This window comes from Nesoenas mayeri (genome assembly GCF_963082525.1).
Source record: "Nesoenas mayeri genome assembly, chromosome: 7".
In the NCBI taxonomy this organism is placed as follows: Eukaryota; Metazoa; Chordata; class Aves; order Columbiformes; family Columbidae; genus Nesoenas; species Nesoenas mayeri.
Window position 1 is genome coordinate 21349059 of NC_137551.1, and position 62504 is coordinate 21411562.

Genomic DNA, 62504 nt, shown 5'->3' on the forward strand with positions numbered 1-62504 from the left:
TCTTCAAATGACACCAAGGGGCCAATATGTTAAGTTTGCACTATTGGTCTGACAAAATTTTGGCTTCTATTTATAATCATTTGTGTAAAAAGCATCAGTTTGGGTTAGCTTAGACCTATTGTGGAGGGAATTGCTGTAGCACAGATCATTCCAAAATTGCTTTCACTTTCTGTATTTGCTGAGGTTTGTGTTTTTGGTGCAGTGTAAATTGTAGCAGGGATACTGACAAGTCTCTGACATGTAATTGGAAGTGTACACTGGAAGCCTCTATTAATCCTAACTTTGTCTCCTGTCTGTTTTAAGTGAGTTTCTTCATAGATTTCAGTATTGATCTTACCCTCGTTATTGGAGTTGATTCACAGCTGTATGACTCTGTGTCCTGCTGGCATAACAGTCTAAAATCGGATGAAAACTACAGGCAGCAATACACAAGATGCAACAAGATGCAACAAGGACAATTCCAATTACATACTAGGGAAGGAGAATTCTGAGCCTCTGGGCCCCTGCACCAGTGTTTGTCTATCTTTACTCTTCTTTTTCTGCATCATTCAGATAGAAAAATCAAAGATTACTCCTTAGACAGTATTTTCCCAAGTTTGGGTATATCATAGTTGTATGTGACCCCTACTACAGAGCTTCTGATGTTTCTTTAAGCTGACTTAACTATAATAAATTTAGCTGTCATGAAGTTCTTTTATATTTAGTCTAAATTTTATTTTTCAATGTTATCATGATACTTCTAAATATAAATGAATGCTGTGCCCAGCTGCTCTACAGGAAGGACTGTGAAGCAGTGTATCTTCATCCAAAACATGCAGAGAACACAAAGGCTTGCCTAACAGTCAGAGGTCTAGGGTGGATCCCATTCAATCAAAACAAAAATCCCCTCTTCCCTACATGCTTGTCCAGGGCTATGTTGAAATAATGCTTGCAAGCTTCATTTTGATGCAGGAGCTATGAGCTCCTAGATTAGCTTGCTCATCTTGTGGACTCTTCCAGGACAATTCGCTAGGACCACTCCTGCAAGCAACTTGAAAGCATCCTGAACATTGGCAAAGTCATATTGGTGTCAGCAGCCTACCCAGAGACACCTTTGCTCCAGCCCTTCCTTATAGTGCACACACGGTGCTGCCCCCTATTCTCATTCAGAGGTTAGAGAAGCCCAGTGCTCCCTACATGTGCCGAACAGCAGTGGTATTGATTCGCAGTAAGACAGATGCTTCCACGAGTATCAACAAGCCTACATGATGATAGGGGAAAAGCTACACCACGACACCATTCCCTGATGCAGAAAGGACACAAATAATTCATCACATAAAATTCTTGGGCTCTGTAAACTAACCCTAGATCTACTTCATATTATTCTTATAGCAAGACACAAGAATGGGGAAGAAGTGTGCCAACATCATGAATGGACTGAGCAAAGACATTTTTTTGAATGCAGAACTTAATGGCTCACAGCTCCTACTATGTGCCTGAAAAAATGCATAGCAATACCTTTTGTATGTATTATACCTAAAAAAAGGTATTGCTCTGCTTTGCCACACCTAACCACATGGCAAAATACAAACCACAGTTTCTATATCCTAGATGTATACACCATATACCCTACTTGTAGCAGGCATTAAACTCAATAACTGTAGGTTAAAATCATGGAATTAGTCACTGAGGAACCTTGATCTGAAGTTTTGGCTTTTGTTGGCCTCACAAGTAACTAAGAAAATAAACTTATGAACTAACTGTTTGGTCCATGTTTGGAAAAAACACTGCGCTGGTATATACAGCAAGAGAATATAGCTAACCAGAACTATTCCTTGCAAAACCAGCATGGACAGAGTCCCAAACACCTCTTCTCTTCCTCTTTCTAGCTACACTGTAATCGTATTTGGCAGCTCCTGGAACTTAAGAAATAGAACTTTTTATATGTGTGCTTATGAAAAGCCCAACAAATATTTGCAACCCTAACTTCATCTTGCTGTAATGAAAAGCCTCTTAGCAGAGGCTCTATAGAGCCTGGATCTGCTCCAGTGAAGTCCATGGAAGGTTGCTTATGGATTTCAACCTTTTAGGCTCAAATCTAAAATGATTCATTCACACAGAGAGCCTCAGTGAAGCCAAATAACTAGGCTTAGCCTAGGCTGCCCTGAGATATTTTATTACAGATGAAACCAATTCCCTTTGAAGATAAGGGAATGCTTTAGTTGATTGGCTCTTTTTGCTTTTGGCTAGATCTGTGTAAATCTGGACTAGTGCCACTGACTTCACAAGAACCTTCCCCAGATTTACAGTGATGTCATCAGGATCAGCATACAAGCCCGGGTTGATTGAAAATGAGTACTGAACCCTTTAATTGAAACCAAATCATAAAGTAACCAGTGGGAAGATATTTTCTGAACTGCACTTGTGATTATTTTTAATTTGTAGTTAATTATTAATGTAGCTATTAAACTCTAAGAATTCACATAAATCAGTATAATTTATGTGAGGAACTGACCATACCTAATTAACTCCAATTGTTGCTTATTAATTATTTTTTCTGGGTAACCAAGGCTCCTAATGTTACTGGGTGAGCCTGAAAGTCTACTCTGTTTTGCTAACGTATAGATATTTGGGATTTCTAGCATATCTAAAGGCCCTCAACTCAAACATATCCATAGGTAGTCTCAATGCTTTGCTTCCAAAATACTTGAATTTTGGACAAAAATAAACCAAAAACATACATGTAAATAGAAAGCCTCAGGCATAAAAACTCCATATTCTTCAAAAGTCTTTTCTCCTCAGAGAAATGCATTTTTGAGATATCTTTTCTCCACAATATTCATAATGCCAAAGCATTACACCAACGGTGCGTACATTAGGATTGTGCCATACTTTTAAATGTTATTTAATGTAACATTAAGAAATCACTTGAGTTCCTGGCAAAGTCTACTCATTCCTTTATAAATGTTTAAGGCTCAGGGGGACTATTATCATAATCTAGTCTGATCTTCTGCTAAACAAACAGCCAAGCACTGAGAGGGAATATACTGTGGATATCATTAGTAGTGAGGCTTTGCATACCCAATCTGAACATGGAAGGGTCCATGGTGCCACTTGGACATTGCACTGTTCTTCTAGTCTCAACCTACCAGGCTAAATTTGTGGAAATTTTCAAGGTAAATTTATTTACTCAGCCATCTTAAGAAATTACATGATACAGAGTTAGGATTTTACAACAGCATAGCCACTTCATCAATGATCTTCACCTTTTCACCGCACTCTAACCTGCATCTGATACTGCCTAGCATTAGATCATGGCCTCTAGAAGAGGATGGAGGTATGGTACATTTTAAACCTCCCAACACTTGTAGTTAAACCTCTACAATGAATAAATTCCCTCACTGATGCTCACCTTGGGCCAACAGGCGCCTTGCCTTAGAAGATGTCATAGGGTCAGGAGATCTAGAGAAAAGTTCAGAGCTTAGAAGAAGGAAAATGCAAGCCTCAGAATAGGTCACAGAGGGGTGGTATCAAACATACAATGGCACAGACAACAGCAAGCCACTGTAAAGCCGCAGCAGGAAAGATGGTTTCCTGTTATTCCTGGAACTGGTATTCTGGGTCTTACTGGTAAACCCATGCTTTACAGTGATCTGATCAGCCTCTTGGACTCATCTTTCTAACTCCTGCCTTATGCCCCTGGGTCTGTTTCAAACAGTCCAACTAAAATTATTTTCTTGGCCTGTTATTTGACCATGTCACATACACCAAACTTGAGCCAAAGGCAGATCCAGTTCAGGCGATGGCTCGGGTTTGGGTTTAAATAAAAAAAAAATGCTTGTGCTTTGAACAGATAGAACATTAACAAGTAACAACAATATAATAGCCTGTAATAACAAGTTTACTTTGTGAGAATACAGTCACGGATGAGTCAAAAGAAGAAAATAATCCCCTGGGTGATACGGTTTTAGGATGAATACAGTATGAAATCAGTCAGATCTTCAGAGATACGCAAACCGATCCAAAATGCAGTAGGGCTTTTTTGGCACCAAGCTTCCAACTTTGACTCCATCCTAATAAAAATCAGTCCTGTATATTTTTGTATCTTTCTCCTAACTTAGTAACTGATTTCAACCAATTTAAAGAGCAAAACCTTCCCAAACTACCAAAGTTCAGGGGCCTCTATTTTTGCAGTTCCAACATTTTTACTAAGACATCTCCTACTTTGTGACATTTTAATTATTCACAGCACCAGCACTCTGCAAGTAGAACATGCTGTGTATCCTCCATTCACTCATTCATTAGTTTTAATTAAACCCTTTAATTTTATTTATGCTGTCATGGACTGATTAACAGTTTGCAGCAGAAAGCAGGAAGCCTTAAACAGCACCTTGAGAAATATTCCTCGCTCTAAACAGAGATCTCCTATAATAACTACAAATCTGCAGGATTCTGTTCTGAAGGGCAAAAAAATAACTACATCAGCAGCTTTCACAACACAATATTCTTTTAGCTGTTTAACAAAACGTATCTCAAGGCCTTTGGTGAGAACCACCGATGATGAAGTGTCCAAGGGATTTAACAGAATGAAAGTGCAGACAGACACTGTGAAAGTTCCTTTATTAGCTGTACATAGCTGAGGTAAAACAACACGATGCAATAGGAATAGAGGACCAAGTCCCACTTCAGCAGAAACTCAGGACATTTTCAGTATTGCAAAAAGGACAAAAGGTGCTACCTGGAACTTGTTAAAGAATAAATAGCTTAAGTGACTCTAAACAAGGTCTTGGTAGCTGTAATGTACACATTTTATTATTCTTGTAAATTCCTGCCACCCATTTGAAGTGTCTGTAACTTGTGCAACCTGACAATGGACCTCCTATCTCTCAAGACCTTAATCACATCTTAGAGCACCTGGGCTCATCAGCATGTATGCTATACCTCCCTTTAATTCAAAGATATGAACCCACTCAAAACAGCCACCCATATACCTCTGCACTGCTCTACTCAGCAATTAATTCTGGTCCCAGGATTTCATTACAGCTCTTCCCTCACTCTTCACATTGGTTCTTTCCTGTCTGGTCCTCCTCCACACATTTCCTTCTCACATCTTTTCTGTACCTATCTGCACATCCCAGCTCTGACTCTCTTGCTCCCTCAACAGTGTTTCATCCCTCCCTTTCCCTGCTAGGTGTAGCTGCTGTGCTCACCACCTGATGCAAAGCAGATATAAGCCTAGGAGAAGACAAAAAATAAGCATCTCTGTTGAACAGAGCTCATTGAAATATTTGGGCAGGATACCAAGAGCTCTTGTGCCCTTTCTGCTACCCCACTTCCCTTCTCCATAAACCACCTTTACTCCTGACTATAAGCAGTGGGGCAAAGCATAGGTAATCATACTCCTTCTCCCCCTTCGCTGGAATTAACTTTCAGGATTTTGAGCTACCTGGTCCCTACTTTAAAAATGTAACTTCCAACTCTCTGCTCAGTACAATATTTGCTTTATACAACTCTAGGTTATTGTTAACTGATGTAGAGCTCTCAAATTTTTCTAAGGTCTTTGTGTGCAACCTAGCAAAGTGCAGCTTATAGACATGGAAGCAGTCCTACCATGAATGGGGGAGCTATGAATTATCTACCCCTTACATGGTACAGGATTCACACTGCAATGAGAGGAGCCAAGGACTAAACAGGGAGAGGGAAAGCCTCCTCAGGGACCACAACCATCCCTACACAGCCACCATCATTAAGTCAATTCCTATTATTCGGCTTATAGGCTTGCAATTAGGGAGAAATAAATACAGAATGAGGCACTGACATTTCATCTTTCTGGCCTCTGCTTTGAGTACAAACTGAGGCCAAACAGGGAAATCTGTTTGAGTGTGTCAGTCTAAAGTGAACTAAAACAACACAACTCTTTATCCTTTGGCACAGCCTTCAAACTCTGCTCACATAAGAATTCAGCAATGAGCTATTTATAGAGGCTGAACTACCTCCAGGCCCTGTGCATAAGGCTGTCCCAGGAGAGCTCAGCTAAGACAAATCAGAGCAGCGCACACTGAATCTGCCTACCTCATCAGAAAGGTTGAATTTCACTCTGTCCAAGAGCATTCTGGACAACAAATGAGGCCTCCCATAATGTATTCCAATAAAAACAGAGGCTTTTAAAAGAAATCAGTGTTTTGTTCCCTTCCAAGACACATACATCGTTTTAAATTGTGCTATTTTAGAAGCCTTTGTGGTTTCTTTTAGGCGATGCCTCCCTCTAGTGTTAAAGCATGCAGGTGGCTGCTCCCAGGTCTCTGTTAGCCCAGTTTTTGAGGAGGTGAAAGATTTTTAAGTACATGAACATTCATATGCTTCTCTTCCTGGCACCATGTGACAGTTCAAACATGGTCTTGGCATGACTCTGCCAGCGAGCTCTAGGAATCACCATCCATACCAGTCACTGCAAGGAGACCAAGCACAGGTGTCAGCAGGTGAGAAAGCACCAGCTCACAGCTGCCTGGGTAAGATGGCAGCAGAAGATCCTGGTTCTGGGATACAAGGGTCAGAGCCTCATCAGAACCTTCCCGCTGAACAGCTATAAAGTACACAAAATGTGAAAGGCTTGTTTGCAAAGACTCAATAAACTTCCAGGTTCAACTTCTTTCTTTGCCTGCAGAAGACTGATGCAATTGCTTTGGCAACATGTTATTACATGCTTACTCATTACTTAAAACTAGTATCTATTTGTTTGCTTTTTATATGGGGCCTTTAAAAGTGCTGTGTAAACAGAGCTGTAAAACATAGATAGCAGAGACGTGAAGCAATTATTTGCATGCAAGCTCAGGAACAGTTCTCTAAGAGCTGTAGCAGATTCAGGTAGAAAGTCAATTATTTTTCCTCTGCAGAAACATGCACCCCAAATAAGTGCAAACACAGAGCTTTCCTAAAAATTTGGTATTTTCATAAATTTCCTTACATGTGGGTCTTAGTCCAGCAATATCTGTTGGAAATACAAAAGGTGAGCAACCTAACCACAGCAAAGTAGTGGGAGAATCCTTCACTCCTGGAATTTGTTCCTATTTGCAGTCATGATTTTTCCAGCCTAATAGTGCATTAGTAGTAGATTTCTGCATTTAATTTCCTAAATGCACCACAGCAGGGAGAGAGAGGGAGAAAAAATAGAGAAAAAAAAACCCACCACAACAACAAAACACTAGTTTTATTTATCTGCAATATAAAAACTACTGCTTGCCAACTACACAATTATTTCCAAAGAGCTTAACATCTCTCTTAAGTTGATATATTAGCTTTATTACACTGGCATGGCTCTGAGAGATACTTGCCACTCAAGTTGCTGGTACAAAGAGATACAGATGCTTTATTACTGTGGATGGAATTCCCATTTCTGCCAATGCTGCCAGCAATTCTGCCCTCCCTAGATGTAATGCAACCCATAAATCATTTATTATCTATTTTCATCACAACTTCACAGTTTTAGCATTTTGTTTTAAAAGTGTCAGTGTGCCTCAGTGTACAGCATTTTCACCACCAGCACAGAAACCTCCTAGGGTGTTGGCTCAGACCTACAGCTGATACTTCATCAGGAAAGGATGGAAAAGTAGAGAAATTGAATTAATATGCACTAAAATCTACCACTGCCATTTGTTTTTTAACAGAACAGTGCTGCCTGTAGGCACTAGGACACTCCATGTCTGACTAACCCCTCTACCACAGTGTTGGGATTTTCAGCTTCTAAACTGGCCTCAGGCAGGACAAGTATACCCAGCTGATCAGCTCAGCCTCAAAAGCACCATTTCTGGGAACAGCCATGGCACAGGGAAGCATATAACTGCTTAGGGAATTTTTAGGTGGAACCTGAGGTGTCCATCCCATTGCAGACATCTAAGTAGGTAAAGGGAAAGTTCGTTCTCCTGAAATTCAGTCTCGAGATTTTGCAAAGTTGTGTTTGATGTTTCTTCTGAAATTCCATTGGAGTCTTTCCCTCCACCATGTTTAACTGGTCAGACTCTTATTTAAACACCTTTTTTTAAAGGTAGTGTGTTTCAGGCTACTTGAAACATGTTTTCTTACAACAAGGGAATTAGCCTCTAGAACAATCTAAGTCATATAGTAGATTTTCTACTGTCCACTGTAGTCACATCAAAACATGACTCATTGCTAAGCCATCTGTGCTACCTCAGCTCCAAGACACATGCCTGATGTAGGAGTTACTGAGTGAGAATTTTTGCTGTATGTCACACAGAAGGTCAGAAAAAATGATCTAATGGCCCTGTCTGGCCTTAAGCTCTATGAATCTATGAATAAATGAAAATCTTAGGCCTAAGCACTTTGGGACAAGGAGCATCTTTAAATATTTAGCAAAGTACTGAGTCCACTGGGACTGCTCCATAAGTAAGAGTAGCAGTCATATGCCTGAGGCTCAGCCATCTCAGGTCACCTTAATGCAAGTAAACACTTGTCTGAAGAGCATGCAAAAGACAATGTTCAAATCCTGGGGTCACTTGACTCTGAAAATGTAGTGATTCAGATCACTTTTTTCTTAGCCGATCAGTCTGAGCCTCTCTGTGTGGTTGGCCAGTTGCAATCAGTCATAGTTCATGTACAGGATTTCCTCAGAACAAAATCCTTAAATATGCTTGGTCAAGAAGTCCTTCCTTAGTCTTCAGTTTGGCAAAATACATACTAAAACCTGCGGAGGAAAGGCCTAATTGAAACAGCAAGACTAAAGAGTTGGCCAGCTGTCAGCAGGGCACACCCTTAACAGCACAACCAGGCCACTGAAGGGCTTGAGAGGATCACCTCCTGCAGGGAACCAGGACTTGTACATGGCAGGTTACTACTGGGTACACCAAGTACAGCACTGCAATGTGTTTCTCATAGAATTCCCAGGTCATGACTCTTTAGAGTTGGAAACTGAATAAAAATGGACTAAAAGCTAAACCACTGTCCCTTTCCCCCTCATCACTGACAATAATTTACAGAACCTGATTTTTCATTACCCAATTCAGAGTCGCAGAAACAAATTGATTCCTTTCCAAGTTGTTATTCTATTTGAGCTTCCTTGGAAGCCTGTTTGTATTCCCTCACACCTCTCCAGAACTGACAGCTGAGCTCTGAGCTGCTGCTTTATATGTTCTGCCAGGATCCTTGCCGGTAATCCCGTAAGGCTGATAGAAAGGGAAGACACCCACGCAGTTTAATTTCCCACTCTTGCTAGTTCAAGTAAAAGAGCATAAAATACTGCAAACAAGCAGAACTAGTCCTGTCGAGGAAACCACACTGTCAGTGATTTAGCAGAATAGCTGCACCACAGCTAGCAGTCATCTACATGCAGAAAAAAATTAAAGAAAATTAAGGTAAATGCAATTAAAGACTGCCATAAAATACTGAGAAACACAGATGCATGGGGCTCTGTCAGCGACTATGTGAAAGGATCAGAAGCCATGTGTGTATGTAGCTGTGAGCAGACTTCAACTTTTGGTAAATTTATCTCTTTGAAAATGACCTCATTGAAACTATAACTTCAAAGTCATTCTGGTTTTTAATACAGATTTTTTACTTTTACAGCTTTTGTAATGGACAGCACCAGGCAATAGCTGAGGCTGGAACAGATCAAAACCATAGATGTTACCAAGCAAAATCATGTGTTGAGATAGAAGAGGTAAAGAAAGGCATAGTGTTGGAAATGGATCAAATATGGACCTCCACAGAACTACCTTCAAATCTATCCCTGCTATGACTTTATTGAACCCACACTGATTTTCAGCTGCTGGGAGACTTGGTTTCAGTAGACTTTGGTTGAACAGTCTTTATTTACACCACCTGGGAGCCTGACCCAGCTTATCAGTTGCACAATAGACTTATTATTTATACATCATTCCCAGTGTATATGATGTTTCACAGATGACATTGATCAGTCTCTGCCTGAAGGTCCTCCCACATTTCAGGACACTCCCACAAAAATTGTCTTCAGTCCCTGATATCCCACATATACAGAGCACAATAGGGATCTTTATGAGCAAGCTTTACCAGGGACATTTGGAGTCACAGTCAGGACACCATTGTAACTGCTTTGTTCTGCAAGTACCTGCCTTGAAGCAATAGTATTTAATGTTGGATTATAGCCTCTTCTTTCTGGACTTAATACTGACCATCTCACACATTAGTAATCTGTTAACCCATAGATGTCTGTTAACATATAAGAAAATCTTCACTCATTCTCCTCTCAAGCTTGGGAAAGAAGCAGTTCTTCCTTTGAAAACTCACAGCAAATAATACAAAGCTCTTTTTTTTTTTTTTTTTCTTTTTCCAGGACAACTTATTTTTTCCCCTCATTAATCAGTTTCTGGAAAACTGAGCCTACCCCTCAGTTTATTTTTGACAACAGCTTTGTGTTGCTCTGTCCTTAAATACTCCCTGGTTGCTGCCTTTCTCACTCTGCTGAAAGACTTTGCACTCCGTATTTTCAATTGTTTCAGCAATTACAAAGCATTGTTTCTTGTATTTAGAACATGGTGACAAAGGTTAAAAATAAGCCTCCAGCCTTCTCATTCTAGTCATTAAATGCAAAGTAAAGGATATTTGCAGTGATGACAAATTTCAGGGCAAAGGAAACAAAAAAAGAGCATTATCAACCAAGTACTGCTTTATTTGCCTGATGACCTTTTGGGTCTTGGCCTTACAGACCTTAGAGGAGCAGTTCTGTGTTTTTTTGAGATTCCCAGACATTGGTGGCTGGAGGGAATAAGGGAATGGAAAGGGAAGGAACATCTTCAGTCAAGGACCTGTAACTATAGTTCGCAATAAGTCCAGGCCACCAACAGTTCTGAGAGTCATTAATTCTCACACCAGCAGAGGTTAAAGGAAATGGTGTAATATGTCATGGAAAACTTGGTAGGACACAGTATTTTACTAAAACTGTCAGTGGTGGTGATTTATGAGAAAAAGTAACAGAATTCCTACACTTGGAGCTAGTGTGTATGAATTCTGTCGGTGTGCTAGGTATGCCACAAATTTGGGGAAACAAAGTTTCAATTATGTTTGAGATGCTTGAATCACTGGATACTTCATTCATGAACAGTGTTCTGCTGCAGCAATGTGAGCTCCGGCAATGCACTGTAGGAACAGAGCTGAGAAAATGTCAGACAATCAATGTCTAGAGAAACTAGGACTTTCCTGGTACAACAGAGATATGAGGCTATTAGAGGCAGTCCAGCAAAGGATCGATAGGATCAGTAGGGACTGGACCATCTCCCCTGTGAAGAAATGCTGAAAAGAGCTGGGACTGTATAGCCTAAAGAAGGTGGGGAAGATCTCATCAATGTGTGCAAATATCTAAAGGCAGGGTGTAAAGAAGGCAAAGTCTAAAATCTAATAACAGTTACCATGTTTCCCTATACGCCCTAACCTGCATCCTTACACTGTCATGATTAACACATTACATCTAGTCATATAGAAACAACACCTTTGCTGTTCCTCTGATAAACAACTGTAACATTTCTGCATAGTTACAATCACAGTCTTCTACGTGCAGGGTGACTAATCAGTAGGACCTGGGATTTCTTTGGATCAAAGATGCAGTATAAATGTACTATAATTACTGGACAAGTTTGCTTTCTCTCTTAGTCTGTAGCATTTTGTTGAAATTAAGTGTGAGAAGAACAAGATATCATGACTGTCACTTAGTTACATATGCTTTGTCTCCACTGCTGAATAATTTACAAAATAATAACATTTTTTTTTTTTTTTTTAATCTGCATCTTGTTTCAGGACAATCACTGCAAAAATATGACATTAAGAAGACATGGAGCAGGACAACTGAAAAGCAGCTGAAATAAGCAACTCTGTGACCAAACTGAATCACAGTGTCCCCCAAAACCAAGAGTTAAACTCTACCTGCATCACCATTTAACTAGCATAACATTTCCAAATATATTCTGCTTTGTATTCACCCTCTCACAGTAGACCCAAGGCTGTCAGCCTGTAAATTCAGTTCTGCTGCCCAAAGGATGAGCTGGGTCAGGACTCTCATGCTACTGGAATGGGGAGACAGAAGGAGCGAGAAGGCAGAAAAACCAAAAGCAGCCCTGGAGAAAATCTAGCTTTCTGCTTTTGTCACTACCAGAGAATTAGGGAGACAATATAAATGAATGCAGAAAAGAAAGTGCTGCTACAGAGCCCAGCAGGCAGAACCACAGTCCCTAACATACTGCTGCTCTCACTGATTGCTTACTAAGCCTATAAGCAATCCCGCTGCTGAGGCCCAGGCTGTGTAGCATCCTTCTATTTTTTTTTTTTTCCTTTCCCCTATAAAGGAACTTTGATGTAATCAAATTATACTATTTGCACAACAAGGTTTGTTTTTTTAAGTCCTGGGCTAATTTTGCAAACGCTATATCATGCTTTCTTTCCCACGCCTTTCGAAGGACAATCACCTGACATTAAAGCCTTTTGTCAAGGGGGAAAACTGAGCTTTTGAAGCGGTTCCTCCGCAGCTCTGCCCTGTGGGCACCGAAACCACCGACCCCTGCCGGGCGGCTGTGCAAGCGGCCCCCGCCCAGCCCGTGCGCTGCCAGGTGAAGCCGCATTATGGAGGCTGCCCGACGGGAAAGGTTTGGGGAACAGCCGAGCACGGCTGCCCGCCCCACCGCCGGGCTCCGGCAGAGCTGTCCCGGGCAGAGCTGCACCCCTCACCTCCCTGCGCCGCACAACGCATGCGCAGCTGTGACGGTCGCGGCGGCTGAGGAAGTGACGCATGGCCGCTCGGCGTGGGCGGGCAGGGGAGCGGCGGAGCCGAGGGTCCCGGTGCCCGGCAGCGAGGTGAGACCCGCGCCGGCTCCGCTCCTCCGCCAGCGGCCGCCCCCGCCCGGCGCGGGCAGAGGCCGGGGGAAGGCAGTGGCGCCCGGAGCCCCTCGCCTCTCGCGTTTCCATGCCGGCCGGGCCTTTCTGTCAGCCGCGGCAGGCTGCCCTCGGCCGGCGGTGCGGCCCCGGCGCTGCCCGCTCCGGGCGGGCTGGCAGCGGGAGGCGGTGCGGCACGGGACGCTGGGGGCTGGTGTAGCCGGGGGGTGGATGGGGCGGGGGTCCCCCAGGGGAAGCGGCCGGAGCGCGGCGTTGTTATGGTACCTGTTTTTCGGATGCAGGGCCGGACCGGTTGCGTGCGCGTTCGGAGCTGATGGAAGAAACCTGTGAGCCGGGACCGAGAGGCGGCTGCTGGAGCCCCCCTGCCCTATTAGTGACTTCCTGCAAGTTAATGACGCGTGTTTGTCCCCTAAGTTGATAAAAAAATACATCCTTTCAGAAGACAGTGTCACCCTCAGGGTTCCAAACAATAGCAGCTCCGGGCTTGCCGTGGTAAGTCAGGCCAGTGTCAGTTTCCTAACAACTGAGGGGCTTTATGCTCTATTTCAGAGCTGAATTGTCAAACTAAAGCCTACAACCAACTGTTCTCATCAGTGCTTTCACTGGCAAGCCTTATCCTGTTTCAGAAACTGCAGCTTTTTGTTTTTGGATGTAAGTTGCACATGTTTTTGTTATGTTGTAGTCCACTGGAGCATGACCATTGTACACACAAGACTGAGTGCACTCTCTGGCAAGGAGAGTAATTTTTTACAGATTGTGTTATTTGTGTTGATATCAGCGTCTTCTGGGAGTATTCTATACAGCTGTCTTTAAGAAGTTTTAGTAACTTTTTCTGTTTGAGGAAATTAGTGTGGAGAGGGCTCTGGGGGGAGGGCTTACGGAGAAGTAGACTACTAGGTGTTTTGAAACAAGAATTTCTCATAAGCAAAACAACAAGTGTGTTTCTTTACTTTTATTTGGGCACAGTCTTCATGAAGAACGTTGTGTGTGTGAATGTTCTTATGATGATATGGTTCTTCTTTGTTGCCTTTGGGCAGAGGATGCCAACAGACAACAGCCACCTGCCAGACAGTATCCAAGGACAAGAGCCTGTTACTTCTGCAAGCAATAATTGCCAGCATAATGCTGAGGAATCAGAAACTGAACAAAAAAATGACATTTGTAACAGTGACCTGGGTGATAGTATTAGAACACCCAGCTCTGACAGCCCGTCTCCGACTTCCACGGCTTTTCCTTTGGAGGTGCCCAGGCGAGGACAACCCCTTTTACAGATCAACAGGCAGCAGATTCAGTCTGTCTCATATAGTGCACAGGCTGCTGAGCTCAAAGGTTTAGGAGTTGATGTCTATGACCAAGATGTATTGGAGCAAGGAGTTCTTCAGCAAGTAGATAATGCAATTAATGAAGCTAATAAAGCAGCAAAAATAGCTGATGCGGAGAAAGAGTATCAGTCTGTGGTGGATGACTTAAGGTAAATTTTGTGTCCTTTCTTACTGTTCCTTTCTGTTACTGACTAATGAGGCTTGGTGTCGCATGTTTTTAAAAGCTGGAAGACAGATGTTTTGAAAGCACTAGATCACATGTACTCTTCTGAGTCACCTTTTAGAAAAGGAGAAAATATTTTTCATATCAGAGCAATGCTTCATTGCTCTTATTTGACTAATTTAGTAATGCATCAAGGCAGTAGAGGACAGTGTATCTCCTTTTTTGCTGCTTTGTCTTCTACCTTACCAAGATGCACGTGTTTTCTAGCCATGGAGAGCTGCGTTATACTCTGTTATTTGAAGTTATAGTCAGAAATAGTGCCACTTTTTCAAATCTGTATGCTTCATAGGGTTATCTGCTGCTGGTTATTTGCTTTCTGTAACTTGGATGGCTCTATATGAGTGTGTGAAAACTGAAACAACCTTATCACAAGTGCTTGAATGAAGTACTTAATGACACCTTAAACAAATGCTTAATTAACATGATATATTGACAGTAGAAGACTTTGAGGGGTAGGAGCTGCAACTCTTGAGTTTTTATCTTAGATCTCCCCTTTTCTGTTTCTAGTCTTGTTGTAGAGTTACTTTGTGAACTTCTGTGTAAGACGTAATGTGCAAGTCTGAAAGTTAGTTTTGGAGAAAATTAGCAGAGATATAGATGGCTTGTTGAGCAGAGGGACTAACAAAAGGAAAGACATATGAGTAGAACATGATAGAGTTGGTTAAAGTCCTGTAGCATGGTGAATGCATGACAAAAGGTAAAATCAGGCAAGAAGTGTTTTTTGAGTAATTGGCACAGAGTTCATGGTAGAAGCTGGATGATTCTATAATATACATACAAATTTAAGCAGAAGAAGGAGAATAAAAATGTTTGAGGTTAAATCCTGTTTAAATTCCATGCTCCTGTTAAGTAAAGCTTTGTGGAAGAGGATAGTAGCAGTATGCCTTAAGAGACTCTAGGGCCAAGGAGGCAAGAGCCAAAAGGTAGGAGATGTGCAGTGGATGATGTACTTCAGTGCAACAAAACAAAATACTAAGAAAGTGATGGGATGGTTCTTAACTGTTGAAAGAAAATGGAGAAGTGAAGATGGCAGCGATAGCTGGGGAGCTGGTGGAATATGTCTCCTAGGAGAACAGTGGTAGAATCCAGATTAGAGCTGGAGAGATATATGGCCCAATAATTTTCTCCCTGACAGTTGCAGAGACTTCAGTAGTGCTTTTCTTTGCATGTGGGGGGAATAATGGCTGCTTTGCAGGTGTTGTAAAGAGTTTTCTTAGATGTTTTTCATAATACTTTGGGATGCTAATTTGTTTATCCTTATGAAGTATTCTGAATCAACAAAGCTACATCTGTTGCTTCTGATGGTGGGGCATTCCTTGCAAATGAATTCAGCAGCAGAAACAGAGGAAATTAGGTGGCTCAACCTGAATTTCATATTGTCTATGGAAACTTCCTTATATAATGTCATTAATCTATTCAGTTTTAGGAAATGGAAATGTGATTTCTGATTTAGATTTTGGTTTATGTTTTGTTTACTTTGACTAATAAAAGCAACAACTATCACTTGCTTATTATAATCATCAGACTTGTAACTTTTGAGTACAAAATATTGAAGTGGTTTGCTCTGTTTCCTTGCCTTGGAATGTTAGTATTAGCAAAATTTTGTTTAAAAATATTTTATGATGTACAACTTCTTAAAGTGTTTAGCTTTTCCATGGTTATCTAAAACATAAGATGCTTATTTAGACACTTAGCTTTAAACATTTTTAAGTCCTACCTTAAATCTCTGGGAATTTCTAAATTGTCTGAATTGAGAATGTGCTATTTTTCTTTCGAATTGACTAGTACATTGCAATCTTCTTGTTTTTTCAGATCATGTACAACATCCCTGAAACAAATAGATAAAATTATTGAGCAACTTTCACCTCAAGCTGCTGACAACAAAAATATAAGCAGAAAACTAGATTCTGTGAAACGGCAAAAATATAACAAGGTAATTTGATTACGTTGATTTCCTGCTGAAAATACTTAGCTTGTACTTTGGCTTAAGGTTTGGATTCTGTGATACAATTCTTGCGTAATTATATAGTTCAGAGTCAGTCTACAGTTGCTGTTCCTTCTGTTTTAAATGGTGTAATTTTCTACCAAAACATGTAAATAACTGATTTTAAGATGTGAAAGTGAGACCTGATTTTTTTTATTTTTTTAATTCTAAGTTTCAGAACAAGCTGTAGAACTGAAGTTCCAGGATCTCATTGGAAGATTGATTTGCATGATTTTAATTAAATCCTTCCTAGTAGTATTTGGACAATTAGCAAAGCATAGTTGACCTAAATCTCACCTCTCATGGTCTTCATTCCCTACCTTCCTTCCCTTAATCCTCTTTTATTGTCTATATAATTCTCATGCCAGTACACATCATTCGTCCCTGTGAGCCATTTTAACTCACTGATTTGGCAGAAATTGCTCCAGCTTTTTTTCTGCCAGAGTGATGAGTTAAAGGAGCCTGTGAAATAGTCTAGCAGGCATCAAGGTGATAGACCCATAGAGCTGGGAATCGGAAGGAGACTTGAGAAAACTGAAAGTTCTGGTCAGGAATGTAGCACTTTGATCAGCTTGCCAGCTGATAGAAATGCATCTTAGTATTTTCTCTAATGATAAACCTGGCTGTAAAACTTATTGTCCTTTGCCCTTGGACACTTCTTCCCAGTCTCAGGGCATTTGCCACTCCTTCACTCGGTTGTTTCTTTTTAATGTTTATCATTTCAGCACTTGGATAACACAGCGCTCACAATTTGGCCCCATCAAGTACTGTCCCCCCTGAAGTGACTACTGAATAGTAGCATGGGATTAAGAACAAATGACTTGGAGGTAGTGGGAAGAAATGCATTAAACCAGACTTACCACTACAGAGTGATTATGTACTTGGACACTACATTTTGCTTTGTTTTCATAACATTGAAGTAATTTACGTAAGTGTAAGTTGCAGAGGAAGTTCCAACCTCATTGTGGATTCATTGTTAGCTATTTCTAACAATCCTTGAAGTGCAAATGTAAATTCCTGTATGAAAACTATAATCTGTAAAAGTCCTAATAATCTCAAGAGTGTTTTGGGGACTGTTTGGAGGTAGGCAGGGTATTTAAAACTGGTCTTGAGCTACTTTTTGCATACAGAAGTGCCTTTTAGTACTCTTTCTTTTGTAGTATTAAAAAAACGGTTAAAGAAGACTGAATTCTTCCATTATTGAGACAAATGGGAAATTAATGACTGGTACAAGAAAGCTGTTTCCTTAGACCTGTCATACAGGCAGTGTTTTATGATAAAAAGTACTCCGTTAGCAAGGATAATAGTGCATATACAGGAGATAATCTTTTGTATCATACATGAATGTACTTACCCTTTGTGGTTTGAAAAGTGCTACATGAAGACATGAGCAGGCTAGTGAACCAATGGTCACCAAAAAGAAAAAAAAATCTCATTTTCCATTAACTTGATTTTTACTGAAGTATGTACCTCTCTAGGTAAGGAAATATTTCCCAAGAATTGAGTTAAAAATCTGGAAAGTTACATTGCTTATGTATTTGTTTTACTGGTTGGAATGTCTTATTTCATAAATAAAAGTTAACACCACCAAGGAATCACAACATCATACGTAAATATACAGTTGAGGATATAACATGCAGATAAAAGGTGTAATGGAAGAGCTAGCTATGAGTTATTTTCATAGCAGTAATGAGCTATACTTGTTATAGCATCGCATCTGTAATGTTGACTTTTTTCCTTTTTTTTTAAGTCATTTTACTTTATCTTTTTTGCTGTTCAGTTAGCTGTGACCACTTCTGAATTAAGTGTGTACAAAACTATTAGGATGATGGACTGATTTACAGTTTAAGTTTCTCCCAAAACTTCTGGAATGTAAAATTATTTTTAAGTCTTATTGCTGTTTTTAGTGGCTTATTAACCATCAACCCAGTCTTGCAAACAATGAACAAATATTTTGGTGTTCTCTATGCATTTCACTAATCTACTTCATGGGTTTCCTTCACTAGAATCAACACATTCATAAAATGATCTCAAAAGATGTACATCAAAATGTGTAATGTGCATGTGAAATTTGTGTCTATAAACAATCTGATCTTACTGTTTGCATATCGTAAGATGATTGTACGTGCAAAAATGTGTGCTTGTAGGTTGAAGCCTTCCAGTAACTGTGGTGACATTTTTTGCGCTTTCTTGTTGCAAGTGTGATACTGTGAACGTTGGAATATGAGATTCTGGTGGAAAATACTGCAAATATAGTAATTTAAGTATTTTTAAAAAGGATAGTGAATTTATGAACCAGATTAAAAATTAATTTATGTATCTACTTGTCATTCAAGGAGCAACAGCTGAAGAAGATCAAAGCGAAACAAAAGCGTCTCCAAGCAATTCTTGGTGGAACAGAGATTCTCAGTAAAGTAAATGAGATTGAATTGGAGGAAGATGAAGGTATGGGAGGAGGCTGAAAGTCCAATTCTACTTAGATGTAATGCCTTTTTTTGTTTTAACCTAGTTTGCAATATCTTTGCCAGCAAGGAAATACATTTCAGTGGTTTGCTTTCAAAGAGGGAGTTAAGAGTACTTATTTCTGCACCTGCAGAATTGCAGATCTTGGCGTATTCATGTGGGAAGTTTTACAAAATGGATGTTAATCCATGTTCAGCTCAGTGGGGATGGCTGAGGCACATTAGAGTATTGGGCTTAATAAATTGGAAATACTAACATTTTTTCACAGCTAATTTGATAAAGATGACTAACATGATTGAATTGCATTTTATACACTGGATGCTATCAATCAGCATTAACAAAATTGTTTTTTCTTACTGTTGGAAAGTATCACTGGAAATGGAAGGGGGAACGGCTTCTCTTTTTCAGGCTGCACTGTGGGGTAAAAAAAAAAAAAAGTCATCTTCCAAAGCAAGATATTTGTTCTCTCATTGTTTCACTACGTGTTCTCTCTCACTGCTGTTTGCAGTTTGCAAACTGGACTTGGGTTTTGTAACTGTGGCTTGGCTATGGCTTGGCCACAGTCACTAATCTGTAGTATTCTGCAGGGCAAGTTTGGACCTCATTGTCATCTGCACATCACCTTTGGGTTTTATTGTTGTTTGCAGAGGTGTAAAATCTTTGTGCTATTTGTCCATTGCAGATGTGGCTGGGGTGGATTCCAGATTTCAGAAAGCTCATGCTTTTCTCCTGGTTCAACAAGATTTATAGGAGTCAAAAACCTTAGTAACCTCTTAGTAGAAAAGCATCTTTAATCCTTTCTATTTGCATCAATTCATGCAGTAGAATTGAGGCACCTAGTGTGATGAAATGTAACTCAGAAGTGAATGGAGCTCTAGACAGAAGAAATGGAGTTGTGCAGTTCCAGTAGTTTGGGAAACTCAGGAGATGGAAAGGAAGGAGTTTTGTGCCTGATGCATCATCATTGTTTGCTAAACATGGTTTTGTGACAAGTGCAGTTCTTTAAATGGGACCATATACAGTGGCATGCCATGCGGGCAATTCAGGTACAGCTATTTTTAAATTTTGGGCCCTAATAACAGACTTTGGGCTGGAATTCCCCTTCAACTTCTAGAATTCAAGAGTTTTTCCCTCCTCTTTGTTTTCAACCACCAATTATAGTTTGTGTTAATATGTAAAGTAGCTTTGTAGGCAGTTTAAATGAAGTGCTCTTTAGTGGCAATGTGCTGTGCAGCCAATCTGACTTTTAAAGTCATAATCCTAATATCAGTATTGTAGAGTAGGAAAATTAGGGTTTTTTCTTTTTTTTTTTTTTTTTTTATTTGAAACATGAGGGAAGACAGTCTTCTATGTGTTTTGTAAGATTTGCACCTCTCCTGGCATGGTAATGGGAATGTGAAATTTCAAGCTTATGAGTAGGACTGAAAAGTCAATAATAAAAATAGAAATGGACGACGTTGCTGCATATGGGAACACAGTGGTTTCTTCCACTGAAGATGGTGACATGGGTTGAATTGACAGCATAGGGAGCACATTAGAGTTCACGTGCCATGGGGAATATAATTTTATGGTAGTTCTTGTTGCTGGCTGTTTCAGAAATATTTGCATTTTTATAGTATGTGTAATGTTTCCTGTATGAAATTTGAGAAGTAGTTTGAAGTAGAAGTTGGTCTGACTTTTTGGCTTTCTCTTCTGTTTGGTTTTGCCTTTTTTGACCCTCAAGTATTATGTATGATGATAATTTGGACTTTCAAGTTGTTTATAAAAACCGAACTGAATGCACATAAAGCTTGGGGTGGGGAGGGGTTGGGGCAGGGAACCAAAACAAAACACCATTGTTCCTGTGTTTGAGTTATTCAGAAGGTGTTAAAGGCATGCTGGATGTTCTGATTTTTGTTGTAGAACCTGGTCCATCATGTCTTGGCAGTATGCTTATGCCTGTTCAGGAAACAGAATGGGAAGGGCTCATTCGTACTGGCCAGATGACTCCATTTGGAACTACAATACCTCAGAAGCCAGAGAAGAAGACACGGCGATTGATGCTAAATGAAGCATCTGACTTTGAGAAGTACTTAGCAGACCAAGCTAAGCTGTCATCTGAAAGAAAGAAGTTATCTCTTCACAAAGGAGCAAAGAAGAAAGCACAAGCCAAAAATGTTCAGTGTGTAGCTTCTACATCTACTAAAAAGGAAAAAGGGGGTAAAGCCCTGTCAAAAACAGATAAGCGCTTAAAAAAACACATGAGAAAACTCCAGAAGCATGCCCTTCAGATTCAATCTAAAGCAGAGATTCCAAAAGAAAAGAAATATCTTGAGGCCAAGAAGTTCAGGTGTGAACAGGAGGATGATAGTGGAGAGTCTGAGTATGTACCTGATGAGGAGCTCTTTGATCCAGAAGCAGCAGAAGAGGAGGAAGAGCATGCATCTTCTCCTGGTGAGAATGATTCTGATTATGAACTCAGGAATTTGTCAAGTAAAAGAAAATATTCAGTGAAGAGAGATTTTAAAGAAGCTGAAGATGATGCGGACTTCTTTCCAAGCTCTGAGGAAGAAGAGCATACACTGGGGAAGCGCAAGGGAAAGAGTTTGAGAGATGATGGAGATGAAGACTATTATAAACAGAGACTAAGGTTAGTCCTAGATTATTTTTTTTTGTAACATTAACAAATGATGTTGAACATGCAAAGAGCAATGTCTGTAATACACTGCTATGACCTGAAGTAAGGAAAACAAGACAATCAGGACAATCATAGCTGCTCTATTTGACAGTGGTATTCCTCTCTTTGTTCTTGATGAGAGTGAGGGTAAAATCATCCTTATCTAAAGACATAGTGACAATGCTGGTAGTGGCATTTTCTGTTGCTATGATGACCAAAGGTTGTAAACTGAGTGAGGTTTCTAAAAAAAACCAGCGTCTTCTATTAAATAAACTACTATGTTAGGTGGGGAAATACATCTGTGAACACAAGTCATTTTTTAAAATGGCAGATGAAACACCTTGTGCTAATCTGTGATTTTTGAAATTTGTATCACCTGTGTGTTGATCTCTCTGTAGCTACAGTGTGCTGTTGAGATGTTTTATCCACTGATAGCATAGCTGTTGAGCTCCTAACAATTAAACTGAGCAATGTTTCCATTTTCACAACTGCCTGAAAAACATATGGAAGGGACAACAAAGTGACATGTAATCTGTTAAGCTGTTAAAGTGCTGACTAGATGTGCCAGTAAGTTAGGAGACATGTCTGCACATGCTGGGAGTCAAAAGATCAAGATCACTAAAATGGTTGGATTTGTTTGCTTTAATTGTTCTCTAACCACTGGCATGATTTCTGTTTTCTAGTATGTGTTGAGCTTTATATAATGAACTTCAGCTTGTTGATAGCATGCTTGCTTTTAATTAATTACTTTAGTGAATGCCTTTCAAGTAGTTTTATAGTCCTCTGGAAAATCATGGATTCCAAGTTGAAAACAGCTGCCTTAGAGTGAAAGGAAGAGTAGAAATTAGGGCTGTCAGTGAAGAGTGATTGATGCAGTGATAAGGGCTAGCACGGGAACTTGGTTAGTGCTTGGGAGACTCGACTTTTACCTTTCTATGGAAATACAAAAGCTTACAGATTTAAATGAAGCTGTTTTAGAGAAGGGGTCAAGAAGTAGAGATATAAACACCATCTGTTCCTGTGGCGAGGGCCTGAGCTGCTGTGGAGGGAGGTATCTTCTGTCAGTGGAGGTACTCATGGTTATAGAGTTACTGGTGACAAAACCTCAGGTAGGAAGAGCTCGACTTCATGTTCACATCCGAGGTTACAAAGGCAGGTGAGGAGCTGATATGAGTCAATAGGTTTGCAATCCCAGGATGCTGCTTCTCAAAGTTAAGGCATAGTTTATTGCTCTTGAATAGAAGATTTTGGCAAGAGGCTAATCTAAGCAATGTCCAAAGGGTCAAAAAGAAATGTGTTTTTTATTGGATGCATTAACAAAAATTAATTGTACTTAAATGGTAAAATATTTACTATTTTATTGAATAAAACTGTACTCTTCACATTTAAATTAGACCAATATTAAATCATTTTTAATTCAGTGTTTTCATCAAGAGTAATTTATTTTGATTGAAAGTTTTAATATGACTCAGTTTAAATTCATTCAAACACGTTTTTTAATAACGTTAAGATTGTGACAATTTATCCTTAGCAAAGTCATATCATAGACTGCATTTCTTTGGGTTACTAAAGTTACAATAAAAGCCTAAATGAATTTTAGAAATATCAATAACTGTAATTGCTACCAAAACACTACATCTCTTAAAAATTTCATAGCTACAGTTATTGTGGCTGTTAAGCTGCAGCTGTCCACATTGACGTTTTTATGCTGACACCCTCAGGTAATCTTCATTATGGGAAATACCATGAGAAAATAAAATGTAGTGAATTAAGAAACATATTAAGAATGCTATGGAAATGCTGTCATTTGCTTACATTTATGTCTTGTTTCATGTCAGTTTTACTTTTGAATGCAAACGAATGGGTGAGATTATGGTATATTTTACCCCTGAGATAGGCAAGAAGGATCCTTTAGGATTACTTTAGTCTTCTGAACATCTAGTCTTGTGCTTGGTGCCAAATACAGTCCTACACTCTTTAAGATTGAAAATGAGTTTCCTTTACATTAAAACTTTTCAGAGATTGGACTTGAAGAGATTGGTCTGTGCCAAGGGGAAGATATGATGATGTTGTTAAAGCATAATAATTAGCTAACTGCAGAGCTGCAAAGCATCTCTAGAACAAGAAACGATTTTCACAACAGGAGCCGGTGTTTTCTGCAGCAAACAGGGCATACAGGAGATCACTCAGCTCTTTCCTTCTAAAGACTACTTGCTGTGGTTGGCCTAGTCAATCAAAGCAAGTTGTGATCAGTGAAACATGAAAAAGTTACCTATACAGAATTCAGATCACACTCTCAGTAATTTCAGTTCTTTTCCCATGCATGGGTCTTGTTTTTCTCTGGTTACTGTTGCTGGAGCCGTGTTGCTGTGCAGACATGGGAAAAATCTTCTGTTCTGAAAAGGTTAACAGCTAAGGTGAATCATAGCTTGCAAAAATAATGAACAGTAGCAAGGAACATCAGCATTATGGAGAGTAAAGTAAATAAGTAGGGTAGTGTCAAGCATCTAAAAGGTAAGTTTAATATTCAGCTAAAAGTAGCTCATCATCAGGGCCTGGTATCCTTCATACTGGACATTAACCAGCTGAACCCAGAGGATTAGGTAATCTGGGGTGGTGTTGAAGGTCTCAGAGACTTGGTCCCCATCAGCAGGTATGTTACCTGTGTATCTTGTCGTACTTGACTGTAACCGTCTTGGTCTAGAAGTGTTCAGAATCAGTGCTGGTGGAATCCTAACCTGTTGCCTTCTACCCAGTGAAATGGTCAGGTTATGGCAGAGCCAGTTTCTTTGAAGACTTTGGAATGAGTGAAAATGCACCTGTTTTCAGCTTCTTTTATAATACCTATGATGACAAAATAAAAATAACATTGTATGCAAGTTAAATGAACAGGAAATAAACCTTTTCTGTGTTCTCAACAACAGAACTGCTGCACTGTTTTCTGCTATTCTCAAGATTTTGCAGATATGGAAACTGCAACTTATACAGAGTTTTTGCATGTTAATCAAAATTTTCCTTTGTGTGTGCAACAATTGGACTTGGTGGTCTTAAATGTCTTTTTCAATCTAAATTATTCTATGATTCTACTCATAGCACAAGTATAACCAATTAATTCTTGCTGTTTACAATGTATGTAGTTAATGTATTACATTATTGACATCACTAATACAGTATCTGCATAAGGTATCTGCTTGGAGTCCAAACAAGAAATTAGCAGTCTTATGGTTACTATTCCTGTAGCAGTTCTCAGGATGTGTCTACTTGCTGCTTCAAGAAGGAATTGCATGTCATATTATGGGAGATAAGTACCATATCTGTGTTTTCTTGTGTATTCTGTATAGTTTGAGGAGTACAGTTGTTTGAATAGCTCTTAGTTCAATTGCTGTGAAGTGCTCAGAGACAAGGCTAGGAAAGCAGCTTCCTTCCATGTCTCCTAAGTGACATCCAAGCAGCTCAGTAGGTGGAAGTTGTGGCTACCAGTGCACAAAATAGTTGATACAAAGAAACAAACAAACACAAAAATACTTAAAAATAAGTAGTTTTTTCTCAAATCAGGCTCTCTCTGAAGTATCTGAGTTACTGAATCTCTTGATGTTTGAGTTATAAATTAAAAAAGGATTAAATACTACCTTTCCTGAAAGATACTTTCTTAGGGCATCCTAACTGCTCTTTAAAACGGCAAAAGCAAGACACAAATGAGGATATATTTTTTCTCACTTGCTGAATGCACCTTTCATTTTAAGCTCAAGTGTGTAATTGTCCACATCAGTCTTAATTTACTTACGGAGACTTGTGGTACTAACGGCATGTATTTCATCTGCTAGGACATACCAATTAAATCCACCCATATAGAACATAAAAAGTTAGATCAGAAAAGTAATGCTGAATGCTTCAATTTAGCAAATTAGAATAATCTGTAAGGGATTCTTCGCTGTCTAAAATAGAAAGCATATTGTGCTTCACGAATGCAAACTATATTAAACACTCAGCTTGGTTTCTGACTATTTTTTTTTTTTTTAAATCAAATTGTGTTTATTACTGTTTGGGATGCAGAATTTCTTTCTAGGGTATTGCAATAAGTGGGAAATGGGCTTAGTATCTGAATACTTATATTAAGAAAGATTTAATTGTATGATATATGGCTTTCATACTGCACTTTCAGGATAAAATTGTATTCATGTCAGTGTCCATGGACAACATATAATTGATTTCTCAAAGGTCACACTTTTGTTTTCAGGAGACCTTGGTGATATTGCAAAACCTGTGTTTTCTGATTGTCTAGGCGTACTAATGATGTTTAATTGAGGTGCGTTAGAAATACATTGCCCAAATGGTCGATGTGTTACTCTGTAGTTAAATATGAGCTACTGCTGTTTCTACCTCCAGACTTATAGAGAAAAGTACAAGACCAGAGTGACCAACTCACTGATCTGGTCTAGCAAATCATGTTTGTCTTCCCATTGCTTTGTCCATTTAGATATTTACACCTTTTAAAATAAAATAATGAAGTTTTAGCATAGAGTATCTTGGTACAGTGTCTTACATTAAGTTCACAGCCTTTCAAAGGTTGAATAGCTTCTTCACACTTTGAAAGTTGTTAGGGGTTAACAACAAATTGCTGCTTTTTCATAAAACCTGTAATTGAGAGCAAAAAGCCTCCAGGTCTTTGGAAGAGGTGTAGTAGCAGAGCCTTCAATACTACAACTTGTGTAACTATATTCTTCAGTGAAGTAACAGATATATTGTGTATAAAATAAAGTTTTCTTTACTAAAATTAAGTATACAGTTTATCAGTTCAAATTCTGGACATATCTATTTTCCTAGGTAATTTTAGGAGAAATCCCAACATTGATCCCACTTGTTGCAGAAAATATAAAGGTGACTTGCCTAAATGCCTGGCCAGCTACGAGTTAATGTCGTGAACGTTTGTTCTTAGTTGCTTCTGGATCACTTTTTCTAACGCACACCAGAGGGCAGTCTGTTCCTTCCCAGGGGAGGCTGAAGCTTCGGTCTTGGATAGTGGCGATTCGTATTGCAATACAGAATCAGAAGTAAACTCTTGTACAAATTATTGCCCTTTTTTGAGTTTAATATGGAGTCTATATCTAGCTGTCACTTTGGAAGCTTTGTAATCTACAATTGTTTTGATTTTAGTGTGGTAAGTAAGAGTTTGCGTACTTGCTTTGAATCTTGTCATAACCCAGTCAGATAAAATAGCCGAGTTCTGACCTGTCTCAGTTCCAGTAATGACACGATCTGAAGCAGTGGCTCTCAGCATTTGTCAGTTTGAATTGTTGATTGCTTTCTGGAACTCAGAAAAATAATTGACCATCTGTGCCTGATAGCACAATATTGTAGTACTGAACAAAAATAAATGCGTTTCTATGCTCTGCCTCTAGAATGTATCGTAACTGCTTCCTAGCCTCCAGAGCATGAATGTTATTTTCCTAAATCAAACATTTAACCCACTGCTAGTCTAAGATACAGATTTCCATTCCTTTGTTGGGATCTATCTATCTATCTATCTATATATATAGATATATGTATCTGTGGGGAAAACTTTGGCACTTTTTATATTTTTAGTAAGTTCTTTTTTTACTACTTAACTGGATACATTATTTCCTATAATGAAATAAGAACAGTCCAATAATAAACTTCAGCAACTCATCAGTTTTTAATCAGAAAACGGAATACTATGTTTGTCTGTCTTCTTTTTTTTTTTTTCTTGCATATGCTGCTTTTTCTCTCAATCATGATTTTTGTTTCTGAAGACTTCCTGACTTAAGAGATCAAAGTATATTCCAGTGAAGCTGTCTCTAAACCTATCCAGTATTGTGTCAGTGCAATTGGTTTTGGCAGTTATTGTAACTTGTGTGTATTTGGAGGTGGCGGAGCTTATTTTCCTGTAGTAAGACAGTATCACAGTTCAAAGTTTGTAACTGTTTCTGTAAAGGCAGGCTGTAAGTATTTTGTTAAAAGATGCTGTTGAAAAGCTGATCTAGAAACCTGCTGTAATTGGTGTTCTTTCACGAGAAAGGGTAGATGGTTATGTTGTTTGTATATGAAGTGTTGAACTTATTCCCTGTTCTCTTGTTTCTAACACAAGTTTTCTTTAAACGGATTTGCCAGGGATGCAGAAACCTTTAAGTGAAGGTTTCAACAAGTTGCACTGAAGTGAGTGATCAGGAAGACAAGAGAAACTCTTATTAATGCTGCCACTGGAGAAGACACAGCTTGAGCTTAACCCTTGTTATGAATTTCAAGATTGCATGAAAGATGTTTTTGAATGACCTAACAGCAAGAAGAGTCTCTTCTAGTGTTTTCACCTTCTTTCATACCATAGAATGCAGAATAGTGTCCTTAGGAAGATGTGCTTCATTGGTTTAATTGCCCCAAGAACTGCTGAAGTAGTTAAAAATACAACGGAAACACTAGACCTTCATTGCCTGCATTTTTTTGCTTTAATTCACTGATGTGTTCAAGATAGAAAATGTGAAACAAATTCAATTTTAAATGGTTTTAACTGGGAGGACTCTTCTCTAGTGGAGAAGGCACTTCTTGTATCAGGCTGGAAGGAGTTTTGGTTCTGTATGTGACATTGAGCCAGTCATGTCTGCTCTGAACACGACTGTGCTCAGGTAACAGCGTGACTGAACTCTTAAAAAACTTGGAGAAACACTTGAAATATTTTATAGTGTCTGTGGCTTTGTTTGCCACGTTCAAAGTGCAAAATGTCAGGGATGGTGTTACGGGTAGTTTGAGACAAATTTTAACAGTGACGTCTATCTCCCTCCTTTTGGCTAGTTGGGTTGGGATATAAATCAAGATAATGAAACTGTTTGTTTCTGTAGCTGGTTGATATTGTAAACTTTAGGCCAGAAATTAACTAATGTTTTTATGACTGTGCTTCTTTTTCATGACATGGATAAAATTGGGCTGGTATGTTTGAAAACATAAGGCACTCACTCAGCCTTATGTATATAGCAAGGCTGAAAATAAAATACAGTTTGTATGTCAGCCTCTAGATGCAGTTTATGTTTGAATGCTTGAAAGCAGTTGAAAGCTTTACAGAAAAATCAAGATAAAATTTAAAAAAATATATAGAGGAAAATGTTAATAGCCTCATGTTTTCAAATAGTTCGGAAATCTTTTTTTTCCCAGATTATGGAGTGTGTTTTGGGGAAGGGGGTTAGGACTTTTGTTTTTTAGAACTCTGTTAATCTATTATCCTGCCTCTTTTTTTTTTTTTTTTTTTTTTTTTTTTTTTAATAGAGGCAACCTAAGCTAAAAATAAGACATTTGTGTAATGGGTAAATGGTAACATGTTACCAGGACAGAAACTGGCCAGTCGCTCACCTGTGATGTTTGTCATTCAGAAACTGGAGGTGTACTGGGAAGCAGTTGCGTCCTGTTAAGTCCTCTGCCCAGTTACTGCAGGACAGTTCTAGAGTGCATTCTACAGGGTTTTTCAATGTGGAGTTAAAAGACTGGACAGATGAGTTTTCTAGCTTCTTATTCAGGAGGCTGTTTGTTGCTTAATGCAGTATATTTCAGTACTAGGTGACTTAACTTACTTGTTTTTTGGTCTGAATTTGCTTCTTTATATCCTGTCACTGCTATTTATAGTCATTTGGGACCTGAAGAATTTTAGTCTGTTTTATATTTCAGATACTTCTAGATATGATCAGGTTTCCTCCTTCAGCCTTTTATAGGATGAAATATAACTGCTTTTGCGCTGTACCCAGAACATTAAAACAAAGATGGTTTTCATCTCTTCTATAGCTTGCCAATAACTGTAGGGATTTTGTCAGTGTATACACTGCATTCAGTGTGCCTGCAGTGAATGGCATTTTCATGGGATAATTCCAGCAAAAACCACATTGTCAGTGAAGTGCTGTTGGCTGGTTAGCACATACTCAGCTAGCAGCAGCATGCACTTTACTATTACAGGTAGATGGTTTTGGGTCACTAAAACACAAGTCCATAATATCCTTGGATGTTGAGACCTTAGATACTTTTTAAAAGGGGGAGGAACAATGCAGTAGGAAGATAATTCTCTAACCTGCCTGGGGTCCAAATGAGATTAGACTGCAGACCATAAATCACTCTAATTTGAAAACCTCAAAAAAAACTTATTTCCCAAATGATGGCTGCTTAACAGATTTAAAGCACGTCACTCCAAATATGGTGAAGTTTCTGAGTCCTCTGTGTAAGATTATACATTGCTGCACATTTCTCTAGGTGAAAGAAATTATTTAAGTATTTGGTTATATTAATAAAATAGCTTTGGAATACCTAAGCTTTATTGATATGGTTTTGGTGGGGGTTTTTGTGGAGTTTTAGGAATTTAAAGTGGCCAGATTTTCATGATGATGTTAACTGTTGATTCCATTGTATTAGTATTTCTGTCTATATAAAATATAACTAGCTATCAAACTCTGAAGGCTTTATAACTAAATAGTCAGGAGTGTGTACATCTATATGTCAGATATTTTGAGCATTTGCTTACATCAATCTGTCCTCCAAAGATTACTATTTAAATCATGATATCAAATAATGCATTTTTGTTGGGTTTTTACCTGGTCTAAAATTCAGTGCAGTTTGGTATAGCGTCTTTTCTGTGCAATAATTGAATCTTGACTCCTTGTTTTGTCACTCTAGGAGGTGGCAAAAAGAACGTTTGAAGGACAAAGAACATCAAACAGCAGAGGAACTTTCTGAAGAAAGTGATGCTGAATTTGAAGAGGGTTTCAAAGTACCAGGATTTCTGTTCAAAAAGCTTTTTAAGTATGTATTGTGTACTTTATTTTAATATGCTGCTGTATGCTGTTAATAATAGTAGTAACAGTCGTGGTGATTTCTGGATGCCTTTTGCTGTAACTTTTATTTCAGTGAATGATGCCTCAACTTTACTTGTAGGATTGTTTCTTTTAAAAAAGCTCCAGGGTCAAGCCTCAAAGAAACTAATTTATTACAAGCACAAAATGCAGTTCCATGAAAATATGAATAACTGCCTGATGTGAATATTGTAAATATGTTTTAGCTAAACTATTAATTGAGAAGCTCTCCTTGTCTATTTTTAGAAATGCTTTCTCTTACTGACAAGTGCTTTCTCTTAATTCAAGTGTGGAGTGATAGAATAACTTTACTTTGAAGAATAAGGCGTTAGCAAGTTGCGATAAATGAAAACAAGAAACATGGGTGGTTTTGTGATTGGGTGGAGTAAGTGGCATTTTCTGCAAGTGAAAAAATATATTTAACTTTAAATAACTACCCAGTCTACTCAGAGTAACTATTTATTATTCATATTACAAAATAGTCTTGAATATTTTGACCAGTAAAATTTTAAAACATGGAGAGTGCATACTTAACTCCTTTAGTAGATGGAAAATATTTACAACTCATTCTTCCTCAACACTGGACACTTTTAAGGTTTAGCTGGACAGGGTGCTGGGCCATCTTGTCTAGACTAAGAAAGGTTTGACCAGATGATCCTTGTGATCCTTTCCAACCCGGTATTCTATGACTATATGATCATTCCTTGTTATTTAATGCAGGATTGCAGATTTGAGTATGACTGCTTTCTGTTTCAGTACTTTGAGGCCACAGCACCCAGTGACACACTCAAGTTAATGTCAAAAACCTGTTTACAGAAGGCAGTCCAAAGAAGCTAGCAGCTCACAAGTTAACTTCATCCATAATCTCCCCCTTAGCTTTCATGCATAATAGGCTTGAATCAATTTTTGTTGGCAACATTTCGCACAGCAGGAAGAACATCTCTTTCAAAAGCTAACTCTCTAAAATCTTATAATTAGTGTAGTAGAAAGCCCTGTTTTATAACGGGTGTGCGTGCTATCCCTTTCAACAGGACCACTTAGTCTTAACCTCAAAGAAATTATTACTCTTGTCCTGCAGTTCCTCAGAAGGAAAGCACTAGCTCTGAAATGGAATTGAATTAATGACTTGGTTGCCAGGACCGTACACAGCCAATATGCGGTCTCCAGTTGTTTATGCGAAGGTACTGCAGAAGTAATCATCCTGAGAACGGATGTGTGGTCTGAGCAACCCAAAGGGAATTGAAATAAGGCAGACAACTAAAAATTAATCTTAGAGATATCAGCCTCACTAATGAAGGGTATCCCTGCAAGCATGAGTCAGTTGGCAAAACTTCCTAAGTGGTTAGAAAGATCAATTGAGTTGAATGATTTGTCTGAGTTAAATGCTGAAATCTCTGATGTAGGAAGGCCCATAGTCAATAGACATTAAACTTTGAGTTCTGAACAGTATAGTACAAAACGTGGAAGTATATTAGCCTAAGGAGGTGTACAGGAGTATTCTGTAAGTGATATTCCTGCAGAGCTGAACTGAATTCCAAAGAAGTTAGCTCACACTAGAAATAGCAGACCCTTAAGTTCATTCTTTGGTAAGCCTGTTAAAGTGAACATTCTGCTTCTTCCCTACATACTTGTCTGCTTTGAGGAACATCCAGCAAGAATACCATTGGTGCTCCTGTGTCACAAAACCAAACATAGCAAGCAAGACTGATTTGCAAACGTTGCCTTACGCAGTCTGTACTTAGCCTGAGAGAATGCTGTCTGTATGAACAAGAAACCACATTTCTTCATCATTTACTTTCAGTGTGTGATTTCCTCAATACATCTGAAATGCAATTGTCTCAGCAGCAATGCAGCTCATCTCTGTTAGCTATTGCAGTGAATTCTGAGAGATGCATCACAGCATGATTGCTCATGTGAAACACAGTCTAAACAGTACTTTAGAAGGCCAGGCAACATTTTGATTTTACTTCTAGAGGATTTTTGGAGTAGTAAAAATCGAACCAATAAAAAGGTGCAATGAAAGCATAAAATTAAAGAAAATTTATTATCTTTTCAATGTAACCATAAAAAATTACTGGGAGGGGATTTTTTTTCCTTTAACTTTTGCATAGTTGCAAGTTTTGCATGTTTATATGATTACATAAAGAAATCATCTGCATCCTTTCCATTTTTAAGTAACCTTGGAACAGAAGTTTTCACAAACTTAATTCTCTACTGTGAAACTTTCTCAGGAGAAGGGTGGAAAGGGAGAAATATGCTTATAAATGCAACTAGCTTTTAAGCACTGGATGTAATCCTAAGAAATAATACAAAATAATATCAGGAAGTTGTTGAATGGTTGTCTTCTGAAGAGACGTGCTGGACATTAAACTGAAGGAGCAGCTTCTGACTGGAATTAGGGTTCTCTCCAATTCTTTAAGATTTCCATCAGAAAATGTTTTGTCTTCATAAAATGTAGTGATGGTAACATCTTAATCCAATTGTAGCTAACCCTGCAAGCCATTTCATAGTTGGTTTTAGACTGCTGCATTGTTAAGGTGAATGAATTTCTATTAAAGGGGTTTTTTTAAGGGCTTCTTGGTATAATGCATTTGAGACAGCAGGTAGCATGATGTCTGAACCATTAGATGTGTTCTTTGATCATCTTTTTCTAACTACTCAAGCCGATTGCTTGTCTCCATTTAGCATTCTCTAAATCCATACAGAACTCATCATAAATTGATTTTTAATAGTACTTTGTAGACACTAGTGTCAGTAACTGTCAGTATTCCTAAATATTGCTTGTTCAGAGAATGAAACAGGATTTTGAAATGCACATAAGTCAATGCCCTAAAATGAATAATCCCAGTTTTACATAAAAAATAAAAATAAAAATAAAAAGTGTTTTGCTCTTTGCTGTGCTCTGCGCTCTGGGAGCACATGCCATCAAGAAAATGGTAACGGTAACCTTGTTCTTCCTTTAAGTTACAAGACACAGAAGTGCTGAAATGTGTATTTTGTTCTTTTTTTTTTTTAATTGTGATTTAAATATACTATTTCTTCATTCTGTTGTTTTCAATTTAACCCACACACATGGTGTGTTGTTATTACTACTGGTCTCTCTGTTTCATATAATTATAAAAAAGCGTGTCCTAAAGTGATTCTCAGGCCATTGTCTTGTCTCCACCTTTTTAGCTCGGCTTTGTAAATCTTGCTTTCCAGTCTAATCTATTTTACATTGTTGCGTACACAATTTCCAGTGAATTACTGGGACTAGAAACTGCCCTGATCCTCTCTCATAATAATGCTCTGCTTCATCCCATTAATTGGAATAGTTTCTATTGTTTTGCCTTCCAAAACATCTTGTCTTGATGGCTTTATTCTACTTTGAAAGAGACTAAATGTTATTAAATTAATTTACATAAAAAGAAAGCACGCTTGGGCAGACATGATCAGTTTTCACAGTGGAATATGAAGTCTGTACCCCTTAGAAGTCAAGCTTTTGCTTCAGTTCAAGGTACATGTTCCAAGTAATATAATTTACTAGACCCTTACATGTCCTCTTTTCTGGAAAGGTAATGCTTTGTTAAAAGTAGCTTTCCAAGTTGCTTTTAACACTTAAAATATACATGAAATAAAATACCCTCTAATTACAGTGACTATCAGTTTAATTAGAAATGTGTTAGTGTTGCATAAAGAATGAAAGTCACATGTAATGTCTGAGAGCATCAAAAATGTATGACCTAGTAAATACAGCACTCATGTAAAACACACATCCAGCATGTTACTGTAACTAGTATAAGAACCTTGCCAGATGTTTAATTCATGAGTACTTTCTGTTATGATCCGTGTTATCAAACATTTGCTATCTTCTTTTTCCTTGTTTTAGGTACCAGCAGACAGGTGTTAGGTGGCTCTGGGAATTGCACTGCCAGCAGGCAGGAGGAATTCTGGGAGATGAGATGGGATTGGGCAAGACCATTCAGATAATTGCCTTCTTGGCAGGTCTGAGCTACAGCAAGATCAGGACTCGTGGTTCAAATTACAGGCAAGTGCTCCTCTGCAGACTGTCAGTCTGTGGCGCTCGATTAATATTTCATCAGATGTATTGCTGGTGGAGGAGGGTCCTGTGAATTATTAATGACATTTCAATTACAATATTCCTTTAATTCTTTTAGTGGGGGACATCAAAGGAAAAATTTTACGAGACAATGGAGCTGTAGGGCAGGAAAAATTAAACATGTAACACTTTTAATGAATTCCAGGCATTGATGCTTCATTTTGCAGATGAGCCGCACTAGATATTTTGGGTCAATACGGTGTCTAAGGTTAGCTTCCACAAATGGATTGTTTACAAACTCAATTACATTAATATCAGTAGTTTACACAGTATGGAATTTTAAATTAGATGTAATACCTTTTGTTCCATTTATTAAATTTTACATTAAAATATTTGTTCTGGCAAGCCACCAGGTAAATGCTTTACAGGAAGTAGCAAGCCGATTTGCGATGAAACTTAGAGTTTCTGATCGGCAGGGAATTATCCGTGCCAAAAAAATAGTACTAATAGTAAAAACAGTAACTTACAGAGAGAAATTCTTATCTGCTATTTTGCTGTTGCTTCTCAAAACTATTTTAGAGTGACTGACCTGTCTTACAAGATCTTTTATGCTTTTTTGTTTCTGAACAATGCTTTAAAATTCCTCCTTCGTGGAAGAAATTACCAGAAAAGCTACTTGTTGGTGTCCTTGGATTTACAAATGCATAGTACTTGATTTTTCTAGATGACTTGTTGACCTGATGTAAATTACTACATGCAATTAAGCACATATAGTGTCAAATATATATGTGTGTATATATATATATGTATTTAAATGACATTCAAAATATAGATGAAGAGAAAAATATTACTGTCTTGTCTCCAGTTACTGCCTACTGTAGCCTTTATATAAATAATGTCCATGTCCTCTATCACTCAGGCCAGCTGATTTATTCTGATATGGCTGCCTGATTTAAGGAATGCTACTGTACAGATTATTTTGTGTAGGTGTGTTCCCTGACGCAGTTGAAGGACCACTGAGTTAATGGAAATCCTTCAGGAACATCTCTTGACATTTTTACACAGTTACAGCTTAAGACATGGCAGCAAAACTACAATAAAACTTTTAAAAGGCCAAAAAGTAATTGCACGCCTAAGTTGCAGTGTTCTTTCTGCATGTAAGATAATGTGTTCAGTTTGATTTTTTTTTTTTGGCTGGTGCATGCTATTAAGTCCATCATGACAGTAATTCCATGGGTTGAAACAAGGTTTATTTTTTGGTGAAACTAACTGTGATTTTGCTTGTGTGCTGTAAGGCAGAGGGTCTAAACAGCTTGATCTTTGCCTAGTCAGGTATTTTCCCCATCTGCATTCTGAACTAGGATGGCAGTAACACCAGCTAGCTGTCTTCCATCTGAAAGCCATGTAGTCTAGTAAGCAGAAGACCTTCTGCTCAGTTTGGCTGAGAAGCAGGCAGTAAGAGTGGACATAGTTGTGTTGTCAGCATGTTTAAATGGCTTCCAGCCTGGCCCATATCTCATTACCTTGATGTATAGATGGAGCTAGTGTGCTGCTGCAGGGGTCTGACACTGTGGACTTTCCCAACCTCAGCTGCTCTTCTGTAAAATGGAGATATTACTGTCATTCCTGTGAAGGATTGAACAGAACATTGTGTTTGGAGGCACTTGAGTATCAAGGCAATAGGGTTATTTTTGTTGATATTCAAAATATTTGGCTCTATTTTCTATCAGTGAAATTTTCTGTAAAAGTATTATTTAAAATAAGGTGAGTAGAAATTTCCTTTTGTAAACCACCTCTGATTCTAGTGTTTTTCTGATTTTGAAGGAGCCTGAAGAATAGCTGAATTAAGGAACTAATTGTCACAGGGAGTATAACTATTACAAAATATCGTCTCACTTTTAATAGTTACTGAGCCATACAGCTGGAGAAAGCCAAATGTCATGTGAGGTATCAGTAGAAGTGTTGTATCTATGGTGTTGTAAGGATATAAGGGAAGCAGGATTTATAGCGGGGGAGAGGTCTTGTGTTAGACAAGCTGGAACAAGCAACAGCTTTCAGACTAATGGTCCCTTCACAAGAAAAAACAAAGCAGCAGCAAATTTCAAGTAACTCATCTCTAACCTGTATCTAGGTTGAAATCTGCTGTTGAAATCTTTTGAAGGGTTTGTGGGTCCATGAATTTGCTTATTTGCAAATACCCTATTTTGTTTAAGAAAGATGTTATCTTTCACTATAGACTTGACTTCATTAGTTGAGAGATCAGACAAGTAGCTCTGCCGTAAAGTTTATACACTGATTATTTCCTCATCTGTGCTCTTCAGGATACAGAGATATAATCATACAGGTTAAACATTAAGGCTCAATCTCTACGATGAGTGGCAGGGAGATTAATTTCTATGGTGTTACATAAATAAAAATCCATTGTCCCAGAAAGTTGATATTGCTCTTGCTGCCCTGTTCTTTTATTTTTCCTTGGATTTGATTGTCATTTCAGTTTCATTTTGAAGGCATGATTTACCAGTGCTTGGCAATAGAGTTGGTTATAATGCAACATATTTTCCTCTGCTACCTTTTTGAGTACTTAAAGATTATAAATATAGTATGACTAGAGCTTCCTTTTGCTTGGTAGTAAGTTGCAAGAATAGATCTTATTTGCAATTCTAATCACATCCAATTAAATAAGAACTAATAAAGGATACTTGCTGTGAATTTGGGTTTTATAAACCAGAAGCAACATAAGAAGAAAGAGATTTGGTTATATTTATCATACATTGACCATAAGCTATTAGTACACTGCAGCTGTAAAAGGGGACAGAGAGTGCTTACTGACAATATATTTGGGGCAGGAACAGGGCAGTGTTAGTATCCTGGTACAAGGTACCGGTAGGACTTCGGTTTGAAATGTTATTGCTGTCACCTTTGTTCAAGGAAAACAAATATAAATTGGATGGGCAGCAGAGCAAATCTGTTGCAATGATTAGGAGAATGAAGAATGCCTCCTATGTGTAGTAAACAAGTGTTTGGTTTGTTTTGTGAAATGGCACAGAATGAAAGAAGTTACATGACTCTTTTATATAATTATATGAAAGCTCACAAGACAAGATTCAAATATTGGCTAGTGGAAAGTGGCTAAAGCCAGACTAGGCACACAAAAGATTTTGCACAACCGAGTAGAGGGGGAGTCGATTTTCTGAAAATTGATAGAAGGAAGTGTGAACTCTTTGTTTAAGCTGAGTGGAGAGGAAAAAAAAGGCAAACAAACAAGGGGGAAAAAAAGACCCACACCAGCTAAACCCACCATGTCAGCTTGTTTGATACAGACCAAGGGAATAAACAGAAGTAATTTGTTACTACTCATGAAGAATGAGAAACTAATGTGTTCTGGGAAGGGTGGGTTTTTTTGCTATAGATATTTTTAAGACGGATTATTTGGATTCATATTATAGTATAGTTGAAGCTATTTTTTGCACCTCCAACTTCTAACTTCCCCTTGGATCGCTGGGAGTTTTTTAATTAGACTTCGTAAGGTTGTTATATATTTTCATAATAAAAGAGATAAGCAACATCCAGGTTGTCATTCTGCATACGTATAAGCTTTTAATAAGGAATATTATTTCTTAATGTCAGCAGCTTCTAAGGCATTAGCAGTTTAAAGTGGAGTATTGCTGGTGTCTAGGAAATCCTTCTTTATTTTTATATACATGTGACCTTGAATGTACACTGTGTTCTTTTGAATTGTTTCTTTATTAACACTTGAACAGTGGCCAGACACAGGTCAGTATGTGATAACTGTAGCTATTGCCTTTGTTTGCAAAGTTATTTTGTTCTGGTTTATAAAGAGCAAATATATTTGAAAAATAACTACTTGTAACCACTACTTGGTATATTTCCTCTATGATTGTTGGTATTTGCTTGTGATGGTAATATTTAACGTTTGGGTATTGTGTGAGTGATTTTTTCTCTTCCTAACCTGAAGAGTAGCTCTGAACTTAATATGCACAAAGACCCTGTTTCAAATGTCCTCAGTAATTCTCAGAAACAATCGTGTGATTATGAATAAGAAAATTATGAGACATTTGAAGCCCAGCTCAGATCTCAGCTTCCATGGGTGATATATTCTGCTGCTTTAAAGTCCTTGTCTTATCTGTAAATTATGGTGATAATAGCACACTGTATTACCAATGTGAAGCGGAACACCTGTGCAAAAGTCCATTTGTGAGACTCTAGCTACACGTTCTTTTTAATAGAAGTAATAAAATAGTTGTTTGTTAATGACTTATTTTTGCTCATAGAAACAGCAGTCACCCAAACCTGATTTGAATTACCACAGGAGGAAGTTCTCTTATGCCTTATTGTTTGGAGATTTTCTATTTCTGTGTTTATCTTGATAGATGCATCCATTAACTGTTCAGTGGATAGGTTTTTATAGCAGTACCTCTTTCGTCTTCCTTTAAAAAACACAATTCCAGAAAAATAAAGTACCAATTAATTTCCGTAGCTTCCATATTCCACTTGAACTATAAAGTGTGTCATTTTAATATGTGTGTATATTAATGAGCCATTTAATGTAGAATATTTATTTGTGTTAAAGGTTTGGGTTTTAGGTATTTTGTATTTTGGTTTTTTGTTGTTTTATTTTCTTGAATATTGTATTTTAGGTACCAGGGATTGGGTCCAACAGTGATTGTTTGTCCAGCTACTGTGATGCATCAGTGGGTAAAAGAATTCCACACCTGGTGGCCTCCATTTAGAGTCGCGATTCTCCATGAAACTGGTTCCTACACTGACAAAAAGGTAATGGTTGACATCCATTTTATAATTTTGGAAGTTTCTCTTTTTCTTTCTCTTTTTTTTTTTTTCTCTTGTGCTAGCCAAAAAAAGACTTCACTGTTCCTGAATGTTTCTGTGCAAGCTTCTGCTCTTTCTCTGTTTTAAAAGAACAAAAAATTCTTTGTCTTCTATAGATTTGATAGGAAACTGCACAAAAAGGGGACACATGGACTACCATTTATACTATGTTACAGACTAATGTTGCCTGAACAAATTAAACATAGTAGCAGGGTTCTTGCTTGAGCTTTGCTTGTACTGTAGTCCATGTAAGGAGTTAATGACTAGGCTACTTGTACACCAGATATATCCTTCTAGTACTGGTGAATTCTCTCCTTGCACTTTCATGCATCAGTATGTCATTGATCTAGTATTTAATACGTTTTGCTTGCACAGGCAATTTTCTTCATTTGGTCAGTATGTCAGTTGATATCACTTGGTCTCGTTTTCTTTAATGACAATGTTACTTTGTTGGTTTACTTTTTTCAAGCAGTGCCTTTTCTGTCTCTTAATTTTCTTGGCCAGTCTCTTAATATGCTTGTTCCTTTTCCATTTCTTAAGCTGACAAGCCTGACTTGTCTGAAGTTTCAATCCTTGGTGCCTTGCAGGAACAAAACAAGGAAAACTTAGATTTTTGTTTTCCTGTGGCCTCATATTTCAGAAGCTTAAATGGATTTTCAGGATTCAGCAAAGCATTTTTAATTTTCTCTTTAAGTATTTATTGAATTTCTTATAATAATATCAAAATGTTATGGTGCTTAATTGCACTTGATTAAACGTATTCTGAGGTAATTGATGTAATTACAGTCCATGGCAAAAAAGGAACAGCACACTCTAATGTGCTAATAGCTTCCTGTTGTTCAATTAACTTAGTATGTTTTGAAGCCCTGAAAGTCTTTCGACCTCAATAATATGCTTGTATGTCTTCCTAAATTAAGCTGTATGTGCTTATTTTGGGGTATTTGTTAATTAATGCACTTGACAGACTGGCTCAAATTTTTCCATCTGCAGGAAGAGTCAGGTTTTCAGGACTTCACCTTCCATTGTCCTCCCACAAATGTATGCTCAACACCTTAAAATTAAGGAATTTGGATACCATATGATCACTTTAGAGATATTCAGTTCTCTTAATTCTGCTGTAATGCCTCATTTTCTGAGAGCTGCAGCAGCATGCTCTGAACAAGTGTCACTGCTGATGTGGTCTCCACCTCATGCACATTTTTTTTCCTAGATGCCTCTTAATCAGAGAAGAGCAATCTTATGACCACAGTAAAAACCAAACAAACAAACAACAACAGAAAAAAACACACACAAAAAAACCTCACCTGTGAAATCAGCTTTTGATTTGAACAAGGCACAGCACTTGTGGCTAAGTATGTCCTGTGGTGCTGTCTTATGCTATTAACCTCCTACTGTGGTTTACACTCAGATCTGATGTAGCTTAAAGTGACTTGTAAATATGAAGTGCTCTGAGACCTCTAAGGATCAGATAAAATACGGTAAATACTCTTATCTTCTGTTCTATACCATAAATAAATGGGAGAAAACTCTGTAAGTGTAGGGAGGGAAAAAAAGCCTTCAGTACAAAGAGCTTGTCTTGTTGTTTCAAAACTCCTCATGGCATGTAAGCATATGTAAATTATAAAATGTAAGAGCCAACATGAACTTTGATTATCTTGGTTTAACATATCACATACGGAAGGAGGCTGTATTTTTTTTAAGATCAAGGCTGAACTTTCAGTTTCTTGATCTTTAGAATAGGTATCACTGAGCTTGACAATTCTTTCTGATGGTAATCGCTTACCACTTGTAAAAGTGTAACTTTACATTCCCTTATTCTGGGTCAAATGCTAGACACTCAATGCAGCCCACAAAAGCATTTGTCAGTTCATGATGCTTGCACCTGTGAAACCATCAATTTGAAAATGACTTTGCACACTGAAGATTTTAAACCTTCTACCCTCACAGTAGAGTACACAATCTACATGTAAAGAAAATAAGCTTCAGAGGTTACAGTTACTGGCATGACTGTGTATGGAAACTATTTTCACCAAAGGCTCTATTTCTGAGTCAAAGACCAAACTCAGATAAACATAGTATTATGGCACAAGAAGTAGCATTCTTGTTAAATATGTAGTGAGTGCTTTAGTTCTTTTTATTGCAACTTCTACATTATTAAATATTGTAATGTGTTCTTTTGAAACCTCTTCATGGCACCATTTAGATTGTTTTGTGAGGGCAGGGAAATAATAAAGAGGTTTTATGGGTTGAATTTATGGATCTCTGGTCTTAATGGTTCGTTATGAGATAGTGACAAGCCTGCTGAAGGATGCATTTTTGTTTCACAAGTGATACATGCTTGTATAAGTGACTGGATATTATCTCTGTAAGTTCACACTTGCCTTAAAGGTATCTGAATGTTTAGAGAGTTTCGTAGTTATCACTAGTATATTTCTTTAAGTTCAGTCCTAACATACATATTTCTGTTTAAGAAAATTACCATTTTTAATACATAGAAGAGTTCAGGTCCTCTTGAACACTATAATATTTTGTTAAAGACTACTTCATGCCAAAAAAAAGAGAAACTTTATTTCTGTAAGCATCAGTTAAAAAAATTGTTCTGTTTTTGTAGCTTCAAAAACAAAATTGTAGCTACAGGGTGATACCAGCAGACGAAAAACCTATTTGCTTAGTGGTGTGTCCTTAGAATAAAATCATAAATGTTTTAGCCTTAAGAAATGGTGCTTGTCAAGAATGTTTCAGTCTTTGTACTTTGCATGTGTCCCAGTGAAGACAAGGCACCACAGTCAACTTATCACCCTGTTAGGAGAAAATACTTTCCTTGAGTTGTAAAGGCCTGAAATACTGTCCTGAACAGAACTACAAGGTTAGAATGAGTCGATCTGCTCGCATTTCCTCTATTCATTAGCATCTTTTAAAGGCAAGAGTTCAGAATTTCAAAGCCAGATAACTTCTGTGTAATCGTTTGACATTAGCAGGATTTGTCTCAAGCTGATTTTTTTCAGTTTAACAGTGCACGACCCGAAATACTTTATAGAAGTGTATTTCCTGATTAAAAGAAAAAAAAAAATAGCCAGAATCTAACCAAACAGGAATTGTGAATTTAAAAATACATGATAAATAGTACGAATTCTGAACTGCTACATTCTCAAAACAGTGTGTATCCAATATTAAATGTTATCACATTTTTAAAACATTTACAATTATTTCAAGAGCAGCAACTAAAGTGAAGGCAGCTTCTGGGAACGTACCAAGTGCAGTAAAATGAGAGTTAATAAGTGATGTAGTGTGAGTTGATAAAATTGTGTTGTTTTATTTCTTCATTGTCAGCACAAATCCTTGTTTATTAAAAATTTAGCTTGAAGGAAACTTTAATTAATTACAGGTTCAGTAAATCCTGACTAGGATTCTGCTGTGGTGTGTTTATAGTGAATGGCCTTCATGTGCCTGTGTTTCACTTCTATTCTCTGCTACCTGACAACGTGATTTATGGCTGTTGTTTTCTGCTAGTCCACTGTTTGCCCTCTAGGAGGGATTGGTCTCCTGAGCCTCCATAATAACAGCAGCACTTTCACAAAACATCTTTTAATGACAAGAGTGTAGCATTCTGTAAGTCAGGCTAATTGCAGACATACTCTATTAATTGCAAAAACTAGAAGAGGTTACATATTTTACAAGCTTTTAATTTGAAATCGCCCGAGATGATTTGTCTTAAGTGTTTGGGTGGAGATGTCTACAATATTCTATGATAAGCCATTGCTGAGACCCTAGAACACAGTTGTAAGCTTTGGATGTCCACACCTACCTAGAAATCCTACTGTCATACAAATTGTTCCGGAGTTCACGTATTCGCTTGAGAATCATGATGTCAACATTAAATAATGTGTTACGATTTTATGAGGGGATGATAATCAGAAAGAAATTCTTGAATAGTTAAACACAGAAGAGCTTTTGAATCTTGGACTGTGTCTGAGCAAGAAATTTTGCAACAAGAGGTCGTGGACTTTTAACACCATCTGAGTCTTTGAGATGGACTTTTCCCTTTTGTTTTTGTTGGTTTTATTTTGGGCTTATTTGTTTTCTTTGTTTGGGTTTGGTTTTTTGTTTGGTTGAGTTTTGTTTGTTTGTTTTTCCTTTTTTTTCTTAAAGGCACTTCTAGTAATAAGGGTTTCATCTTTCCTTTGGCAGTTCTACCATTTTTTTTCCTTTTACATTGAATATATTTGTTTCATCCAGAATCACCTCCCAGTCCCTCATCTTCAGCTTAAGTCTTCTAGATTTGTATGCGGAGGATAAATGCAAGAAAGATGAGTCTTGAATACTGTGAATGCTGTGGGAGTATGTGAGGTGAATATAGGAGAACTTGAAGCAATCAGTTACTTTAATCAAATTTAATGTTTGTGTTTCAGACATTGCCTTAAAAAAAAAGTTTCCTTCTAACCCAGAGTTGAGATCAAATTCTGATGTTATAGCACAGTATTCAAGAGGTTTTTTTTACAGATAAGCTAAGAATCATGTAATCGAGGTCTTGCCTGTACTTATTTTCCTTGCAAAGTAAATTGTATATCTGCTTTTTCAAAACTTTCTGTACACCCTTTGGACAACAAACCTGGGGTTGAGTAGGTCTGTGTTTGCTGTCTCACTGTTACTCACAATGTGTGCCTTTTGCTTTTAGGTGAAGCTAATCCGTGAAATTGCTTCATGCCATGGAATTTTGATTACATCTTATTCATACATTAGACTGATGCAGGATAACATCCACAGATATGACTGGCATTACGTGATTCTGGATGAGGGTCACAAAATCCGAAATCCAAATGCTGCAGTCACACTTGCATGCAAGCAGGTACTTTATGCAAAATAAAAGGAATATTTGAAGGGCTTGGGGGAAAGTTCCAAAATCTAGTAGCCTGTATTACTTTATCATAAAAATATACATTTGTCCATTAATAAAGAATAAAAGCTTAAGTCACAATGGACTGTATTTGACTATATAATTAACATTTTTAATGAGCTTACATCAGTACATTTACAGAAGTATGGTAGAGGAAAAAAATCAGAAATGTTAAATAATTGTGTAATAATTTGTCATTAGGGATGAATGTCAGATTGCCGGTGTTCATTTTCTGGTAACAGTTTATGGAAAATATATTGCAGAAAGCTGTTTATTTCAGGAATGTGAGGCCACATGTTGACTGGACAGTGCCCTCAGACACATGGTATGAACTGTGGGGTTGTCATATGCAGGGACAGGAATTGGACTCGGTGATCCCTGTGGGTCCCTTCCAACTCAGGGCATTCTATGATTCTATTCTATGAAAATGAGGATTCATTGATGGTGAAATTGAATATCTTTTGAGGCAGCAGGCAGGCTACACCATGATCCATTAAAATAACTTTATTTTGGTTTTGTGGTTTTTGTTAATAGTTCCGCACACCCCATCGAATCATCCTGTCTGGCTCGCCTATGCAAAATAACCTAAAGGAGCTCTGGTCCCTGTTTGACTTTATATTCCCAGGGAAACTGGGAACACTTCCTGTGTTCATGGAGCAATTTTCAGTTCCAATAACCATGGGAGGTTATGCCAATGCCTCTCCTGTTCAGGTAAATGCATCAAAATATTCACTTTACTTGAAGGAGACTGTTACATTGTTTCAAAACTGACTTTGAAATGTACCTCATACTGTGTGTTCTAGACGCTAGCCCAAAAGCGAGTTGCATGTGCGTTTTGCTGCTGCATATATGAAAATAACTATTCAACCAAATGAGACCATTTCGTTTGTACAAGGATATAGCTTATACACAAAGTTCTCTAGTCAAAAGCCCTAAAGCTTAAATCATGAGAAGTATTCTTTGATATTAAGCAAAGATAAGCAAGTTGGAGTGGGAAGTGACTGATCTCATATTGTGGTGTCTTTAAATAGAATTTTCCTGTTTGATGTTAAGCTTTGGCAAATTATGCAACAGAGGAATCCTTAAATCCAAACAATTTGGAAGTCTAACAGTAGATAAAATTTTATTTTGAAAGCAAAAATTATTTGTAATATTATTTTGAATAAGTATGTCTATTAATCTTTGCAGTTTTGGTTCTCAGTATTTATGACTTGTTAAACATTTTTCAAATTAGCTGATAAATTATCAGCATGTTAGTCTGCAGACTAAGTTCCATATAAATGCTAATAAACTTGTATCCTTTTTAATACTATTTGTAATGTTTTGCACACATTTCTAAAGTTTTATTTTATTTTTGAGTTTAAGTACATCCCTTGTATAAAGCTTAGTAATTTACTAAATTAGACAGCCAATTTGGGGAGGGGGAGGTTGGTGTATTTGTTTTGGTTTTTTTTAACACATCAATAATTTATTAAATTCTTAGTTTTGCTTTAAGATAAATGAAGGTATTTTTAGCCATTATGTACAGTTAATACCCATCTCATACATCCATTACCCATTATAGAACCATATGCTCCATTTAAGGCCAGAGTGACCTTTCGTTTCTGTGATCATGGGGATTTTCTGGTACTGATTTTTTTTTAATAGTCTCAAGCGGGCACTAATCTTCACTTATTGTCTGGTAACCACCATTGCTGCAGGCTTCGCTTTTGATCTTCAGTGTATGTATTAGCAGTTTTTCATGTGGATTTTGGTTCTGTGCAAGTTTATGCTCACTTCCTAGATTGGTTTCTAAAAGAAATCTAATTTCTAGTCTCTTTTAAATTCCACTAAATTAGGAAAGATAAATTAGTGGTATCTGAGGAAGACTTAATTATTCACTGTTATTGCTGCTAACATGAATTTTATTGCAATTCACATTGTGTTGAATATGTAACTGTAGATCCACATAAATCATAAACCATCTCTTTTTATTAGGATTTTCTTATTGCTAATTATGGAATTTTGCCTGTTGTTAAAATTAATAGCAAGAACCAAAATACAGCTTTTGCTTTTTCTTCATTCTTCAGGTTAAAACTGCGTACAAATGTGCCTGTGTGTTACGGGACACCATAAACCCCTATTTGCTGCGAAGAATGAAGGCTGATGTGAAAATGAGCCTTTCACTTCCAGATAAAAATGAACAGGTTTGCTTATCTTATCTTATGAGTACACTCTCACCTAACAAATAAGGGATGTATAAAGTGCAGTCAGGTCTGCTTAACACTGTTCTCCAAGGTCAGTGGAGTGTTTCCAGTGGTGCATCTCTCGGATGCTTTAGCGTTGTTTCCTGCTGTGAAAAAGGTTAATTTGGGCAGCAAATAGTAGAGAAATACTTAATGGCAGTTGTTCATACTGCAAGCTATCGGAGCCTGTACTTTCCAATCAATTTCCAAAATATTAGCCTTTTAGTCTAAAACTTGCTTGCTCTATAAAGAGGTGGGGTATTTTGGGGGAAATATTTTGATTCAAAGTGGAGGTTGAAAGAATTATTTAAACAACGGAAAATCCTACAAATATTCATTTGTAGTGAGTATTAGATTCTTCTGCCACTCAAGTGTTGGTGATTTAGGCTTTTGTCCTTTTTTCTGTCTCCTCCCTCTAAAAGGTAAGTAGATGTGCTAGTCTTTGTAACACAGTGCTGAAAGGTACATAATAAATGAGTAGGCCATACGCAATTTCTGCTGTGCAGTCTGATGATTTTCTTTAAATCAAATTTAGAATTTCTACATACTTCAGAGTCTGGACTATGTACTCTAAAGAATGCCATCATAAACAGATTAAACAAACTTGATTTTTGTTCTTGTCAGTCACAGGGAACTACATAAGTTTGACTTATGGTATAATGTTGGGTGCTTTGCAGGATGCGAGGAAGTGACTTTGTTCCATTTTAGCCCATCAAACCATCTGAAAAATCATTATATGCTCACACGCGAAGGCTAATGACAGAACAGATTGCATGTGCTAACCTAGTTTTCCCATGAGGTACTAAGAATTTGTAAGTTGTAAGGGACATAACAGACACAATGGAAAGCATTTCCTATTAAAATAGCTTTGAGAAAATGCTAACATGGCACAGTTGTTCATTAAAACTGGAAAACGGCAGCACCTTGAAAAATAAAGCAAGTTGAGGGAAAAAAATAACAGCTGGAAAAGGGCACAAAAACCTCATGAAACCTATCTTAATGATTATGTTCATTCTCTAAAATTCTAAGCTTTTTCTTACTAATTATTTCTATGCCGTATCTTTTAACTTAGTATTTCAGTATATCAGACATCTGTGAAGCTTCATTGTAGCACATTGTAAAACTTTAAACTGCACTGTATTTGGAGTTTACAGGTGGGCTTGAGTGGTTCATTTGTTTGTTTTGGTAGGTCCTCTTTTGCCGTTTGACAGATGAGCAGCGTCAAGTCTATCAAAATTTCATCAACTCAAAAGAAGTATACGAGATTCTCAACGGAGACATGCAGGTTGGCATTAATTAAGGTTAATGGCAGGCAGAGTTTGATGGATAATCATAGACTAACCTTTACATTCTTCTAGCTGGATTCTGAGCAGAAAGGGAAGCAACACCCTGATCTCAGTTCTGCTTTTGTGGTTGTCTGCTATTTTTTTTTCCCCCCTTCAAAAATGTTCCATGGAATATGTAGAGTTAGTGATCCCTATATAGGGGCCTGACCAGATAAAAATAGAAATGTAGAAAAGTAGAAATTGAATGTATGTGATCTTGGAGCAAATTATGGCTTGTTGGATGACCTGCTCTGGGTAACTGTATGCATGCTTCTAACCAACTGCAAAAGTGAAGCAAGGGAAAAGAGTAATTTGTGCTGAGGTTCAGGTGTGATAACTTTGTGATGTAATGGTTGATGATTTCACAGAGTCTTAATATATAGCAGAGTGAATAGCAAGATCTTCATTGTTGTCTTACTAGTCACTTCAACATCTTTTACCTCCATCCTCTCAGCTTAAGCTTAGAAATTGCTGTGTCCAGGATGACAGCAGTAATTGAAATACATTTGCAAAGGCCTGCTGTTACCTGTGTAAAAAGTCTGCTGTTCCCTGTGACTCCTACATTGCATACATCCATTTGACTTTTTATGCATGCAGTGGATGTTTTGCCCTCCCATTTTAGCTGCAAAATACAGATGTGTTGTTTGTAAGAAAAGTAATATTTCTTAGTTATAATGCATAATTCACCACATGTTTACTTGTCTTGTGAACTGTGAAATCCCTTCTCCCCTCAGTCCCAGTGGCTCCAGTTAGTTGCGTAGTCAGTACAGCTGTGTATCTTGTAGTGCCATACAAAGCAGATCTTGACCTTGTAATTGTTTCGATCTATTTTTCCAGGTGTCACACAGGTATAGTGGCCAAGTTTTTTCAAATGCCTAGCAATTTTAGTTATCTCAATGAAAATTATTTTAAGGAGCTCAATCTTCAAGAGATGCTTTGTACAAGACTATCTGCAGAAATTTCTCTATTGTATTACGGAATGGGCTATCATGTTATTAAAATTTTGAACAGTAAATGTCATTGCTTTTATTAGATGTTTTGTGATGACAGCAGTGAATCCCAACTGAAAAACAAAAACCCCATTCTACAAATAAACTATGAATTATGAGCAGGCTCATACAACTTGTTGTGACAGAAGATGGAGGGATTTGCTGTTTCAGGCTAGTTCATTTTTGAGTGCCCATTATATTAGAAGAATAAATAACACTTGTAATATTATTGAATTAATAACTGAGCAGAACCCTTGTAACATGGCATTAAAAGTGGTAATTTTCAGCTTCACGTGTTTGTTCAGATATGTTTTCTCTTTGTTACTCTGCATTCTGGTGGGTATACTTGCTGCTCTCAATCACAGAATCACAGAATGTCAGGGATTGGAAGGGACCTCGAAAGATCATCTAGTCCAATCCCCATTGCAGGAGCAGGAACACTTAGATGAGGTTACACAGGAAGGCGTCCAATGTCTTAAGCTGCCTGCTAACATGGTGAGGATTGGAAGGAGGAACACAATAATTTCAAGTGACGAATTTGGTGGAATTTTTCCTTTTGAATAGGAAAAAAATGACTATAAGTTACAGCTAGGGACTGCTTTTGCTAATGTGGAAATTGTCTTAATATTGTCACCAGAAGAGGCTCACAAGAACATATAATTTCATTGACCTTCTCTTTTACTGATTTTCCCTAAAACTTTCCATGAAACAAGTATTAATATCCATTGGCTTCTCTGAAGAGCAAACCACTATTAAAAACAAATTGGTGATGACTGGATTAATTCATTGCTGTTTATTTTTCTCAACCACAACACATATAGACACAAGTATTTGTCAAGAAAACAAAAATATTTTTCTTCTGTGTTTTTTAGCTTTTCTCAGGACTAGTAGCTTTGAGAAAGATTTGCAACCACCCTGACCTCTTCTCTGGTGGTCCGAGGATTTTGAAGGGTGTACCAGATGCTGAAGTGGAGGAAGCAGATCAGTTCGGGTATTGGAAACGTTCTGGAAAAATGATAGTGGTAGAATCCTTGCTGAAAATATGGCACAAGCAAGGTCACAGAGTGTTGTTTTTTACTCAGTCAAGACAGGTAAGATGAGCTTATTGGTTTTAGTTTTAGCTGTTAGTAAAACTAAAAAATTGTATATCTGTGTGTCCCAACAAGACTTGTAATTAGAACAGCTTTTTGTAGTGTCCTTCTCAGAAAATTAACATCTTGTTGAAAAAAATACCAAAATGACTTTGGATATAAGTTCCCAAGCGCAGTAAGCTTTGCTGGAATGGCACAGTGTTGTGACAATATTTCCCAAATTCAATATACTGTATAAAAGCTTGTATCAATTCTACCCATGTAATACTAAGCTGAAGCAGTGGTGATGTATTTAGTGTCCCTGCTGTGTAGTTTCAGGGTAGAATTGCTAGTCAGTTTGTGGTTTAGTGCATGTGCACATCTAATCCTCAGAATTGTATGCTTTGGGCCAGTAGCACAGACAGTGACCTTAATTTGTTTTCCCTGTGTATACATGATTTTGTCTTACTTACATGGATTCCCTGAAATGCTGCAACATTTACCTGGTTAATTGTCTTGAGACCATGGCTCTGGACTTCCCAAACCAAGCAAGAACATTCCACTATTGCATTCAGCAGTGAAATAACTATTATTTCCCCCCCACAGTGAATCTTATAAGTTAATTAATTTTCTGCTCACTTAAGATTCACAAGTTTTTGGTCATCATCTTGTTTGTTTGATTGGCACTGCAGTTAGTACCAGAAATTCTTATTACTTGATTGGACAGTTGCTTAGTCTTCACATCTGGATTTCATTAATTTTTTTCTGTCATGACAGATGCTGCATATATTTGAAGTCTTTGTGAGAGATAGAAACTATTCCTACTTCAGGATGGATGGCACCACAACAATAGCTTCCAGACAGCCCCTTGTAACAAGATTTAATGAGGTGAGATGTTGCATCCCACACGCTAATTCCTGTTAGAGGGTATGGTTGAGTTCTTGCATTCCTTTTTTTATCTGTTTTTAAATATACTACTTCAGGTTTGAGACACAAAATTGAGGAGTTCAGTCAAATGAAACCGCTTTCTTTGGAAGGGAAAAAAAGTCTTTTTTTTCATACTTGAGTTGAGTTTTCTGCTAAGAAAGAAAATGCAGTTGAAAAGAGGTAAGAGAAATTTTATTGGACAACAGTAGTTGAAATTTAGATGAAACTACTTTTGTCAAGAGATATTAGACAAACAAGGAAACTTATTCCTTCTCTTTGCTGCCTTTGCATCTTTGCAAATAATGCAGGTAAAAGAATCCATGAAATAAAAAAAGTCATCTTGTACTTTCGTAATTCTTGCTTTAGTAAATTCTCTCTTGTGTTACAGGACAAATCCATATTTCTTTTTCTTCTGACAACTCGTGTTGGTGGCATTGGAGTTAACTTGACTGGTGCTGACCGAGTTATTATTTATGATCCTGACTGGAATCCCAGTACAGATACACAGGTGAGTTTGGTTCATTACATTCCATTTACCAGCTAAGCTGAAATAAAACTGGAGATAGTGTTTTAAGACTGTTTGAGGAGATAAATGTCATTCTATGTTGCTTTTCCCTAAGTTGCTGTTCCCAGCAATGGTCACTTAGGGTGCAGTTCTACATTATGATTACTCTTGTGGCAAAGCCAATTTAAGTGGTTCCCACCACATCCCCTTTATGCTGTTAGGCCTCACCACTCTTCAATATTGTTGATTTTTATAGCCTGTTTAGAGTGTAGCCAAACAAACAGTTGAAATGGCCTTTTTTTTTCTTTCAATAAATATGCACACAAACTAGGTGTTTCTGAAGGGAGAGAACAGCTGTGCAAGCTCTTGAACAGGCATGACTCTTCATGGTTGCAATGCAAGATAAGAAACATTTGTTCTCCTTTGCTTAAATTGTCTTTGTCACTAAATGATATGTAACTACACCCTTAGAAGCTGCTGTTAAGCCAATACCTTAAAGTAGTTGTTTATCTGATGCTGTAATGATACTCTGGGTTTTCAGAACCCTTAACAGTATATGGAGCTTACATGTTTGAGAGAAAATAACTCTTTGATGGAAATCCTACATCGCTCTGACATCTGCAAATGTGTAGTCTGACATAGAGTGGTCTGTTTTAGCAGTTGGTTCAAGGTGCTTGTAGGAAAACTTTCAGTTAAGAAAAAGAACAAAAGTTCAAAGAAAATGTGTGTATTAAAAGCCTATTGTGAAATGGATCCCTTTTGGAATAAGTCTATATAAAGTGCAGATCCTAAATATGAGTTCTAATTTCAACATCACTTATTTTTTCAGATTTTTTGCATAAATTTCGTGGTACTATTGGAGACTTGCCTTTTTACATCTGTAAACTTTCTAAATTGTTTTCCTCCCCTTCTGAGTTAGTTGTCCTAATGCTGTAGAAATACCACAGCTGTGTAACTTTTTGAACTATTTGTTAAATATCCAACCTAGGTTTGAAACAGCGATATGCATAGCTTTGTCAAACACGTCTAAGAGGCTAATGTCCAGTAACCAAACCTGTTGTATTCCAGGCTCGGGAACGTGCTTGGAGAATAGGCCAAAAGAAGCAGGTGACTGTGTACAGGCTTCTCACTGCAGGTACTATTGAAGAGAAGATCTACCACAGGTCAGTCACAACAGTTCCTTGGATACAGCTGTGTGCTCAAGAAAATGTTTGTAGTGAATAACAGTGACATACCTATGCATGTACACACATTGCTTGTAAATCCTAATCTTGATCATGATGGGCACGTCACAGAAAACTTTTTAAAACTTCCACTTGGAAATGGGCCTTTTTCTAATATCAGACTCCCAGCTGCTGGGCTGTGCTGCCACCTCTCTAGCCCCAAGACCCACACTCTAAATATACCTCATCAATCTGTTCCAGCAGCTGTGTCCAGCACATCCAAGAATTCCCCGTAAATGTGAGAGTATCAGGCATAGACGGGAAAAAATTAGCCCCTTACTCAGAACATGAGACTCAGCAAGTCTGAAATGCAAATTGAAATCAACAAGTTTTTTATATTATCCTCAGGATATATAAAGATGTATGTGGTACATACATCCATTTACTACTCTGCAAACCCAATTTGATTTTATTCCTAAATCATTCCAAATTGAGACAATTAAATCCTAAGAAACACCAGTCATATTCATGTTATTTATTCCAAAATGTAGCTAAAGCTTAAAGCGCTTGCATTTCAAAATCACTGAAATATTTTTGTTTTGCTTTCCCATTCAGCTTCCTCAGTAGTTAGCTTCACTCACATGAATTTCAAACGAACTTATATGGGAATCCTCTGTCTAGGCATCACTCTTTAGAATTGGAATATCCTTTTTGATAATGCAGATGAATGAAAAGCTCTAAATAATGAAATACCAGCACTTATTGAATGCCTTTTTTGAATCTGTTTTACCACATGGACACAAAGCATCCGCTGTTGCTTGGCTTGCATCCCTCTGGCATATTTCTGTTTGAACAACACTGACCACATCAAGGAAGTGGGCTCTAAAGGTCAAGACAGGCATCAGAAATTCATTTCTTTCCAGAACACTGCAATGGACTTCGAATTTTAAGCAAGTTGTCTTTTCTTTTTGCCTGTGTTTTCTGCCCTGCAGACCATCCTTGCAGGAAGCAACGAAGCTCAGTCAATTCTTAAAAAATTTGAAGTCTCCTGATGGGTGCACTACAGTAGCTGGCACCTGTGTTTAAACTTAGTTTTTGCCAAAAATAGTTTCCCTGCTTAATGCCAGTAGAGTCAAAACCGTGATAAAAACACTTAGGGAGAACTGATTTCCAGCTCTGTTTAGGGCTGTATTTTTTTGTGCAAGAGAATAGTGCCTAGGACTTGCAGTCAAAAGCTATGTGGTACGAACATGGCATAGAAATATATTTACCAATAGTAGAAGACTTTTTGCAGCTTAGTTCTCCCCCAGATTTGTTCCTTTCAGTCCTCTACAGATGGGCTTTTTTCCCCCTTGCCTCTCAACGAGTCTCATTTCCCTTTTCAGTGATTGTCATCCAGTCATCACCATCGGATTGAGCTGCTGCTGCTTTTGATTCCTCCAACCCATTGAACCATTAAAATGTTGTCATTTTAACAAGCTTTCGTTTTTTCTTTCAAGAAGCTTTCCAATACTTTAATTGTAATATATGTAGGATTTTCAGTTTAATGGACAAAAAAAGAGTGTAGCTTTGAAGTTATTTTTTGTTTAGTTAAGGGATGCCTCATAGGACATTTCAGGATGGTGGTTACCTGTTGTGTTACGGAGTTGTTGCAAAACAGTAAATCCCTGTGTTTAATAATTTAGTTGGTTGTTTGAAAGTTACTAACTCAAGATTGTCTTTTGGAAACTAACATCATCTTCCCACTGCTTAATTGTTCTGCAGGGTAACGTTTGTGCTTATACAGTTTTCTGTTTAAGTACTGTATTCAGTACTTAAACATAGTTAGACATTGTTTCACGCACAAAGTACTTTTTATTTTCTTTTTCAGACAAATCTTCAAACAGTTTTTAACAAACAGAGTGCTGAAAGACCCTAAGCAGAGACGCTTTTTCAAATCCAATGATCTTTATGAACTTTTTACTCTGAGCAGCCCAGATGTGTCTCAGGGGACAGAAACAAGTGCAATTTTTGCAGGTACTCTTTTTTTTTTTTTTTTTTTTTTTTTTTTTTTTTTTTTCTGTGTTTAAAATAGAAAATGTTTGAAGTGTTTGATGAATGGTTACTAATTTTATTCATCCCACAGGTACTGGTTCAGATGTTCAAGTCCCAAAACGCCAATTGAAACAAAAGCTTGAAAAGCCACCTGACAATGATACTTCTAAAGGTGATCTCCATCTTACAGAAAGCAGCTCACCAAAGTACAGCAAGTCATCCGATTTCTACTCAACCATGCACGTGACAAATTCTTCTTCTAAAGCAATAGAGACAAGTGAGGAAACCAAAGGAAATTTGGAAACCTTTGACCAAAATGGTTATGCAAAAGATTCTGCACAAGCTGCTACTAATATAAATTCATTGAATAAAAGCAAGGAGGACAGCTTGGAAGGAGCTGAAAAATGCATGTCCCAGTCATTGCCAGGTGATGCAGGGTCTTTGGAGAGTGGCAAATGTCTGAACACTGTGCTGGCTGATGAAGTACATGGAGCAGCAAATGCAACTGTCAAGGGAGACTTCAGCCTTACATGTGGTGCAGCTGGCCCTTGGGGAAACCAAGTTGCTAAAACTGACAATGGGCAATTAGATAATAATCATTATAAGTGTACCTCAAAAACAAAGCACAGGGTGGATATGCTGTCACATAAGAGCCACAAAGATAAGTCTAAGAAGAAACATCACAAAGATGCCAAATTTGAAGGAGAGCGCATTCCTCATCTAGTGAAACAGAAGCAATACAGAAAAGAGAACAGTGAAGAGGAGCAGGAAGACTCAAAGAAAAATGATGATTACGTCTTGGAGAAACTTTTCAAAAAATCAGGTAACTGATGCTGTTTGGTTTTTCTACAGTCAGACTGTTTAAACAGAGGTATATAAAACTTATGCAAATGAGGGAAGGAGCAGTTGTGTTACTCTGATCATTAGAACTACAATACAAAATGTATTTTATCTATTGTGTTACGATAGTGAAACATTAAAATGTTAATTATTGAAATGCTTTGTGTATGAATGTGTTAATTACCTTGGCACAAACATTTGAAAGAGATCTGCAGCTTTCCAGAAGCACTTCTGGATATAGAAGTAAGGTAATGTTTCTTCTGGAAACCAACCTTCATTTACACAAGGGTTTCACTTCTGTCCTGTCCATAACAGTAGAAATGATCGATTTACCCACATAATTGCGAAGTCTTGTGAATAATGACCACATCAGCACAGCAGAAGTGGTTTGTTGTCAAATTGATTGCTTACCTGATAGAAGGGGTTTCTCTGGTTAGAAATTACTGTACCGAAGTCCTGAATATAATCAACCTGAAAAAGGAAAAATGTGATTGTGGCATTCACTTAAATGATTAATATTTAATTTTACAGATAACCATGTAAATTAATGGATGTCCTCCTTCACCTTTTCTTGTATCTTCTGGTTTTTAGGGGTACACAGTGTTATGAAGCATGATGCCATTATGGAAGCTTCCAGTGCAGATTATGTGCTGGTGGAAGCAGAAGCAAACAGAGTGGCGCAGGATGCCTTAAGAGCTTTAAAAATCTCTCGACAGCGTTGTTTAGGAGCTGCTTCTGGTGTGCCAACCTGGACAGGCACGAGTGGGCTTTCAGGTGCACCATCAGGAATAAAGTAAGTTCAATTCTCACACTGCTTTTCCAAAAATGGAAGAGTTCTTTAGGATGCTATGTATTTATCTTTTTTTGCACTGGATATTTTCAGTAACGTGTATCAAAGTGGAGGTTCATGTTTTATATTTCTTAAAAACATGAAAGCATATTGCAAGCCTAGGAAGTTCATTCTGAAGTACAAAGAAAGCACTATTGTTGCACAGAAGAGGAGACAGAGTTTGGCAGAGAGCTCTTGAGAACCCTAAAATGCAAACATAGTGTCTTTGGCAAAACTGTCCTAATCATTGCGAGAAGGATGTTTTATGACATTAAGTCTTTTGTGGGTTTTTAGGAGTCGGTTTGGTCGCAAAAGAAACCCCATGCTGCTTTCTTCACATTCCACTTGTGCATCACCTGTGAAGAAGTGCAAGGTAAAAGACACAAGCTAATGTTTCTCTTTTAACAGCTGATACGTATGAAATGTTCTGATTTGTACTGTAGATGTGTCTCATACCCATTTTTCATATGATTATGTAGAATTCTGGAATTTTTAGGCACCCATGAATTTGCGTTTTCATGTTTTGACATAGCATCTTGATCGAAGTCTAATTAGTAGCAGCAGTCAGAACTTGCAACTTGGTCTGGTTATCTGTCTCAAGACCAGCAATTATTTTAGTTTAGTTCTAAACTTGAGAACAGGGCATACTACCTCTTTATTGTGTATTTCAGATTACTAGCTTCTGAGTGTTCATGTTTGTTTGCTTAAGTCTAAACAACAGGAAGATTTTGTTTAACAGATTCTGTGGACCTTGGAATCTACCTTTATCCATAATCTGTATGTTCATTTGCAGGATGCAGATAAAATAAAGAGAGAAGATGTAAAGAAGAGTAGTTCCAATGGGCACTTTGATGGAAAATCTGGAGAATCGTCGCCCAGTGCACTAGACTCTTCAACATTATTAGCCAAGATGAGGGCAAGAAACCACCTTACTTTGTCACAACAGACAAGGCATGAAGGAGATGAGAATCATTACCAAGCACCCACCCCAGTCCCAGGTTCAACTGAATACGATGAACTGCTCGTGGATCTGCGTAACTTCGTAGCGTTCGGGGCCCGTGTGGACGGTGAGGCGAGCACCCAGGAACTGCTGCATGAATTTGAGTCCAAACTGACTGTGGCGCAGTCCGCCGTCTTTAGAGAACTTCTCCGCAATGTCTGCACCTTCTATAGGAGGCCGAATGGTGAAGGTGTCTGGAAGCTAAAGACAGAATTCCACTGACCTTTTTCTCGGAAAGGCACCTGTCAGCCCGCACTCTCCGTTCAGAGACTTACTGTTTGTCTTTTAAAATGAGGAATTATTTCATATTCATGATTTAGTAGTTGACTTGAGCAGTCGGTGCCACAGTGCTTCCTGCAGGCTCAGAGCTAACTTAATTTCTGACTTACACTATTTATAATAAAGTGCCATCTACCTCATAGATGAAACAATACAAAGTATCAGCACCTTTTCTTTAAAAGAAATGTTAATATAAATGGGACGAAGAATACCTACTGACTTCTTATTGCAATAAGAACCATGGATGTTGCTGTGGGTTGTAAGACTTTTATTTGATTTCTGTGAAATTCCAAGAACTTCTTCCTCAATTTTCTGTATGTTACTTGAATTGTCATGGGCCACACAGTGTACCATCAGAAAAAAAATTATGATAGTGGTCAGCATGAGAGATTCACTTGTACCAACAAGTGCATCTAAATTGTTGTATGACACTTTGATCAGCAGTGAGAATTTTATTTTAATGCTGGTGTTTTCGTTATTGCCAGCACCTAGCACATGCGGTGTAACTTACATCAGTAATTAACTTGGAAAATAATTCTACTGCCACAGAGGTTTAATCACAAAAAAAAAAATGAAAAGCCTGGCAGGATATTGAGGTGACTGACAGTTGATAATTATGGAAAAATTTTTATATTATGGAAAAGCCATTTATGCCATAATCATCAATTTGTTTACAGTCCCTTACACCACTGGCAATTGCTTGGTACAATATTTCTTACCACCGAGGTGACAGTAACTGTTATGTTTGTTGCAGGTTGTGGACTGGTAATTGAAGTCTGTTAGAGAAGTTCCCATGAAATGTTCACGGGTCTTACTTTAACTGATGTCAAAAACTTCCCAGTTCCCTGTTAGCACTTAAAATTTTATACCTTGGCAAAGACTGAGGTGTTAGGTGGTCAAAGGGGGAATGATTTCACTGTATTTTGCTAAACATAATCATTTTTGGCCAGAGACATAATAGGAGCATTTACAGAAGTTACAGGTCATGCCTATTCTGTAGACAGAGCAAATCTCAGAACTTGTCTGACTGTCAGGAAGACTATTACCCATTATCTTCCAAGGAAGGAAGGGTTGGATTATTTGTGGCAAATGTGAGTACTACATTGGGTCTGTCTTCAAAGTACTAGTGTGCAACATAAGGAAATCTTAAGGGGGGTTGAAAATTGATAGATTTTTGAGAAGAAAACCACATTCTTGCAGCAACATGAAATTACTGTTTGGCTTAAATGAGGAGCAGTTAAATATGCCTCATGTCCTTCCTATCTCTAAGCTACGGAGAAAAAGTAAAGCTGAGCTACTTTTGGTTTTTTTGTTCAGTGTGAAAGTATCTTATGTACTTCAAATGGAAGTACAAATATTGAAAGATGAATGGTGAAGTGAGAGTACAAACTGTTACTTTGTTCTTGAAATGGACCTCTTTGAGATACTTCCAATGTTTTTTCCTCTTGTTTTTGCTCAGTGCTAATGGATCTTTAGAGATCTACAAAAAATGGTGCCTCACTGTTCCAGTAACTGGCCAGTTGGCTTTTCACAGACTGGAGTTGGAGACGACAGACATTCCAAGAATCTGTTTCTTCTCGTCATTGCATTTGAAAGTGCGACTGTCGCACCTTTTCCTGACATCTCTTTTTCTGATCCCATTTATATTCTCTTACATTCCCTTTTTCAAGAGAGAGACGAAATCAAGAATCTAAGCTGCAATTACAAAACACTTCAAAAATTTTAGATCTTTTGATGTTACTTAAAATGGATCAGTAAAAGAGTGAACACAAACCAATGTTGCTCTTCTCAACAAAGCTATAGGGAATTTTATTTGGTTTTGGGTGTCGTACCTGCTTGCATCCCAATGCCGTGGGAACAAACCAGGAATTCAACTGTCTGCAAAGCTGCCATTGTCACCTTAGCTGTCAGTGCTGGTGTCCTGTTCTATTTACTGCTTCCTATCTTAGAGACATAGTTCCTGCAAAGAAAGTTTGCAGCTTCTCACTAGTCTGTTAATGTAAATTGACTTGCATGTGCTTTTTATAAATCCTTGGCTTTTACAGACTTATTAAAAAAAAGCAAAACCAAAGTCTGTTCTAGAAGTCTTCTTTGAGGGGTGGGAGGAAGAACAGGTGGGGGAGCCATCTTTTCCTGTATGGTGTGGCTCTGACTAAATGATTCATATTATCTTTAAGTATATTTCCATTTTTTATACAACTTCAAAATACGTGTTCTAGCTACTAGATTTTTTTTCCAGTACTAGCTTTTGTTTAAAATGTTTAAAAGACTGAATGCATATAAATATAATACTAAAAAATATATTTCTAAGTATTTCATCTCAAAAGTGTATGTGATTAAAGGCCTACAGGCTGATTTATAGGTAAAAGTTGTTCTGGAATATAATATAGCTGCTATGCATTTGAAAGTAGAAGAGTTATTTCAGAGTAATCCTACTTTTATTCCATATTCTGATTTTTTTTATTCTATTATCTGATTTTTTTGTTTGTTTAACTTTACCTAGGTAAAGTTAATTCCTTTCACATATTCAAAGAATATCTTAAACAATTCCTGACTAAAGATATTGCTTAGTCAAGCATGTTTACCATTGAATAGTTTATAGACACATCACATTTTGAAAATCTTGTATTTTAGCCTTCTCAGTTTCCAAGTATTCAATGCTGCATTTGGTAGTTTGCTACTTGATTTGTCCATGATTCCAAAAATCACTCATCTGGAATGCTTGTGTTTTTATATTTGGTTTTCTTACTTCACTAAAATGGGGATAAAGAACAATCAAAATATATATGTTAGTTTAGGAATCAAGGTGGAAAAAAAAAATCTTAATAACGAAAGACATTCAGCATAAAACAGTGAGTATAATCTTTAAAAAATAAGTCTACCACAAGAACTCCTGAAAATTTCTTTCCTGTAAAGATGCTGAAAGCTGAGCACCGCGCTACACCAAAAATGTGCCAGTGTAAGTGATGGGACCTACTACCCACACAGCTCAGCAGACAAATGCAGTTTAACAAAGATCTAGAAATCTAAACAGCAAATATTTGAGTTGTTCTGTAAGCAGTTATGGGGACTGTGTACACTGTTTGGGTAAAACGTGCGGCCCTGGTATTTTCACAGCAGAAGTTAAAACTTAACATAATTGTTCTGTCTGGTTTTAAACCGTATTTGTAAAGGAGGAGGTAAAAAAACCTCTTTGTTTATTGTTTCTCTTCCCCCATCCTGTCCTCCTTTTACATTCTTCCAGGTGTTTATTCTGCTGTGTTCATCCTTTTGCTGAAAACTGAAGTCTTCTATAGCCAACCCACTCACCTCTGGTATAAAAACTGAATCCTGACCTAGAGAAAAGAGATTCCACTAAATGCTGTAGGCTTTTAACTCTTCTGAACAATAATGACCCAAACAAAGAAATGTTAGCGAGATGCTGAATGGATAGATTGATGGTGATTAAAAATGGAGAGGGGTATTTTTAAATCTGTAACTCCATACTGTAGTTCAGCCTCTTCTCAAAGGGCTACACCATGTGAAGAATTGAGTCTACTACAGCTAAAATATGTTATACTCCCAAGTATAAAGCTATAGAGAATTGGGATTTTATATTTGTAAGTTTTGGCTTCAAATGATGGTCACCTATAGACAGTTGTACTCAAGCCACAAAGTCACCTTTGCTTTTGATTCCAAGATTGCTAAACTTGACTAATTTTGACTGTCTTCTAGTAGTGCAATTCTTTACCTTTCAAGAAGCTACAACAGAAGAGACTAGACTTTCTAAAGACGTGATGGAATTTTTGTTGTTGTTTGTAAAATTCTTCAGCACTTCCCTTCTTTAAGCTACTGAGTCATTAGGATTGAGAGGTTTCCAGTTCCTCAGCTGTTGTAAATGCAGCTCAACTGACATGGATGGGCTGATGCTGTTCCTCCAGGACCTAGCCGCCTGTAGAGCCAAAACCTGTCTTATCTGGGATGCTGCACATACATGATGAAACAGCCACAGAACATTTAGCCTTTCTCTGGTTTCTGTCTGCTTATTGATACTGCTGTATGAAAAGGATAATTACAGGTGAGTTATGTTCCTGAAGAGGGATGGCTTGTTGATTTTCACAAAGAATGATCTTTTGGGCTCCATTTTTGACTGAATTCCGGAAACAGTTTGAGGTATGCTTTTCAAAAGTTGTGGAGATAGGTGATGGCAATGATTTTAGTAGCCATCTGAAGAGACCTTTGTGTCTTGTATCCCATTTGAAGTTATGTATGAAAGTGCACTTGGTTACACTGATGTTAGTCTGCTATTGAATCATGTCTCTTTTCCTCATCTACCAATTAACCTGGTTTGGTAGTGAATGAACACTGCCATGGCCTGTAGTGCCCCATCACTAGTACATAAGGAAAAAGTTCTTCACAGAGGGAAAACATTTTGCATTTGCTAAGACTGAGCAGATACACAAAATCCATTCAGTAAACAATGATACCACTATGTAACTGTGAAAATGAGGGGAATCCTCATAACAGTGTTGGTGGGGAGGGAGGGAATTTTCCAATAAAATATTACACATTGAGATCTAGTATAAAAAAAATCCACATGTAATGATATACCATACTTTCTCAGTGACGAAGATGTCCAGGCAGGCATCACATAACTAGAAAAATCAGTGTGAAAGCTATTGTTACAGGATGTATCCTTCAGGGAAAGCCGTCACAGGAAGCAGTAATTTAAGCAATTAGTTTGACAAAACAGTCTTGGAGAAAGCAGTAAATTATGTTCTTTCAAAAGGGCAACACTTTCCCCCAACATAAAATAGTTTCCTTTTTAAAATAAGGAACTGGGTAGATGAATAACAAAAAGAGTGGGTTAACATCTGACTTGCATTCTTTTTGCATGCTGCTGTGATTCCTATGTCAGATCTCATAATAAGAATTTAAGCAGTTTTCTCTCTTGGAGGGTGGTGGTGTTGAGAAACCACCATATCTCAGTCGTTCAGTAAGGAAGGACAATGCTGTGTCTCTTGTGCTGGTGGTGGCTGTGCTTTCTCAAATGATACATAAAGTTGATGAAAACATTAAGTGTGAAGACACCCTGTAGCAGCTTTATCCAAATGTGGCTTACTCCCAATATATATGGACCAAGAAATTACTTAAACCATGAGGAAGGAATTAAGTTAATCTACCTGTTTGGTCTTTTAGGAACTGGGAGATTTGGATTGGTCTGCTA

At 37.7% G+C, this 62504-nt stretch overlaps 1 protein-coding gene across 6 annotated transcripts; it reads left to right on the top strand.

Annotated features, from left to right (window-relative positions):
- Nucleotides 1-12729: 12729 nt before the first annotated feature.
- Nucleotides 12730-59329, top strand: ERCC6 (ERCC excision repair 6, chromatin remodeling factor; the record flags this gene model as incomplete). Of its 6 annotated transcripts, none has more annotated exons than XM_080347896.1 (22): nucleotides 12730-12807; nucleotides 13128-13497; nucleotides 13884-14317; nucleotides 16204-16324; nucleotides 18712-18820; nucleotides 20741-21467; nucleotides 30156-30281; nucleotides 34200-34358; nucleotides 39029-39164; nucleotides 43894-44064; nucleotides 44647-44823; nucleotides 46182-46298; nucleotides 47527-47622; nucleotides 49524-49742; nucleotides 50499-50609; nucleotides 51037-51156; nucleotides 52222-52316; nucleotides 54187-54332; nucleotides 54442-55173; nucleotides 55782-55983; nucleotides 56314-56392; nucleotides 56813-59329. In XM_080347896.1, the coding sequence occupies 20 exons, from the start codon at nucleotides 13887-13889 to the stop codon at nucleotides 57239-57241; spliced, it is 4503 nt and encodes a 1500-aa protein (XP_080204022.1). In that variant the 3' UTR covers nucleotides 57242-59329. The 6 variants fall into 6 exon arrangements, with proteins under 6 accessions (XP_080204022.1, XP_080204023.1, XP_080204021.1 ...); XM_080347897.1 differs by having other exon boundaries at nucleotides 13128-13342; XM_080347895.1 differs by having other exon boundaries at nucleotides 13128-13338.
- Nucleotides 59330-62504: the final 3175 nt, after the last annotated feature.